The sequence below is a fragment of the Urocitellus parryii genome, chromosome 1 (assembly GCF_045843805.1).
Source record: "Urocitellus parryii isolate mUroPar1 chromosome 1, mUroPar1.hap1, whole genome shotgun sequence".
Lineage (NCBI taxonomy): Eukaryota > Metazoa > Chordata > Mammalia > Rodentia > Sciuridae > Urocitellus > Urocitellus parryii.
In genome coordinates, this window is record NC_135531.1 from 146,899,661 (window position 1) to 146,971,749 (window position 72,089).

General features: G+C 42.6%; 1 non-coding gene across 1 annotated transcript; it reads right to left on the bottom strand.

Moving 5' to 3' along the window:
* Window positions 1–27,805: 27,805 nt before the first annotated feature.
* Window positions 27,806–27,878, bottom strand: Trnav-cac (transfer RNA valine (anticodon CAC)). The gene has a single exon. It is a non-coding gene; the product is annotated as a tRNA-Val (tRNA).
* Window positions 27,879–72,089: the final 44,211 nt, after the last annotated feature.

Genomic DNA, 72,089 nt, shown 5'->3' on the forward strand with positions numbered 1-72,089 from the left:
TGGAATAGTCTTTGGAATTGTTTTCTTTCCAAAGAAAAACAAGTTTAAAAAAAAAAAAAGAAAGAAAGAAACCTCTGGCTACATCAGGGTTTCAGGGATTTTGGCCACATAAATGGGAAGCGCTCCTGGCTGTCTCTGGCTGAGATGGCCTGAAGACACACAGGAAACTGCAGCTACAATTGCTGGTCTAAGCCCAGCACCTTCAAGTTCAAGTTCAAGTTCAAGTTCAAGTTCAGTGCCTAGTTCCAGATTTGACTTGAGAACAAACTCTATTGATGATGCTTCGTCTAACCTGGGGCTGTCCATGTCCCTGAAGTGGGTCCACCCTCTGCTTATTCCTTGACCTCCTCTCACAAATCTGGGATAGTTTGTTAATGAGAAATAGCTGCTACATTTCCTCACCTATTTTTTCCTTGATGTGCCCAGCATGGATGCCAAAGAACATGTGCACAATGGACAAAGACCCTCAGATCCTAGCGGTTCTCTGTTGCAGACTACAGCACTCTGGTCCACACCAGCCATGTGGGCTTTTTCTTTACCTATCAAAATCCCCCCGCCCTCTATCTTTTTCCTTCTTGTCATCATCATTCTTTCCAGATCTGAAAATAGTTTTTCCCTAATTCATTTTCTTTGATGACCTCTGACTCCAAATCCCTTCCTCCTGGGTGCTGGTTAAACTGCAATTTTTTTTTTTTTCAAAAACGTTATTTTCTTACATCCTTTTCTCTGAGCTACGGCTCTTCTTCTTCCATACACCACATGTCAAAGCTGGCTGAGGCTCTCTGCTTCCCAAACCTCGGGTGTCAGGATTAAGTGTGGAACAAAGAGTTCACGATATTTTACGAGTCTGAGAGTCACACAATAGTCTTAGATTCAGAAAACCTCCTATCCGCATGAAAGAATTTTGAACGTTATTTTTTTTTTTAAATGAACAGGGAAAAAAAAATAAGATGATTCCTGGGATGTGAGGTCAATAATCAGCATCAAGATTTCTTTGATTCTGTGGAGAACAATCCCAGGCCGGCTCCCTCCCATGTCCTCTCAGAAGCCTGTATTAGAATGTAGGAAACCAGCAGGGGTGAGCAGGGAGCTGTAATCTTAACGGGGCTGCAGAGACCACTTTGAAATATTGCACATTTTCAGGAGAACAAATGTAATAGCTTCCACCTGACGTTATGGTCACTTGTTCTCTTTAAGGATCCAAGCACGGAGGCCAGTTTTCTGGACGTGGAATATGTCCTAAAAGACACTGAAGGATGTCATTCACAGGTCACAGTCAGCTCCCTGGCTGTGACTCTGCCGGGAGCCGGGGCTTTGATGGCAGGGCTCCTCCTCTGAATCCACGGCCATTGCAGCCAGGCAGTGACTCAAGCAGATGGCTGACTGTGACAATCCTCTTCTGACTGGTAATAAAAATACCAGAATCCACACCGCATTGTGTACAAATATGTGAGGCTATTGCTGATTGCTTTGTATCTCTGGATTCTATTTTGAGAGCAGTTGATCTTTTCTAGGCAGAAGGAGCAGTCACACCAGGTGTGTGTTTGAAGCATCTACTGTGGTTGGTTCAAGTCAGGGTTTCTTTCTTTCTTTTTTTCAATCAGGCTTCAATACCTCATTCTTCGACTTAAAGGCTCTGACAGACTGCCCCTGAATTTGGGGAGGGGGAGAGAATTTTGATCTCCTTTGATAAAAACCATCAGAAGCACTCCCAAACTCAAAGACTAAATTCTGTTGCCTGTCTCTTCCCTTACGAGATGCTGCTAATGAACAAGAAAGAAAGAGAGAAAAAGAAAGAAAGAGAGAGAGAGAAGAGTGAGCAGGCAAATTTGGGGGTATGTATGGGCAGAGTCTACACCCTCTAAACACTGTTCCATTCCCTGGGAAATGAGTCCAGGAATAGTTGAGAGCTGAGTTTGAAGTAGGGAGTCCTGTGGCTGCTTTGCTTAGTTTATTGCATTGGTTCCCAAACCTTTGGATATTAGAATCGATTGCTGAGCTTTTATAAAAGTGTAGCTTGCCAGACCCTACCTCCGAGGCTCTGTCATTCAGCACATTTAGTCTGGAGCCAGAGAACCTGCATTTTGAATAAGAACCTTGGCAAGTCTAACCTGCAACTACCGCCTTAAAATGTGGTATTAATGAGTTTAAAAGTGGGGCCAAGTGCAAATCAAGTCAGTTCAATGCTTACTATTAGGGTTCTGCTAAACAGGTTTGAAGAAGGATAATGGATGAGTGATTGGAAAGTCAGGTTTCCAGTTTTGGCTCTGTCGTTTATTAACCACATGACCTTGGACGAATGTTATTGGGAGGCTCAGTACCTGGTCTATAGAATGGGGACTGCAGTTCACACCTTGATGACCTCATTGGGTCATGAAGATTAAATGAGAAGCCATCTTCTAAGACATTTTGTGTTAGAAGCCACAACTTCTTTATTGAGAGGTAGCATCCCCCTGCTCCTCCTTCCACCACAATCTAAAGATGGTACCCCAAAGCCCCAGACCCAGGAAGCACAGGAGATCTGCTATACTGCAAGGGCTAGTTCCGAGCTGGGTGGCCAGGGCTGGGAAGGCAGTGGTTTTCAGAATCACTAGTGTGTACAGCCAGAAAGCACTGGGGCTTTCTCCTGTGGGTGGGATCTACCATTACAATAATGTCAGAGATCACTCTTAACCTGGAAGTGTGGGGAAGTCACTGGGCACAGCAGTGACAGAGCTGGGACCTAAGGAGGGAATGTGACCTCATAGGTCTCTGTCCTACTTCTTTTCACCCTGAATCCCATGCCCCGTGCCTCATTCCCCTTTCCTCCCCTGCCTGTCTCCTTTACCAATTTATGCTTTTGACCCCATGCCCAGGCAGTCCAAGCACATACCCATGAAGACTTTGACCACCATGCTTCTCCCCCTGTCAAGACTCACTCCATTCCTATCAGTTGCAACCTCCCTTCCCCCCAGTGCACCACACAGGCATGGGTCTGGCACAAGCTTTGGCACTCTTAAGATAGCTTTCGTCTTCAAAGAGACTTTTTAAAAAAATTTTTGTCAATTTATCAAGGCATTCCTAGAGAGTTCCAGTAGAGGAATATCAGTCCTGTGCACCAGGTCATTGAGGAAGATATTGTGGGACAAGGACCCTTATCCCAGTCTGTTTAGCCTTCACAAGCCAGGCCTGTCAGTCTGTATGCAGGACCACCTGATTCCAAATGGCTGATTCCTGGACTCCTTCATCTTCTCTCCTGACTCCTATGTTAGCTCTCCATTGCTATGACAAAATACCTGAGATAAACATCATGTAAGAAGGAAAGGTTTATTTCTGTTCATGGTTCTAGAGGTTTCAGATCAGGGTCAGCAGGCTCAGTTGCTTTGCCACCCAGGCAGTTCATCATGGTGGGAAACATGTTGTGGAGGTACCTCATGGCAGCCAAGAGAGAGAAAGAGGCCAGAGTCCCATTATCTCCCCCAAGGGCACACCCCAATGACCTAACTTCCTCTCCCTAGGCCCCACCTCCTAAAGCTTCCGCCACCTCCCAGTAGTGCCCCAGGCTGGCGACCAAGCCTTCAACACCTGGGACACTTAAGATTCAGTCCATAGCACCTTCCTTCCTCTACTTTCAGAAACAAGGCAACAGGGTGCTTGTTTTGCACACATGGAATATCTCCTTCCTCTGGCTTTTCCTCATCCTGCCACTCAGTTCCAGAAGCTTCCCACTGGGCTCTGATCTGAGGGTCTACCGTTCATTCTCTGGGGAGCTGGTAGCCTCTCTCCCGGGCAGGGTCCGGCCCATGGAGTCCTGTTTCCTAACTTCTGGTGTGACACTGAGCTCCTAATATCAGAATTTTCAAGGCCAGTGTCTCCCCCGAAGTGCCATCAGTAGTAATTTATTCCATGAGTACTGCATTGGATAAGGGGAGTGTGTCTTCAGCCAACACTTTTAAGGACAGTTTTGGTTTGGTTTGAGAGATTTTTTTTTTTAAGGAAAAAAAAAAAAGCTTCTTTCTTTTAACTTGAGAGTAAAGAGTGAAATGAAACGGTAAGTGAAGAAGATAAATATGGAACGAAGGCAGACTTGAGGAAAGGACTAATTTTAGCAGTGTCCAGCAGGGGATGGGAGATGACCAGCATTCCAGGTGAGTCAAGGCATCAAAGCCGGCAGCTGAGAAGGAAGGAGAGCTGGGCACCAAGCCAGCCAGACTGGACCGGAGCAGAGCTGTTCTTTTGTGATAGGCTCCATCTTAGGGGATTGCCTTCAGGGTAACAGGCTGAAAAGCTCTCGGTGCAATTCATCCACATCTAGAACAGGGGTCAACAAGCCGCAACCCACCTCCTGTTTTTGTAGATAAAATTTAACTGGAACATAGCACACCCGTTGATATTCTCTATGATAGCACAGTAGTTTTGACAGAGACCATGTAACCTGCAAAATTGGAAATATTTACTACCTAGTGCTTCACAGACAAAATGCTTGCTGACTCCTGAACGTCCAGAATGCCGTGTCCTGAAGGACACTGTTCTACACACCCCTTTTCCTTAGCCATAGGATGTGTTTTGGTGAAGAATATTTTAAATGTGGAAGCCCATAAGAAAGATAAACACGGTGTGATGTGGGAGGGAACAGGGGTCACAGAACCTAGTGACACAGCCTTCCTTTGGTATCTCTAGAACCCAGGGTTCTGTGGAATAGAGTCTGAAAACCATGTCAGAGAACATTCTTTAGCAGGTAGGATGCTGCCCTAATTCTGTGTGTGTGTATTTAGTGACTGACACATAAAATGCACTCAGTATGGTGGACAGGATGTAGGGTGAAGGGCCTCCAGTCCACCCATGTGTCCAAACTCCCCACAAAAGTGAGCTACACCTTCTCTTCTTCCCATACCCTTATGTCACTGGATTCTCACTTTGGCCCCATATATCTGCTGGAACTGTTGTCACCAAGATCACCCGTGATAACCTTAACTATTGGGATCCATTGCATCCCTTCATTCTCACCTTCAGGTGACCCTGTGAGCATTTCCCTATTGGCTTCCCTTTTCCCTTTGCGATCCCCTTGTCTTGTTAGGAAAACAACCACCACCAGCAAAGAACCTAATTTTAGTTATTAGTTTTTAGAAGTTTTGTTGTTCTTGTTTTATTTTCTTGGTACTGGAGATGGAACCCAGGGCCTCAAGCACGCTAGGTAAGCACTCCACCACGGAGCTATCCAAACCCAGAGATTTATTATATTTTTAGTTGACAATTAATAATTATGGGATGCAAGGCGATGCTTTGATTCAAATGTTCTTTGTAGTATGATCATTCGGATTAATTAACTTACCTATCACCTGAAATACTTATTGTTTCTTTGTGGTAAGAACATCCAGTCTTGTAGCTGTTTTGAAATATGCAAGACTTGATTATTAACTCTGCTAGCCATACAGTGTAATAGATCACCAGAACCCATTCCTGAAACTCTGTATCCTTTGATCAAAATGTCCCCTTTCCCACCCTCTCCCAGACCATTCTATACGTTGGATAAAGGGCTGATATCAAAATATACAAGAAGCTCAAACTACTCAATAATAAGAAACAAATAACCATATTAAAAAAACGAGCAAAGGAGTTGAGTGGACTTTTCTCAAAAGAAGACACACAAATAAATAGCTGAAAGAGGTTGGGGGAAAAATGTCCAGGGTTACTAAACATAGAGAAATGCAAATTCAAACCACAGGGAAATGTCACCTCACACTTGTTAGACTGGCTATTATAAAAAAAAATATAACCAAATAGGAAGCATTGGTGAGGATGCAGAGAAAGGAGAATGCTTGCTCAGTAGTGGTGGGATTGGAAATGTATGCAGCTCCTTTGGAAAACTGTATGGAGATTCCTCTAGAAGCTAAACAGAGAATTGATAAATGAACAAGCAATTCTATGAGTATTTATCCAAAGAAATTAAAATCAGTATGTTGAAGAGATGTCTACGCTCCCTGGTTCTTTGCAACATTCTTCACAGTAGTCAAGAAACAATAGTCAAGTGCTCATCAACGAATAAATGGATTAAAATAATGCAGGAGGGCTGGGCGTGGTGCTCACACCTGTAGTCCCAGCAGCTAGGGGAGGCTGAGGTAGGAGGATGGCAAATTCAAAGTCAGCCTCAGCAAAAGTGAGGCACTAAGCAACTCGGTGAGACCCTGTCTCTAAATAAAATACAAAATAGGACTGGGGATGTGGCTCAGTGGTCAAGCGCCCCTGAATTCAAGCTCCACTACCACCCCCCAAAATATGAGTGGGTCCCTGTTCTTCCATCTGATCATTCACACTCACTTCTGCCAGTTCAACTGGTCTCAGTATTAGGCAAACCTGTCTTGCTCCTTCTGAGCACAGAGCCGTTCCGTCTGCCTGATGTGGTCTTTAAATTCTGCTCATCCTGGAAATCTTTGCTCAAACACCACTTTCTCTGAGATGCCACCTTCCCTGATCAAAACTCAGATGCAGCCACCACGGGATCCCAGGTGGCAGGTGGCAGCTGTAACGCCCTTCCGATCCGTAGCCTCCAGCACAGGACGGGCTCCTGAAAGTACAAATGATTATAGAGTGAATTAAATGACTTATCTTTGACTCAGACCTGTTCTCCTCAAATCCACTCTGAACAAATTCTACCCTCACACACCCATCACACCTTGTCCCTGCTCTGCCTTTGAAAGGTTCCCCTTGGCCTGCGGGATGAGGTACCATCCCCATCATGGGCTTTATGATTCTCTGGGTTCGTCCATCTCCTCTTCTCACCGCTGGGCCCCTGATGCTCCACCAACCTAGGCCTGCTTCCAATTTCAGTTCACACTATGCTAGGTCCTACCTGAGGGCTTGCTCCTTGTGTAAACTTCATTGGGACTACCAATTCTTGGGAGTTTAGCACATTTGCTTTCTCCCTGCCTGCTCATGTGTGTGAGTGTGAGGCATGAACTTGGAGGAGGATTTGGGAGTAAGTTGAAACCATCACAGCCTATTCACCCCTGGACATTTCTTCAAGTGTCATCTAAGAGAAAAGCTCTTCGTTTTCCCTCTCAACGTAATTGTCACACGTGGTAGATTCAGCAATAATGGAATATCATCATACAGACCCTATTGCCCTCGTATAAAATTTATAGCTTTTCTTTAGTTACCCAGATTTCACACCTCCCTCCCGCCTCCCTGTCCTCCATTCTAATCTGGTTTCCTGGCTCCACTTCCTTGTGCGGAACACTGATTTTGAAAAGGGTAGAGATTACAGAATTGAACATGAAAACTGTCTGTTTCACTTCCTGAGCACACCACCTCCTGATTGCACCTCATTTCTGAGTGTCCCTTGAAGTTGGGTGTGTAACTATGTGGCCAAGAGGTCCGGAGATCTCGCTCTTTGGCCAGTTGAGTGTGAACAATGAAGACAAGCCCTAGGGAACAGAGGAACTGTGAGATAGGAGAGCCCTGGGTCATCAAGTCACTGGACAAACCCTATTGCCCTCGTATGAAATTTATAGCTTTTCTTTTGTTCCCCTGATTTCACACCTCACTCCCACCTCCCTGTCCTTCATTCTAATCTCATGCCAAGCAGAGACACCTGTGTGGGGTTTGCAAGTGGACAAAAATACACTTTATTCTGTGTGTCCCTCAAGCAACTGGGAATCTACTTGTTAGAGTGGCCAATGTCACCAAAGGAGGTCAATGATCCTTCTATGGAAAAGGGACTAGATGGGTCTTCTTATCCAGAGCATCATCCCTCAGGAGAGAATGGAAAGGGCAGGAATAGCCTTGTGCTTTGCTAGCCAGGGACTAGGTGGTCCTAGAGCTAAAACTAGCAGCAGGACCATCAAGAGATGCAGGAACTCACTCGTGGAGACACCGATTCCGAATCTCTTGTCTTCTAACGTTGGTGAGTGTGCTAGTGTCTAATTATTCCTTTGTGCAAGGAGGATTCCATTTAAATCTTAAGCAGCATCAGAGAAAACCATTGACACGGTGGCTTGTTTATAAATGCAGAACTAACAAAATAAAAGGAAAAAATCCATACAAGTTTGACAATATAAAAGTGATATAAATAAACAATTATGGCCATCACGTGAGCTTCTCCCTTTGTCTAATTACTATGCAGCACAATTATAAGATTTATCATTAAATATGTCAGGTTCATTATGCTAATTTATTTGATCACGACATAAGATTTTGTTCTTGAATGTATAGCCTGCATTTTCTGTTCACGCTACGGCTTGTGGCTTAAAAAATTAAAGGAAAATTTATTCACCACCCTCTTGTCATAAAAAGATTCATAGCTGAGGAAAAGTTGAGAGCATTTCTTAGACATCTAAATTTTGTGGTTCCGTATAATTTGTTTTAACTTTTGACCATGTGCACTGAATTAGGAGGGGACTGATGAGTGTGAAATGTAGAGAGCCAGAGATTTGAGGCTACTGATGGGTCCTTCCAAAGCCAGCTTCATGTCATGCTTGTGGTCTGACAGACCAGGCTGGAGTCTGCCAATCAAAATAGAGCTCGGAGCCAGGCACAGTGGAGCACGCCTATAATCCCAGTGGCTCAGGAGGCTGAGACAGAAGGATGGAGAGTTCAAAACCAGCCTCAGCAAAAGCAAGGTGCTAAGCAACTCAGTGAGACCCTGTCTCTAAATAAAATACAAAATAGAGCTGGGGATGTTGTTCAGTGGTCGAGTGCCCCTGAATTCAATCCTCAGTACCACCTCTCTCCCTCAAAATGTACATTTTGGTGTCCAAGCTTTGGGCATCTCAGTATACTTAATTAATTGCATATATTACCTACAATATCGTTTCTATGTATTAATTGCATAATAAGGTACTAATGACACTAACGTGCTCTGGCAGAGTTACTCTATTGAGAGTAGAAATGGAAAATCTTATACTTCATTACCAGTTGATGCTAATAAAATAATAACAGCACCTGATGTTTACCGTGTCCCTACCTTGTGCAACACACTGTGCTGTTTTGCATCTCAATGAACTTTTATAACAATCCCATGAGGGAGGCAGAGTGGTCATCACTTCTTCTCCTAAAGTTTGAGAGGATCTGGAACTTGCCCAAGCTCACAAAGCCCTGGTAACTGAGACTGACTGTTGGACAAAGTCATTGGCCTCCTTCACCTATTTCAACTTCTCTCCATCATTCTTCCTCCTTATTATACCCCAAGACAATACCAATCCTGGTTAAGGAAAATCTGTGAGGGAGGAGAATTGGTGTTCAGTCCCCCTCTATTGCTCCTAGAAATTTTGGGGAATACTGACATGGCTTCGGGGTGAGGAGGGAGGGCCCTCATTGCATCGGATTTAGTCATTGACAAACACATACATATTCAACAAGTGTATTTTTTTTCAAAATTATTATACTATGTATATAGAATTTTTCAGAAGGCAACCAAGCTCTCAATAAGCCATAATCTAGTGAGAGAAGGCTAAAGAGTCAGCAGACAATTGCAATGAACTGTGATAAGTGCTAGGATGGGAGAAGTACAAGATTCTATGGGAAACTCCAAGCCAGATTTGGAGGCAATTGGGAAAGGCTTCCTGGAGGGAAAGGCATCCATGCTGAGGCCCATTAAGATAGAAAGCAATTAAACCAGGAGAGGGGGAGGTTAAGGAAAGAGGATACAAAGCAATAAAACCTGCCCAGGGGTATAGGAGGAAGGAGATCTGTGCATTTAGCCAGTTACCATACACTGGCCTTACCAGATAACCACTGGGGAACTTCTAGAAAGTTCTGCTATAGCCCCTGATTTTCTTAACATTGATTCATTAACAAGAATTTCTATGAATAAGCCAGGAAGATTTGCTAAGTATGTACTACACAGATGTCACTGGGTGAGGCATTGAGGAGAATTGAAAGAACAGAGACCCTACCTCTACTTTCAAAGAGTAGTGAGTGTGGGCTGGAACATTCTCAGAGGGGGGAAAAAAGAGAGAGAGAAAATAAATAAATAAATAAATAGATAGATAAATAAATAAATAAATAAATAAAGGCAACTTTTAAGTAAGAAGAAGAAAAGTGCCAGGCAGGGACACTCAGGCTTTGGAGACAGACCCTAACTACACCACTCACCATCTGTGCTGCTTTGCAGGAATTACTTAACCTTTTTGAGGCTCAGTTCCCCTCCTCTAAAATTGGACTAATAAAAGGTCTTGTCAAGACTGGTGCAAGGATTAACCCCGCAGTGCAGGTAGAGCCTTCTGCATGCTGCTCAGCACGGAGCCAGCTCACCAGGAATGTTTAAGCCATTATATTATTATAATTAATTCACTGTGTAAAGACTCCAGTGCTGCTCTGTGATGCCTTCTGCACATTGGGTTTCAGGCCCGCTGGCCTCATGCCACACCAGCCCTCACACCTCCCTCCGTTGGATGCTTCTCTCAAGTCCGCATCATCTTGCTAAAGAAACAGCCAAAAGCTCTGGGAGGATGGTTGGACTGTCTCAGGAGCAGGCTCTCAAGCTTCCAGAGCCCCTCTCCAGACCTCCCTGCACTGTGTGTCTCCACACAGGGACCCCTCTTTCTCCTGCTGCCTACAGCCTTTTGTTCCCACTCACATGGCAATTACATATAAATCTTATGGGGACATATTTTCCATGCTGTGGTATACTTTTATCTACTATTAATGCTATTAGCATCCAGCGTTTTCTGAGCCCACATTATGGGCTGGTGCTATTTAACACTGGCCTTGCTGGCTTAAGGGACAGAAGATTATTAAACTAGGGTGAAATATCCAGCCCTAAACCATTATGGAATTCATGTTCAAGTAGAATCAGTTTGAAAGCATACTCGTTAGGAAAAAAAATAGGTGAAGATCTAGTTAATTTACCCATTAAAGAACAGGTGAAGGCTTCTTATGAGATAGTTTTGAAACATCCAAAACAACTATTTATTTATCCACTTATTTGTTGACTAACACTAGGAATGTCTCCGGTTTGGAGACCCAGTACCTGGGGAAATTGGAGCACTGTTAAGAGAAGCTGGGGATTGAAGGGGGAGAGCAGGTCTGATGGTAGGGAAGGGAAATGGGTTTGGAGTTGTGGACAAACTAGTTTCAGGGCCATCCATGGCAGGGTGTGCAAGTGAAAATGCAGTTGGCCATGGAACAGACAGACAGAAGTACATGGGAGCATCCTTCTCAGAGGAGAAGGCTGTGACTTAAAAAAAAAAAAAAAAAAACTCAACTTCTTGGACATCTGAAGTCTCAATGCAAGGGCAAACATTTTCCAAGGGTAGTTTATACATGGCTGGGGCTGCTTACATCTCCTTGCCCAAGATGGAGAATATTGACCAAGACCCAGAGGCTCTGGGGTTGCAGACCCCAGCCGCTCACCTTTGAACTCTCTTGCTGTCTTGGAACATCTCATGGATTTTCCATCCTACTCCATAATGTATAAATAAGATTTTAAATTACCTTTGAGTAAAACTGACTCAGCAACAGGAAGCCTTGAGCCTGTGGCTGCTCAAGGACAAATTACCCTGGGCTTGCCCGTAGGAAGGGAGCTCCCAGTTATCTTGAGAAGAAGCAAGAGCTGCAGCAAGGAGGAGCTTGCTAGCAGGTGAAGCCCTGCAGGAGTGGGACCCCAGACGGGGGGTTTGGGTGACAGCAAAACCACCAGGAAAGTCTGGTCTTGGGGCTCTACAGGACATGGTGATGGCCCCTGGAAGGGATAAGGAAGTAATGGCCTCCTTGCCCAAGATGTGGAATAGGGACTGAGACCCAGAGGCTCGGTTTGTTGGTGGCCATTGACCACAAGTAGAGGCAGGGACAATGGGTGTGTGATCAGGGAGCACTTTGCTTTGGGGCTCTGTGAACCAAAGACTTTTAGAAAGTTCTCCTCAGGGTTACTGACAAACTGAGATTTCTTTCCTGAGTGGAAACAGATTGCCCAAACTTCGATCCTGCAGCATATTTTACTGACAGATTGGGTGCGATTTTTCCTGGGAAAGGGGTGTTTCAAAAGCAGAGGAGGAAAGGGAGGCTGGGATTGGGGAGATTGGTGGAGGAAGACAGCTATCAGCTCCAGTGTGGCTGCAGGATGGCTCAGGCAGATGTGTGCAGAATGTGAATGGCCAGTTCCCTGAGCCACGGGCCAACCACCAAGTCCAAGGGCAGTTGGGATTGTAAAGAGAGTCCCAAGAGGCTTCGGGACCCAGGGCCTACCTAGATTCAGGGTGGGTTCAGTTCTCACATGAAAGGAACATCTCTCCTTGCACCAAATTAAACCAACTTGATCAAAATTTGTAATGCGGAGGAGCATAATTAAATTGAAGATTTTAATTAGGCACAGTTTTGATGAAACTTAACGGGAGCCGGCAGGAACAGCCTGGCTGTCTATTAAACATAATCCTGCCTGGTGAAGAGCTCTTTAGTTGATGATCTTTAATGACTGCCCAACTCTCAGCTCTGCCGGTGTGCCAGTCAGCCTGAGGAGGGTGGGGGACATGAGAGGGGATGTGGGGGTGGGGGTGGGGGGACTGACGTGGGATTTTTTTCCACCAGTGGGAAGGTGTCTCTTTCAAAGGAATACCGGTGCTAAACTTTCAGGGCACTCAATGACTTGCTTTTCATCTGCCAAAGTGGAGAAATGGTGAAGAATTATGTCGAGGGCTGTTTTACTGTAATGAATTAGAGAGGGGAAGGGGGGGGGGCCCTGCAGGCTGAGAGGCGCCTCTGTCCGCCTTCCTCACTAATTGCTTTGTGACTCTCCATTTCATTTCCCAAAACCTGAATCTCCCCTTGGCCTCCCAACAACCACGACAGCGGACAGAAATAAGGCTTCTGGGAACAGCGATCTGAGAAGAGTCCTCGGCCATGGGACTGGAAGCTCAGGTCAGCATCCCCGGTACAGCACCCAAATGAAGGGAGACTCAAGAGAACAGCTAGCGTGTCACTGAAGGAGTGAGAGAATGAGCGGAGCTGCCACTCCACCCTGGAATCTCTGACACGGAGACAGACATGGATGCTGCCGTTTCACACAACATGTCTGGGCCTCAGGAAGAAACCCGCCCTCCTTCCTTCCTCTTGTCTTTTCTTCCTCTATCCAACCAAAGTTTACGAAGGCCTCTCTGGGCAGCAGGTACGGTATTTGGACAAATACTGGAGAGTCCGAGTTCCTTCTGCCCTCGCGCATCTACCAGACAGATCAAGAGACGGGTAGAGGGAGTTGTGCATGGATTGCCGTGAGGCTCTGGGGAAGGATAACAGAGGAGTCTTACATTGGCTTAGATCAGGGATCCACAAACCACAGCTAAGGGACCAAATCTAACCCATTGCCTATTTTTGTAAATAAAGTTTTACTGGAACATGGCCCTGCCTATTCATTTACATATCATCGGTGGCTATTTTTGCCACAATGACAAAATTGAGGTTGAATTAACAGGAACCTTGTGACCCACACACCTTAAAATACTTACCATATCCCTCTTTTTTTTCTTTCAGTACTGGGAATTGACTCCAGGGGTGTTCTACCACCAAGCTACATCCCCAGCCTTTTTTTTATTTTTTTGCTTTGAGACGGGAGTCTCACTAAGTTGCCCAGGTATGGCCTCAATGGCCTCAAACTTTGGATCCTCCTGCCTCAGCCTCCCAAGTAGTAGGGATTATAGGCATGTGGCACGCAGCCTGGCAACATGTGACTTTTTATAAAGAAGGTATACTAACTCCTGGCTTAGATAGTCAAGGAACCTGGCTCAGAGGAGCTGAGGTTTAGCGCAGACCTGGAGGAGGAGAATTCAGGAGTGAGGAATTCCCTGTGGGCAGGTGAGTGTGGGTAAGGGCAGGACAGGAACAAATTGGGTGTTTAAGGCCCTGGAGGAAGGTCTGAGAGACTGAAGGGGTGTGAGGAACCCCCAGGGCGGGGATGAGTCGGAAGAAGCAGCAATGCCTTTTAACTCTGAACTTTGTAATTAGATCCTGGAAAGGCATTTGGATATGATTCTGGAAAGTCACCGGAGGCTTGGAAGCAGGAACACGGTATGATGTGAGTTTTAAAGAGCTCTCGGGCTACTGTGGGGAAAGGTGGCTTGGAGGAGAAATAGTCATTGAGATGGTGGGGCCGTGGATGGGGTTCATGTCAGTGGGGGTGAAGCGGGCAGAGCTGAGATGCATTTCGGAGGAAATATGGACAGCATTTAGGAAGAGATTGAACGTTGGGAGGGGTGGCTGGAGACAGGGAGGGATCAAGAATGATGGCTCCCAGACTTCTGGCCAGAGTGACTGCATCAATGGCAAACCCATTTGCAGAGGTTGGGAAGACTGGGGTTGGAGGAAGAGAAGGTCGAGTGGATGATTTAAGAGTTCAGTACTTTTTGTTCTCCTTAAAAATTGAGATTCGTGTGAGACTCCAAGTAGAGATGATAGGGAGACTGTTGGATATATGACCTCAAGTGCAGCTGAGAGGCCCAGTCTGAAGATAAAAGTTTGTGAGTCATCGGCATATAGATGGTATTTAAGCAACAGGCCTGGATGAGCTCACCTAGGGTGGGAGGTAAAGACAAGAGGAAATAGAAGCACTAGCTGCTGATTTCCTGCAGGCTGCTTAGCCTCAGTTTGGCCTGTTACTCATTGCTATTTATCAAGGCATTAGGCTGAGGGTGAAACACTGATGAGACTTAATTAAGGAATATACGAAAAGAAACCCAGCGACTCTCTCCTAAGCAGATGCAGTTCTTCTGAGCTGACTCCCCCCACAAAGAAGTATCCAACAGAGGGCCTTGTACATTTTATAGATTGAAAATCTGAGCAGCACATGTGTCGTCGGTTCAGTGGTGAAGGAACACTTGGCTCTCCTGAGCACTGAGATGTCCATCATGGGCTTGTCTGAGAGTAGAGGGCTTCATGGTGGTTTCCAGTCACAGCTGCTTAGCAGAGTCATCTGACCAGCTGGTTAAAACCAGGAATCCCCTGGATCCACACCCACAAAGGTGAGGACCCAGGAAGTTCTGTTTTTTAACAAAGATCCCAGGAGAGAGTGGGCTGTGGGAAACCCACACTTCCTAATGGTTTTCCTGGCCATTTCAAAGGCTAAACCTGAGATCCACCCCACCCAAAACACCACATCTTCTAGAGGACAAGGATCTGAATTTGGAAGGCTTGAATAAGACATAAATTTTGTGTTTATTGCTGTAATTTGAATGAAGAATATCTCCCAAAGGCCCATGTGTTAAATTAGGCTGATTCCTTAGCTTGCTTGTCTCAGGAGGAGGTGGGTGTTTTAAGAGGTGGGGCCTAGGAGGAGCTTTCCTGACACTGGTAGCACGCCCTTGATGGGGGACCGCAGGATTCCCATCTCTTTTTCTTTCTCATTTTGTCTCCTGGCTGCCACAATGCTCTCCCACTCACTCCCCACCATGCTGTGCTGCCTCATCACAAGTCCAAATACCATGGGCCACCTGAAGATGGACTGAAACCTCATAAATTGTTAACCAAAATAAACCTTTTCTCTTTATAAGCTGATTATCTCAGGTATTTGTTATAGTAACAGAAAACTGACTAACACACTTAAACATGCAATGTAATTATTGGCTTACCAAATGCTTGCTTCCTTCCTCTTCTTCACCCCTTGACAAGGCCTGAGAATTTCAGTACATAAAAACATAACTAGCACACATATATCTGATGCTCTCACTTATGCACACAATGTCTCTCTCTCTCTCTCTCTCTCTCTCTCTCTCTCTCTCTCTCTCTCTCTCTCTCTCTCTCTCTCTCTCTCCTGTTCCCTCTTGCACATATGCACATACACACTCCTTTCTATTTGCCAACCCTGCCTCAGTAAGGGCTTTATCATTTTTCACCCAGGCCACTGTCATAGTTTCCTAACTTCTGTCTTTGCCAGACTACTCAAGAGCAGCTGTAGTCCATCTCCAAATTTCTGTTGGAGTAAACTTACATAAGCTAAATCTAACTCCCTCAGGATCTGAGTCTGTGAGAAAACTATTGGCTTCTAATTGCCCATCAGGAGAACTCCAAATACCTTGGCCTAGTGTCTTACAATGGTACCAGTCTCCTTCACTAGTAAGGCTTCCTCCATTTCTGGCGCATTTACTCAGGCCTATTCACACCTATTTATCCAGAGCTACCCCTTCACACCTGCCTTTCCACACCTCTCCAGCCACCCCTTGTCCTATTACACCTGCCTATCTGCACCTGCCCACACCCACTTGTCCATACACACCTGTCCGTGAACACCTGGCCAACTCTGATCCTTGAAGATCCAACTCAGAAGTTCCCTTCGTTCTGAAGTCTTCCTCTGCTCCAAAGGCAGAGCCTGATCCTTCTTCCTTTGTTCTAAACGTAGCAATTTGCACACATCTTTGCTGGAGTGATTATCATATTGAACAGTAATTCTTTCTTTCTTTCTCACCAATCCCCAGCCTCTAAATCACTTTGTGAAACTATTCATCTCCCCTACACAGTGCCTCGTTCAGTGTCAGGCTTGGAGGAGGCCCTTGTTAAGCCTGTGGAGAGATGCTGTTCTCCTCTCTTGCTGTCTGGCTCTCAACAAACTGGGTCTGCGAGGAGATCAGTGCACCTGTTGGCAGCAGCCCTCTTTCACTCATTTTGCTGGTCTGCTAAGGGAGCAGGCAACTGAGCATGAGATTTTGTTAAAAACAAGAGCCAACAGGTTCCTAGAGGGCATCAGAGTGTTTCTCTAGGTAAAATACATCTGCTTCAGAGTGTGGTCTTCCAGGCAAACTCTCCTCCTGCCTCCTCCTGCCTCCTCAGTAGCACTCTGATTGTTTAAGCTGCTGGGTATGAATCTCTGGACAAATGAGAAGTCTGTGTCATGCACACACCAAACAGGGAACAGAAGTCCCACTGTCCACTATCTTCACTACCAAAAATTCAAGTGGAGAACAATAGGAATGAGGCATCATGAAAAATCACAGTGAATGTCCTTGACTTGATATCCAGAGATGGACGTTAGACAATCCAGGACTATCACTGTTTTGTATATGACACGTGTACACATGCAGGTAGATTTTCCTGGGAGTAGTTTCCATAGATTTTATGAGGTTCTCAAAGGAGTACTGACACCCTCAAGAGTTAGGGTTCACTGACGGAGAATATGCTTTGTGCCCTTTTTTAACCATCAAAATTAAAATTTACAAGGGAATCTTAAAAGGCCTTGGGAACGTGAATGATTTTCATGTTAAATGTCCCCCAGTCTCCAGGATGGCTTTTCTCACCCACAATGTTGGCCTCCAAGCCAAGGAAGAGCAAGTAGGCATCATTTCTAATAAATCCCGTAAATAAAACCAGCTCCCGCTGTATTAGATCACTGTGAAACAATTCCCCGAGGCCCCAGGGATTAAATAATAGAAGAAAATGCTTTCCACTAAACCATGCGAATGATAGAAAATATTCTCGCTATCATAATTTACACAGATTACTCCAAGACAAATTGGTTGTTAGCGCTGATCATGGTGATCACTTAAACACTCACTGCATATTATCTCTCCCAGGTTCGGAAATGCTGCAAGCGCATGGTGAAGGCCTTGTCACTGACTCACCAGCTTGCAAATGCGCCTTAAGAAAGGCTCGGGGATCTTAAAGCCAGAGTGAGCATGTCTTGCCTACAAAACAGTTGCTTGCAGTCTTTCATGTCACCGAGTGGAAATGATCAGGGCTCATTCAACATCCTTGGAGCTGCCTGCCACCAGGATCTGCTGGGTAAAGGACATCGGAGATCCCATGATGGTGGGTGGCCTTCCTGGCTTCATCTCTCCTCTGTGTCTCATGTTTCCCCACATGCCCTTCGCCAGGTTTCCATCTCATTGAATAAGGTCCCTGCAAGCTCTTGACCAAAGAGGAAAAAATAGGTGCCGCCTTGCCTGATTTCCTCTTTCTCCTCTCTCCCCACTGCTAAATCCTGTTGAGTTAACCCCATCTTGTCTTCGCAAATCTGTCCATTTCCCGCATTTTGAGGCACTGAAATCACTCCTCCGGGTGACAGCAATAGCTTCCTAACTAGTCTCCCTTACTCCAGCCTCGCCATTGCTCCAGGTTCAAAGGAAAAAACTGGTTGTGCCTTACCCCATCCTCCAACATGCTCCTTTCCCACCCATCCTACACACAGAGCTCAGCCTCTCCTCCAAAGGAGCGCCCAACATGCACGAGCTTGAAGAAGGTTGGACTGTTGGGTGGAGGACGGGCATGCGTCCAGCAGCACCCTGTCTGTGTATAGCTCATCCCTCTTCGTGGTCACTGCCTGGTTGGTGGTTGTATTGGTCAGCTTCCTGCCACCACAAATACCTGAGATAATCAAATTATAAAGAGAAATGATTTATTCTGGTTCAGAGCACTGGCGCTTTCAGCCCATGACTATTGGTACCCTTGCTTTGGGCCACTGGCAAGGAAAAATATCATGACAGGAGAGCGCTCGAGTAAAGCCACACACCTCATGGCAGGAAGCTAGGAGAGAAAGAAGGACCACTCCCTTTGAGGGCACAGCCCTCAGAGACCTAATGACCTTCCACTAGGCCTCATCTCCTAAAGCTTCTTCCACCTCCAGATAGTGCCACCCTGGGGACCAAGTCTTTAACACAGCACTTTTTATTTTATTTTATTTTTTCAGTTGTTGATAGACCTTTATTTTATTCATTTATTTATATGCAGTGCTGAAAATCGAACCCAGTGCCTCACACATGCCAGACAAGCGCTCTACCACTGTGTCACAACCCCAGCCCCTTAACAGCAGTTTTGAGAGGTATACAAGATCTAGACCATAGCAGTTGTTGATTTCCCTACCAGCCTGCATATCCTGGGAGAGCAAGAGCTGTTTCATTTAACCATTTTCTAGCTGAGCGCCTGACACATGGGCAGTAACCAGGACACATTAAATGACTCAGGATTTAAAACAAAAACAAAAGTGCTTTTTGATGTCAAGGATAATGAACGGACAAAGTTCTTGCCCAGAAAGCAGTACATACTGATGGGATGGAGACGGTGTGAGCATTTCCTTTCTGATATTTACTAATCCTCCCGTCAGCCTGATCATTTTTAGTATAAAATGCTTCTCTTTGGATCCTAAATAGTAGTGAGGGCACAGCTGGAGCGCCAGACCGAACTTCTCTTTTTAACTCCTCGCACTCAACTTACCATGCCACACTGCACGTGGGATAAGGGAAGAAGCCAAGTTCACCAGCTGGTGATATATTTGGGATTAGAATGAGATTTTTCTCAGTCCAAAAGGAAGGTGATGTTTAAATATGCAAGTCATAAACTGATACAAGCCTAGCTAAGATTATTACATTAGCTTCAAGACCTGATCACTCCACATGAAACCCCAAACATTCTTATTCACCAAGGGCTGGGGGGATAATAAAACACACCTTGTCTGCCAAATCTTTCCTGCTATTGAACTGGGGACAAAGGAGATCTAAAATGTTCAATGATTTCTAGTTGGCTCTTTTATTTCTGGTGCCTTCATCTAAACTCTAACAGCTTAATTCTGATAAACAAATACCTCTTTCTTTCTAGGTAGCTAGATTTCGAGTGCCCATCTATCTACAGGGCACAAGGTGGATTAGGTTAACATTAGACATACTTTCCATTCATGCATGATCATAAACCATGCCGGGATAGAATCCATTTCTTTGCTACAAATTAAGGGCTTGTGAAACCCAAGTTAAGGCCATCCCTAAAGATTCTATCACTGGTTTCTATGGCAGTAAGAGGTTTAGCACTCTAAAGCTAAGAAAGGATTTCTTTGACAGCAATAATTTTTGATCACCTATTCTAAGTCTTTTTATTTTAGGAAAATTTTTCTTCCATTCCATGATGCCCTGGTGGAAATATCAATCACAGTGTCCCAGTTCCATTACTGGAAAGAATAATGACCCAGACTGGCCAATACATGTATCTCCCTTCCTGGGCCACAGCAATGGGTTCAAGTTTGGGCATAGAATCACTTGAGACCCATTCTAATCTCCCAGGATTGCTATTTGAATGCAAAGAGAAGTCTTCTTTTTTGTGTGGATACTAAGCTTAAAGGCTATAGGTGTGTGGATGCCGTAGCCATTTTGCCATTAGTAGGATCTTAACTGCAAAGTGAGGTCCGCAAAGACAAGTGCTGGTGGTGATCATGATAACAGAGGACACTTCCTGAGTGTTCCTTATGGAGCCAAGAACTACTCTAAGAGTTTTGCATGTATTACTTTATTTGACCCTCACAAACTGTATGATTAGATCACTATGATAAGGCACAGCTTACACCCAGGCAGCCTACCTCCTGGACCCATTCTCTCACCCAGTTTACTCTGCTGTCTCTAACAGTGCTGACCAACAAGGAGAAAGAGGAGAAAAGAAGAGAGAGGGAGACAAACATCCTTAGACTATTGCTGGAACACTTGGATCCAGCCATGCCTGACCCTAGGGCTCCTGGATTCTCAGTGAAATGACCCACACATTTCGTTTGCTATTTAGCCACTTTGAGCTAGATCCTTCTCCCTTGCAACTTGCCTCAAATACTCCGCCTCCTGCCATCTGTCAATTTGATTGTCTGTCTTACTGCTTTGCTACAAATAATAACTTATGAAATAATCTTCAAGTATGGTACAGATTTGGAAAATACAAAAAAAGATCACAAAGAACATAAAACTTGTATGTGATACAACCAACTTGAGATAATAATTGTTATTTTTATGTTTTCTTTCTAATCATTAACATAGTTTACATGTATACACCTGTAAAGTTTCATATATATGTCTATACACATTTTTAATATTACCTTTTTAAATACTTTATCATAAACAGCCTGATGTGTTAAATGTTTTGGAAGTGCATTTTGTGCACACGCACATGCATGTTGGTGCAAGCTCACATCTCTGTGTCTGTGTGTGTGTCTCTCTCTATTGCTCTTCCATTTGCTTCCTGGAGCTTCACCTCTTTCCTGATTTAACCTTTTTTTCTGGAAGCAGGATGGACACCAAAGGTTGCAAGGACAGGCTTGACCTTTGCCGTGTTGTGTTCATTCCTACAACTGACATCAGCTTCTGCCCCATCTTGGCCTCTCAGACAGGAAAGAAACCACGTCAGAGATGTCAGAGGCAGAGGCACCTTGCTGTTCCTTGTCCTTCTTCCCATGAGCAGACCTCAGCTGCGTTCTACAACAGCAGGCTGAGAATTAGACATGCTCAGGGGAAGGCCCAAGCCTGTGTCACAGATCAGTAAGCATGAAGCCAGGACGGCCCAGCAGCTCCAGGCATGATTTATTCTAAGGCATGCAGTGTCACCAGTTAGCACAGTAAGAAACCTCTTGTTCCTGCATTTTTAACTCCACGCATCAATAACAATTTGTTTGGCAAAGCCCCGGGTACTGGGCCTAAATAGTCAAACCACCAGGAGGAAACATGAGGATAGTGTCGAGAAATTAGATTTAAAATACCAAATAAACTCTTTTCACAGTATCCCTCCCAGTTAGTTCTGCATGAAGGCTCATAACACTTACGAAGCATTAAATGCCATTGACATACACATGAGCAAAGAGAAAGTGAATGGAAAGAATAAAGAATAGTACGGCTGAATATGATGCAGATGTCAATCTCATATTTGGGAAACCTCTCATGCCACCCCAAGCCACAGGCATGGTGAATTAAGACGACAGACTTTTAAGCCCCGACCAGGAATCCAAGGCTAAGGTTAGAGACAGAAGGGCTGCCAGGTAGTCTGTTGTCAAAGAAACGTGGAGCCAACAGCATTCAGAAGAGAGCCCTCGTCGTTCCAAATCAGCACAACTACAATGATAGGAGCGGGCCCCTTACTACTATCCATGGTTCAAGCTTCTACACTCCATTAGCTGTCAGTGATATACCACTGTCACAACTATTAGTTACTCAGCTTGAGGCTTACACCAATTACTATCATTTATTGAGGGCTAACTTTGGGTCAGGTATTTTAGAAATTATTTTACATGACTCATTCAATCCTCATAACCATTCTTTTAATTGGATATTTTTATCTCTACTTTATTGATGAGAAAACTGTAGCTTGGAGAGCTAAGCAACCTGTGAAAGGTCAAGCGGAGATCACATGTGAGACCCATGGGCCCTTGCAACCAGCCACCCTCCCCTAACATAGCTCTTAGGTTCCTACCATATACCCAGCTTTGATTAGGCATTGGGGCTACAGAGGAACCTTGGACACTAATTCCTGGGGGAGGCAAAGCTGAGAATAACCAGATGAGACCTTGGAGTGAGAAGGCCGGTGGTTCCAAACACCCCCCAAAAAAGCAAAATACAGAGCATTCTAGCAACCTCAGGAAGAGACACCTAACTCTGCTTGGGCAGACCAAATAACTCAATCCGGATCCCAAAGAATGGTATGTCTCAGTCATGAGGTCGAGAGGAAGGAAACACGCTCCAGGTGGGGAACAGCACAGAGAGACAGGGAGACATACAGGAAGGTATCTCTAGGAAGCGATGCAGAGACCCCCCATGGCAGAAGAAAGAGACCTGGGAACGGAAGTATCATTGTGCTCAGATGCTCGTATTTGCAAATGACTGCCTGCAAGTCTGAAGGTGTGTATAGGTCACAGCCCTCTGCCCAGAGCTGACAAAAATAGGCCCTCCCCACCATCCCCTGCCTAAAGTGTCCACCCCGACACCCGTGTCTCATTACACTGGATCTCCTGATTAGCTTTACATTTTTGCAGCACTTAACACTGAAATATTATAGATTAAATTGTTTTCTTTGGTGCTACTGTATTGCTTCTTTCCCTCTTAGAGTAGAAACTCCGCGAGAGCAGAGATTTTTATCCATCTCATTCCCTGTTCTTTCCTCACTATTTAGAATAATACCTGGCACATGATAGTCCTTTGGTATTTGCTGGATAAACAAATAAACCTATCAGAGGGAAAGAGGGAGGCCTTGCTGTTAGTCAGAGGCAGGAGAAATGGGAGTCCTGCTATGAGCCAGGGCCCTGTCACTCACCTGGGATTCTCTCATAATTTCTCTCTAGTTACTTGTTAAGTGGCTTTGAGTCAAAATAGCTTCCATTTTCCTTCAATGCCTTGCGGGATTTAAAAGCAGTGGCCTATGCCCACGATCCATGTGCTTCGTTTCACCCACCTTCAAAGGCTGGCAGGCAAATCGCTTGCTCTTGGCCACCACTTCCCACTCCTGTGCCCATGGCAGACATTGCAAATCAATCATGGCAATTTTTCCTGTAGTCAGTAGAGTCCTTGTCAATACCACACTCCAGACAGACACTACTAATCGATAGGAGGTGGCATTAGAGATGACACTTATTTTTCATCCTGAGCATGAAAAGCATTAAGTAGTTGTGAGGACATAATATAAGTAGGTGTAAGAAGAAAGGGACAAATCCATATTCCAGGGAAATTGTGTGAGCTTTATGTCCTCAGAGAACTACCTAACGGTGGCAAAGAGAAAAGATCAGAGACAGGACACTACAGTGATTATGAGCATGAATCCTGATGTCAAGCTGGCTGAATCCAGAGAGTCCTTGCCATATAGCTGTGAGCAAGTTACTTACCCTATGTTTTAGTCAGCTTTCGACCAGCTGTGACCAAAAAACCTGACAAGACCAATTATAAAGGAGGAAAATTGGGGGGCTATGGTTTCAGAAGTCTCAGTCCATAGAGGGTCAACTCTATGGCTCTGTGCCTGAGTGAGCAGCACATTATGGCAGAAGGCCTTGACAGAGGAAAGCAGTCAGGAAGCAGAGAGGGAGAGGAGAGGGAGAAAGAGATAGAGCGAGCTACAACAAGGACACCCCCATTGACCCACCTCCTTCAACTCCTTCAACGACCCCCTGCCTGCCTACAGTTACCACCCAATTAATCCACTCAAGGGGATTAATGCACTGATTAGGTGAAGGCTCTCATAACCCAATCATTTCACCTCTGAATGCTCTTACATTGTCTTTCACATGAGATTTCGGGGGGCACCTCAAACCTAAACCATGACACCCTCTCTGAGTCTCAATGTCCTCATGTGAAAGGGAGAACTAACAACTACACCTCACTTATCAGATCCTAAGGAGAAAACAATAAAAATCCACTTAACACCCCTAACCCAGAGCCTAAGACACGGTATGTGCTCAGTAGACATTGGTTATTGATTGGTGTTTAAACTTGACAGATTTACAAGTACAAACTTAACCAGGGTCTGAAGCGGATCTCAGAAATACTTGAGTCGAAATTGGTCCACTCTCCATTAGGAATATAAAAGACAAGACCTCTTCCTACCCAACCCCAATGTTTTCTAGTCCCTTTTTTCCCCCCAATTTCTATTCATATTTAAACCACTATTATAAAAAGCATTAAAGAAAATGCTTTAAACAATAAGCACTCTCCAGTAATCATGGCCCTTTCCCACAACTCATTTCGTTTTTAATGTTTATTTTCAAGCTTTTCCCAAAAGTAGGGTTTTAAAAAATGTAACAACCGTGGTCTTCCTTTTTTTTTTTTTTTTTCTGTTAGCGCTCTGAGCCAGGAAATCTCATTTGGAGCTCTTTCTCCATCACTTTATTGCCACCTGGAGTTTACCTGGCCCCTCTCAGGCTCAGGGTTCCTCCCTGTCAAATGGGGATTATAACAAGTGCATTGTTCACCTCAAAGTCTTGTGTGATGGAGCAAATACGAAAATACGAAATACACAAATTAAGAGCTCTCATTTCAAAGGAGCCCTATTCACAGGAGCAAGCTAAATGATACATGTGAAGGAACTTACATAAAGTGAATAATTAAATGAGCAAGAGAAAAGAATAGGTGAAAATGTAAAAGTTTAAGAAAACGAAGAAATAATGCTTTAAATTACAAAGTTGTCCTGAAGTCCTTAAAAAAAAAAATGAGGCTAAATTTCACTCGAGTCATTCTCTTTGGTGATGATGCTAAATTGTCGGCTTTTCTTTTTTTGGTTTTGAGTTTGTTCCTCCTTTTCTGTACAACACTGTAGGTTTGAGGGCTGTTTTCTCTGCCTTCGTAAATAATACAGTATCCTCTGGGGTTTTTAAATATTTAGCAAACATATGGAACAAAATCACCTTTAAAACTGACACTAGGTAGTAAAGAGAAAGTATCCCAGGCAAAAGTAGAGACAACACAAGGAGTTTTTGAAACCCAGACATTAAGTCACTTGTGTTTCTAGAGCTTCCCCAAAGGAATTCCCTGCATCAAAGGATTACTGAGCTATGTTGAATTAACTAAGGATCCCATGAGAGAGTTTTCCATAGCGAACAACTTGAAGCATTCCATACCAGTTAGTAGAGGTTAGGTTCTGTTGCAGTAACTTAATTCTCCAAACCTCAGAGGCTTAGCACAACAAATATTTATCCCTCTCTCACTCTAAATATCCAAAATGGGTAAACAGGGAGATTTCGCTCAGTCTGCTTACTTGGCGAGAGAGGCAGATAGGAGATCCATGCATTTCCATGGGCCAGAAGTAACAAATGTCTCCTCTCCTCACTCTGCTCAAGTCATTGACCAAAGCCAATGACATAATCATACCTCACTTTAGAGGAGGTGAGGAAATGTCACTCTGCATGTTCCTGGGAAGAGAAGCGGAAATGCTCAGTGGATGGCAAGAATGGATCCCACGTGCTCCTTAGATATTTTCACTAAATCCATGAGCGTTCTAAAATAGAATATTTTTCTTTCCCCAACATGGCATGTCTCAGGGAGCCCCATGGCCCAGGGAAACAATCTACTTGGGTAAAGCAGAAAGAGTTAGATTCGTGTTACTGGTTTGTTTAGCTTGCTGTAGGAAGAATTCAGGGGCATACAAGGAGTGGGAGAAATGTGTCCTTCCTCCCTTGGGAATGCAGATATGCAGAGTGGAGAATGTAACCACTTCTTGATACAAGCTCCTCCCAGTATTTGGGAATTTGTCTTTTGCAGCTTAATACAGTTTCTGTTCTCACACCCCAGGCGGAGAGCATCATCTGGGATGCCAAGGGACAGGGCTTCCATGGGACATTTGATTCCTATTGCAGGAGGTTAGCTGAGAAAGGTCATTGCTTTAGTTTTGCAAGAGCACATGGGGCAAATGGCTAGGCTGCTTGTTTGGACAGACCCCATCAATCTTGTTCTTTGGCCCCCAGCTGTTTGAAGAGACTTTTGAAACTATTTTGCTGGGACTCAGAAAGTGAGAAGCTCAAGTGAAGTCTTGCTTCTTGCTAGTTAGCTTGAAGCCATCCCCCTGTTTTCTAGCTGACCCCATACTGCATTTTTTTGCAGCTGAGACCCTTCCTTACTTTTCCAAGATCGTGTACCTTCTAGATCTTTCTCATTTCTACAACTGAGAGGATATTTTTATATAGGGTGCAGAAACCTCCAACCAGGGAGAAGTTGTATTAGGAAATCTATTATAACTGTCATTTGATTATCTCATGAAATACCCACCTTGGCTCTAAAGGAGAATTAGTATCATGACCTTCTTTTTCAAATGAGAATATCCAGAATCAGACACAGCAAAAGACATGTGCACAGGGGCCAAGGCAAGACTCCAAGCCATCTCTGATGGCTCCCAATGCCAATGCTTACCCGCCATGGTAGTGGGTAAGTCCACCATTGTTGACCAAACTCCTGTTACATTGTGCTGGCTTTCTGAGGACACCAGGGACATAGTGCTATCAAGTGAAAGCTTGTATTCAGCTGAAAATTTACATGTGGTCTAAAGAGATGCTCTCACTCCTGTATTGGATCTGTAGTCATTCTTCTTTTGGGGGGCGGCGGGAGTACCAGGGATTGAACCCAGGGGCACTCAGCCACTGAGTCACATCCCCAGCCCTATTTTGTATTTTATTTAGAGACAGAGTCTCACCAAGTTGCTTAACATCTCACTTTCACTGAGCCAGGCTTTGAGCTAGTGATCCTGGTGCCTCAGCCTCCCAAGCTGTGTACTCATTCTTAAACCTGCTATGAATGTTTCTCATTAAACATCGGTAAACTCCTCCTTGAAGGCTTGGCACGCCTCCATTATAGATGCAGACTTTGGGAAAAGGTACCTATAGCAGCACTTGGCACAGAGTCTTGGGAGACTCCTGTTACCTGAGCCAGCTTTACCATTGCACCCAAAGATGCAAACAAAAGCACATTGACAAAGGGTCTGCAACCAGCCTTGAAGAAGGCATCGAATGAGCCCTCGATATACTTTGGGGCCTCCAATAAAAATGTTGCTTCTGGAGCGGGTGGAATGGGAAGTGATTGCTTAAGGGATATGCAGTCTCCTTTGCAGATGATAAAAATGTTTGGGAACTAAAAAGAACAGATGGTTGCTCAATATTGTGAATATACCAAATGTGCATACTTTAAAGATGTTTAATCTTATATGAATTTAATCTTGATTAAAATAATTAAGTCAAAAAATATTGCTTCCTTCAAGTGCCACAGTTTCTGAAGTGCCCTTGTTCAGAGTAGGATTAACTATCTACTTTGAGCACCTCCTTTCAGCTGCTTTTCCTACCTGGACCTTGTACCTTGCCTGAAGCTGTGGGAGTAACTTCCAGGCCTTCTTTCCTCTCTTAGTTGCCCTTCCTGTAGAAAGAGGTTTGCTTTTCCAGGTTGGAGAAGTCAGAAAGGAAGAGAGCACTTTCTTGTCCATCTGTAGGGCTCTGGTTTTCTATTGTTACCAGCTGTAATGCCTCCCCAAGGACATGGGGCCTTCCTAGGGCTGCCCAGAGGCACCTCCTCCCTCACCAGCTACCTGAGCCACTGCCCATCAGAAGATCAAAGTGCCCCTCTCTGTCCATGTCACTACTCTTGCTGGCAGGAATGAGTAAGCCTCATTTCTCTGCATAGGGCTTCTCTTTATGGAACGTCTTATCCACTTGATTGATTGTTTGTGATGCTGGGGATTGAACCCAGGGCCTTGTGCATGTGAGGCAAACGCTCTACCAACGGAGCTATATCGCAAGCCCAACTTCTTCATCCACTTTGAAATTCTTAGTGTTTGACAACCACTACCAAAAAAAAAAAAAAAAAAGACACAAAGCTATTTTGCTATTTTTGTACCAAAAAAGTATTTATTGATTTTCTTTATTTCAGTTTGCAATTTAAATTCAAGGTACAGGCCCCTTCTCTCTGTCAATCACCTGCTATACTTTGGCCCCATGTGTCTTTCTAGGTTCACAGACCCAGGAGAAGGACAAGTAAGATCATTCTTGCAAAATCTGCCATATTCAGAAATTCAGAACTTCAAAGAACAACAAAAAAGAGCTTCCCATCCCCTTTCTTTGTTTGTGTTGTTCTTTCTTTGGAAGCTGATTTCTAACTAATCATAGAAGAAAGGAGGTTTGAGCAATTAGGCTGTAAATCTGATCTGCAGAGGAAGCCCACCGGGATGCTCTTTTCCTGCGGCTGGAATTTTGGCCAAAATCATCTGGGAAACTTTCCTCTTCTTCTAATAGATTCTGCCTATGGAGACCTTGTAAACAATGCCAAACATGCTTCACATTTGTATAGCCATTTTAGATCTTTTTTCCAAACTCTTGTCATATTAATCATCTCACTTGATCTTCACCAGTCTCTTGGGGGATGGTTAGAGAAGGGACCCAGATGCATACATCAGAGAAGAGAGAAATGAATACAGAGAGACTGTACTACTTTCCCAAGGTCACAAAGCCAGCTAGCTGGTCAGAGACAACCAAGTCTAGAGACCTTGTTTTTAAATCTATAGCTTTATCTGTAGGGTGGGTCACAAATACAGATCTAAATGAGAAACCCAACCATAAAAGCCTCTAAAAGTTAAATCCCTCCTCTGGATCTATTTACTACTTTCCCCATATTAATGTTTGACGTTGGGATCACAGTTGTTCTCTGGTAGCTCTACTTGTCAATCTGGTGACTTCTTGTTCCCTTCACCATCTGCCTGATACTTTCTCAGAAATCAGAGGACGGGAGAATGAATTGGTAAATCTTCCTTTGATCTGTTTTAAATGAAATCCTATTTACAAGATACACTTCACTTCTTTTGATGAGCAGCTTGCTAATTAGCTCACATCTGAGAGCAGGTTCCCTGGGAGAAAAAAAAAATTAATTAGTTCATTCCATCTCAAAAAGACACAATTCTTGAACTAATTATGGTATTTGAATGATTAATCTCCTTTAAATACACATGTGTTCAGGAGTATTACAGTTAGGAAGAATGTATGATGAGAAAGAAGACAGAAAGAAAGGGAAGTGGAATGAGGGAAGTGGAATGGGCCAAGGGAGAGTTAGGCATTCTTCATTATCAAGTAGAATACTGTCGAAATGCAAAATGGTGTAGTTGGTAAAGTTCACTCTGATCCTCTCCTGCAGTCTTCCATTTTCTGCTTTTTTACAAACCCCTGATGGCTGGTGTTTTAATATCAATCAAATTACTAACAGGAGCCTATCGGGGAGAAAAAGGTCACTTAATTTATACTAAAATGTTAATGACTTTCGATGTCACTTTCTATCTGGTTCTCTTTCTCCCACAATTATGGGATCTTCAATGGCAAGCTGTGATTGTACTCCAGTGAATGATCCTCTTCTTGCGGTCTCCTTGAGGTGGCATGTCAATTTCTTCTAAGATCCCTTTAATAATAATAATAATAATAATAACAACAACAACAACAACAACAACAATAATGCGGAGGTGTGTTAATGAGGTCCTCCAAGGGCACAAAGATTGGGAATATATAAACCATGTGTCCTGCCATTCTGATCATAGCTTGTAAAAAAAAATGAAATGTGGGGAACCAGGGAGAGTTTGGGGGATTCATGAAGTCACACTGCATAGGGTAGAACCTATTCCTTGGGAAAGGCCGGCTGCCACTAAGGGTCATATATGTCCAGTAGGGGTTTTTATTCACTTTAATATTCATATTGCAAAGCCCTTGGGAATAGAAATTCTTTTTTAGTATCTCAAGAAGGCAACTCTCAGTTGACCTTGAATAAATGTTGAAAAAGCACAAAAGAGGTAGCTTAGTAAGTGTGAAATGGGTTACTAAGGTCAGACAATTAATATAAAAGTTTGGAGACTGAAGAAAGAATATGAATATTTCAGAACTGCTATGATTTCAATGACTGTCCCCACGGGTGTGTGCTAAAGACTTGGTCTCCAGGATGACACTATTAGGAAGTTCTATGCACTTTTAGGAGGTGAAGCCTCATGGCTGATGGTTGATCACTGGGGGAAGAATGCCCTTGAAGGGTATTGTGAATCTTTAGTCTCTTCCTCTCTATTTTGCTTCCTGGGGGATGGGATGAGTGGTTTTTCTCCACTGCATGTCTTGCCATTTGGGCCTCTCTAGAGGCCCAAAGTAATGAAGCCACTCATTCAGGGACTGGAACCTCCAAAATTGTAAGCCAAAATAAACCTCTTCTCTTCATCAATTAGTTGCCTCAAGCATTTCCTTATAGTAACAGAAAGCTGACTAGCACACGATAATCAAAATCAAGCATAGATTTATTCCAGTCATTCTGGTAGCCAATACAAGATGAACAACAGGTTCAGTTGTACAGTTCTCCTGATATAATTTAAAAGTCTATGAAAGTCTACCTAGAAAGAAATTTTTTTCTGGCATAAAGTCCTCGGAGATTATATTCTCTGGCTTCTCCTTATTAAAGATCATTGAGTGATATCACAGCCAATAACTTTGAAAAGGATCCTTCAAAAGATTCAACAACATGTTTTAAGTGGAGTTTTTTTTTTAATCAACTCTCTGAGATATAGTGAAAATTGCATTCAATTATGTATAACAAAATAGTATAATAGTAGAGTTGCCATAGGAACTCCCACCTTCTGCCCTACCCAGGTGGGCTCCAGCCTTCTCTCTGAGCCTTTTTCTTGTGCTTCCCTCTTTTCAGGGCCTTCCAGTGATCTGAGATGGAGATAAGTGCCTCCCTGTAGGATGAAGATTGAACTGAGCGCCATATGCAGGCACATTCCCCCATCGGAGCCTGGTCCAGGTACACTGAGACATAAGGCAGCACAAAGGGCAGGGATGGGAGGGGCCCTGCCTCTGTCTTGGAATGGTATGTGCCCTTGGATAAGTCATTTTGCCTGCCTTGGACTTGGCTTTCTCTCCTGGAAAATACGTATAGTTAGACTATCAGAAGCATGCAAAGGTTTTTCAAGCTTGCAGAAAATAAACACCAGGCTTCAAAATTCACGTTTTTTGTGACAACCCAACTGCCATTAAAGCATATCACCTATCGACCATACACAAAGGAATATGTGTACCGGTGTACCAATGTAGCTATTCACAAAACCAGTGAGCTAGATTTGACCCAGAGGCCATAGTTTGCTGACCATTTGACTAGACTATCTAAAGGTAGTTTTATAATAAAAACAGAACACAATACACAAATACTAGCCATGTATGTACATTTCGTAGTAGCCGTGTTTTTTTTTTGAAAAAAAAAGATAAAATTAATTGTAATGGTATACTTCATTTAAACTCAACATATCCAAGGTGTTATTTCAATATACAATCAATATGAAAACTTATTCATGATATCTATTTTCCCTCCTTTTAAAAAAATACTGGATCTTTGAAATCCATTCTGTATTTTTACACAACTCTGGTGGACTCACCACATTTTAGGGGATCGGTTGCCCCCCCATGGTGGAGACTTACTGTGAGGTACTTAGAGGTTCTTTCTCCTCTCCACTTACCTCCTGTATTCCATGAGAAAAATACAAAGTAATGAGCCTTTATTTTGTTTCTCATCCCTGATCATTTAATCTAAGTCTGCAAACGATGTGATAATAATTGTCAGGAGGTCAGTGCAACTTCTGAGTGACTTGATTACTATCTCACTGCAATTAGTAAATAGCTGATAATGTCTTCTTGCAGAGCTCCAACACATGTCCCCCACCACCCCCAGGTAAGCTCCTAGTGAGAGAGAGGTGTAGGCATTCACCACGGGTGACAGGTAGAGAGTGGAGGGGGTGGCCAGGGACTTGGCTGGAAAGAGCCACCCACATGAGGTACTTCTCCAAAGTCTCCTCTTTGACTTGAATGTGCTACTTCACAGGATAATCTGTTTTCTTTTTTTTTTTTTACTTGAATTTCTCACCAGCAACTGTTTTCAAACGGGCTGCCCTGCCCACACTCCTTTCAACAACTAGCTCTTCTCACCACAGATCTGTGACCAAAATTCACGCTCCCAGAAGATGCACCACATTTGTCACCATGCCCTTGGGAATAGGTTTACATAACAAGATGCTAAACTAGATGTCTTCACTGAGGCCCCAGTACACAGTGGGTTTCAACATGCTGGAGGGAGTTGTGACAGATCATGATACTGAAATGTCCTTTGAGGATTGATAGGTGACTCAAACGACTCCCTCACAGGAGGGCAGGAAGGAGTGGGGGAGAGGAGGCGTGGGGAGGACTTCTTTGGAGAGGGCAATACCATGCATCTTGTGCCCCTTATTCTCTCTAAACTGCTAGCAAGAACTTTAAAAGACAGCCAGGGACTCACTCCACAGTTGCGCAGACAGACCACAACAGGAGGGCTGGGGAGAGACCGTAGAGAATTGGGAAAGGAGAGGTTGCTGTGCTGGGATTCGCTTGAGCCCCCAGAACATTCCAGAGCCAGGGAGTCTACGAGGGCCAGACCCAGAGAAGGAGTAGGTGGGCATGGGGGGAGATTGGGAGAGAAGGATGCTAGTCCCCTTCCCCGACCCCCTTCCCTAGTTGAGGGTGAGTGGGTAATGAATCTAAGTGAAGGAGGGAGACCCCCACTATCTGATCACTTTAGGACCTGGGGAGGCTGCCACTGCAGGACCTACCATGGTCAGGGAGCTTCACATTGGCTGAGTGACAAGGAAAACACTCCTCCCCCCATTAAAGAAAGGGAAGAAGGAAGAAAAATGACAACATGACATGTCACGAGCTGGTTTAAGATTCTTGACCTCAAGGTGTGACTACACACATACTCCATGTTAACAGTCTCATTAAATGAGGAATAAGCAAGAGGAGGGCTCAGCTCACACTCGACTCAGGGATGGCTTCCACCACTACTGGGTGCAATCCCGTTCTGTTAACATGGGGTTGGATCAAGGAGGAAGAACAATCTTTCTTTGGGCTCCAGGCCAAAAAAAAAAAAAAAATCATGGTTGTGGTTTAGCAGGTAGAAATGAAGATGCCAGCTTCTCCTCAACTTTTCCACTCCTGCAGGCCACTCTCAGAAAACATCTATTTGGCATCCACCCACTGGACCAGTTTGCCACTGGGAGGTGGGTCAGCCCACGGGGCCTGAGCTTCCTCCTTCAGGCAACGCTGGACCCTGTTCATCCAAAGCTACAGGCACTTGCAGGCAGCAATTGCTAGACACCCTCTTCAGAGCTGAGCTCCATTTGTATTTTCTGTGAGGACCTTATCTCTTGCTTTTTCTTCCTTTAGTGAGTTCATTTTCTTAGACTTCTATTGTAGAATTGTAAAACGAGCACTCAGACTGCCAGTACAGCCCCATACCAGCAGGTTTCTCCTTCAAGGACTCTAGATCCAAATGACATTTTTAAAGGAGGAGCCTCGGATTTCAGACTTCCATGAGACTTTTCCCAGAATGAGTTGCTTGACCTGGGAACAAGCAGGCAAAGTTTTGTTTTTGTTTTGTTTTAGTTTGGGGTTTTTATTTTTCATTTTTGCCAGGGTCTTCACATGAACTCTGCCCTTGGATGCACATTTGAAAGAGGATGTTCGAAATTCCTCTCCTCTCTGCAAGGAGCTGATCTGACCCCAGATTTAAAAATGTTCAACTCTGAAATTAAGAAAGGTCAGTGCAACGAAGTGACTGACAGCTTGATCCCAAGTGCTGGAGTATCTTAGCTGGAAAGAGGGCAAGCCCCAGAGCAGGATGGATCAGCAATAAATCACAGCCAGAGCAGGAAGAGGCAAGGAGGACTTGATAAATTAAACTGCAAATTCTTTGATCCATTTATTTTTAAAAAATGTTTATTGAGCATTCCAAAGGGGGGGGACTGTTTTTCTGTATGTTAAACAACCACTCACAGTATACTTGCATATTAAGTCAGCTTTCTGTGACTGTGACAAAATACCTAAGACTAACAAATTAAAGGAGAAAAAGGTTTATTTTGGCTCACAACTGTAGAGGTGCCAGTCCATGATTGGTTTTGGCTCTGATGTCTGAGCTCACGCATGTGGCTTTTTTTTAGCTGCAGTTAGGTGTGTCTGAAACTTCTATAATGGCCTCTCCACTGTACCACATGGTCTCTCTGGCAATTTGGTCTACACCTCTCAGGTGGTGAAGGTGGGCTTACAAGAGACTGAAAGTAGTTCAAGCTTGGGCACACAACTAGCCCAGTGTCCATTCTGCAGCATTCCATTGGTCAAAGTGAGTCCTGGGCCAGCCCAGATTTAAGGGAAGCAGGATGCAGCCCACTTTGGGCAGCATTTGCATGTGAGCATCAGAGCAACTGCTGGCATCATCTCTGAGCTTTGGGCCTTCAAGGTGACACTGCTGAGCCTGAGACATTCTCAGTAAGCCAGGATCTTCAGAGGGACTAACCTAGTCCTAGGCCAGTAGTGTCTGTTGGCTCCCTGAAGAAGCAGCTGCAAGTCCTCTCTGGAGAAAAGCACCTTCAATGTACTCCACCACATTCTCATTACGTTTAACTAAATATAAACTCACAACCTAAAAAGTCATCAAATGCATAAGAAATAGCCACCATGAGTAAAAGGCAGTCAAAACTGCAAATAATACCATTAGATTATCCGAGGACTTCAAATTTTGAGATTATCATATACAGGATATAACTATATATATATATATATATATATATATATATATATATATATATATATTAACTTTTTCATATTATGGATTAACCACCAAAATGACCCAGGCAATACAAAAGTGAGCATTCAGAAATTATAAATACACAGGATATGATGGCTTTTGCCTATAATCCTAAAACTTGGAATTTGGTACTTGCTATGAAGTTAATATCAGGGCTAAAAAGCATAGTATGCATAACTTGAAAGAAAATAAGTAAACTGAAGAAGCTAAAGAAATTACCCAGAATATAACACTGAGAGACAAGGGGATAGAAAAATGTGACAGATTAAAAGACACAGGAAATAGAATGAGAAAGCATTTTTGTTCCCATTGCCTAATAGAGACCCAGAAGAAGAGAACAAAGGAGGGGATCACTCATAGAGATAATGGTTCAGAATTTTCCAGAACAATTGGCAATCTGAATACACAGATATTGGAAGCAGCGAGTAAACTAAATAGGATACGTAAAAAAATAAAATAAAAATAAAATCTATATCTAGACCTAGTGCAACGAGTCTAAAGACCAAAGACAAAAGTAGCCAGAGAGAAAAACATATGTCCCCACATAGACTGATGTAGTTTTTCTCTGTAACATCAAAAGGGACCAAATGGCAGGGATATCTGAGAGAAAGCCATCAAGCTAAAATTGTGTGCTCATTATAACTATCTCTCAAGAAGGAAGACAAAAAACAAAAATACTTTCAGATAAACCTAGAGAGGTTTTCTCCAGAAAACTCACCAAAGAGAAGCTCTATTTCAGGGGGAGGAAAGTGCCTCCATTCTTAAAAATCTTAAAAATCTTTAGCAGAGGAGAGATAGAAGGGAAATTCCTCAGCCAAATAAAGGATGTCTGTTAAATCTCCCAGCGTGACCCTATCCTTGGTGGTGACACACTTAAAACACACTCCCTCTCTTGGAAACGAAGGTGCCGATGAGAGGGCTGTCGCTGACTGTTTGCACTGGGAGCAGACCCTGAGCTAGAGGTGGGCACACCAAATGCATCCTGGGTAAAAGGTACACTCATACATTGCTCGTGGGACTAGGTGTACAGAGGGACTAGGTGTACAGAGGGAGAGGAAGGAAGCCGGCTCAGGCAGAGGGAGAAGTCAAGCTGGGAAACAGTTCCAGAGAAGACTTCATTAGTTGCTCATGACAATACAATGATCTTGACATAACATACATTTAATTCAAACGGGGTATGAATTCTCATTTTTTCCACATGTACAGGTTGCATTGTATTGTCATGAGCAACTAATAAAAAAATAAAGTGAATTAAATATTAAAAAAATCATCTCTTCATTGTTATTTTAATTTATATTGAAATAAATCACAATAAATAAAGTGTTATTTTTAAAATAAAAGAAGAAGAAGAAGAAGAAGAAGAAGAAGAAGAAGAAGAAGAAGAAGAAGAAGAAGAAGAAGAAGAAGAAGAAGACGATGACTTCAGCCAACCTCGTGCAATGTTCTGGACCTGGACTGGCCTGTCAGAATTATACCCAGTTGGAAAGCAGAGGCTCCATCCTCACACCTCCACATCAATCAGACATTACATATGGTTTGCTCTACAGCTTTCTTCAACCAAAGGGATCCCTCCAAAGGACTTAAAACTGAGGGCCATCTTCAGGAAGCCCTTCCAAGACCTGTGGAAAGGAGTCCTTCATTCCCAAAGCGATCTGGGCAGTGCAGAGAAGGAGCCACCACAAATGCCCTTCATCACCATTTCTATTCAATAGACTATGGAAATCTAACCAATGCAGCTACATAAGAAAAAATCCTAAGAGTTATTATAAGGACAAGAAAGAAAAATTGCTGTTATTCACAAAAGATACGATTTACTAAAAAAATAAATCAATGTATGAAAAAATGGTTAGAATGAATACAAAGTGATTTTTAAATGGCTAAAAATAAGATTAAAGTGCAAAATTCAATTGGATTTCTAAATACCATGTGAAATAGACAAAATTCCTGAAGAAATTCGCATATGTACACCAGAAAACGCTCATTGCTTTCATGTTTGGAATAGCCACACTGTGGAAACAACCCAGATGTGTGTTTACAGAATATAGACATTTTATTTTACTTATTTTTTTTTACTTTCTAAAAATTTTAGGTTTTTTAGATATACATGATAGTAGAGTGTATTTGACATATTATACATACTTGAGTATAACTCATTCTAATTAGGATCCCACTCTTGTGGTTATACATGATGTGGAGTTTCACTGGTCGTGTATTCATATAGGAACAGAGGAAAGTTATGTCCAATTCAGTCTACTCTCCTTCCTGTTCCCAACTCCCCTCCCTTCCCTTCATTCTCTTTGTCTAATCCAATGAACTTGTATTCTTCCCTCCCCCATCTTATTGGAAAATAGACATTTTATAGCTACACATGAAATAGTAGGCAGCAGGAAAAATGAATGGACTATATATTTATGCACAACGACATAGGTGAATCTGAGAAACAGTTCTTGAGTTAAAAAAAAATGATAGGAGACTATATAGACTGTAATATTTTCAAACTTGCACCATAAATTATTTTGGCAAACAAAATGCATGGTAAAATATTTTTAAAGTAGGGAACATATCAAGAAAACATTCAGCATAATAGTTGTCTGGTGAAGGAGGAGAATAAAATTAGAAATGAACACATGTCCAACCTCAGTAGGAAGATTTCTCATATCAGGAGGTGGGGTTCATGGGCATTTGTTCTATACTGTAAATACCCTTTTATATTAAATATATATGTATATATAATTGTAATTTTAAAATAATATATATCAATTTTAAATTTACTTAATTTTAAAATAATATATAAGTCAATAATTTTTAAATTGAAAATAATCTTTTTTAAAAAAAGATATCCAACATCATGGGACATAGGTGGCTAAGTACAGTTAAGGAAAGAAAAATCCTCAATGATGCTTGTTAAAGCATAGCAAGGAAGACTTGTGCTAGCACCACCACAACATTTATAGGATGCACAAAGGCAATCGGCCTTTGTGCATCAGGAGAGAGAGATTGGTCTTAACCTCAAATACAGCATGAATGAGTGGGAATTTATAGCCAAGGAGTAGGGTAGCGGGTCAGCTGATGGAAAGAGCAGGAGTGAGGGAGATTCTGGATGAACTGGCCTAACCGGATTCTTGCTGAAGGTAAACCAGCATGATCAAGGGTAGTATAAAAAAACAAACAAACAAACAAAAATCAAAAAAAAAAAAAAAAAACCAATAATGTCAAATATCCTTATTTGCCTGTTTTTCAAGAAAATTTTTCTCCATGGGTAAATACTCTAAAAATATAGCTGGTAGGCAACTATTTTTTAAAACTTGTGCCCTGTCTTGGGAAACAGGTATTTCAACTGAGACATCTGTTACAGATACAGAGAATTGAGAACTTTTTTTTTACTGAGGTTTCCATTGCAATTAAAAAATGAAGAAATATTTTAAAAAATCTGTTGTATTTTAGATCTGTAACAAACTAAGGTTTGAAAATTGTGTAGTACAAAGTAGTTTTCCTACTTACATTGTAATTGATGGAAGTTATTGTAAATAATCCTTAATAACCTGTAAAAAAAAAAAAAGGTGGAGCAGGGTGAGGCAGGGGATCAGATGTGACAGTGATTAGACATCAAGGGCAATTGGACACCAAGGGTGAGGTTCTTAAACTGATTTAGCAGAGAACTTGCTAAAACTGGATTTCCCAAGGAATTTCCCAGACATGTCTAGCGGAAGGTTCAGGAGTTGACCCAACAAAGTTCAGCCAAGCAAGGAATCTTTGTCAGCACTGCACTGGAAGGATTAGAACAGGCCTCAAGGAGAAGGTGAGAGTCTGGCCTTGAATTATAGATAGGATTTAAAGGACAGAGAAATTAATCTGGGAGGCTAGTGTCCCCAGGGAAGGTCAACATTCCCAAGACCACCCACCAGCCCAGTGACGAGGCAGTACACAAAGTGTTCTCAGTGTGAAGATGCAACCTTTTCCAAAGTGAGGGGAGAAGCCCACCTTTCTGCCATGAAGGTTCTGGGGGTTTGCGAAGTGTCAGCAGGAAATACTAAAGGATGGACCTTGGAAGTCCCCTCCCAGGATGGCAATATTAGCATACTTGACCTGGGCGCAGGCTCAAGTGCCAGAAATAATTCTCATCTTCAGGAATTTGATGAGGACAAAGCTTCTAACTGATGAAGCATGACCGCAGGACTAGCTCTGGGGGGAATGTTGTGATATTGCCTAGATGGAAGTTGAATAGTTGAAGACCAACTGTTTTCGCCTGCCTGATGATATACATTCACTTTTCTTCAAAACATCCCCCATGATCTTTGTTTCCAGGACTATCCTATCAACTTTCAGCCACAGAGGTTTAGATGGACTTTTCTCCCTCTAACTCCAGAGAAGGAGCTGAAGGTACCCAGTCTAAGTCTGCTATGGAGGCTGGCCATGTAGCCACCACAAAGGGGACACTGTCTGAAGATGGATCCAAGAGCAGAGCCAACAGATGGAGGGGACCGGCGGGCTGCTGGTAGGTAGGTACTGTTATTTATTGACTAAGGAATATTGGAAGAGTATTGACTAATGCCTTTGGGGAGGTGAGAAAAGTCCCCCCATGTGGGATTGAGAAAGGCAATGTGGAGTGGTGGAAGAACTCACAGATGCCACTCACAGATTTTCCAAACTCACAGCAGGACTCAGGAAAAGTCATTTACACCCACCCCAGGTCCTAAACTTGCTCAATTATAAGATGGAAATTGTTAATAGGTTTTCATTAATTGTTGAGATTAAATGTATAGCACACATCACATTTAATGAGGTGCACAGAAATTATCCAGTAAATATTATCTTTATCATTAGCTTCTTGCATATCTTCTTCCCTAACCTCTGCTGTTCTGCTATTTGTTCTATGTTCCTTTCTGCATCAAAAATGATTTATTTCAGATCTACTGACGGCGGGTGGGGGGTGAGGGGGAGATTGAGATTATTGATTTAGTCTTTAAGACCAATAAAAGCAATTTAAACCTAAAACAAGACAAGAAAAAGTTTCTTGCCAAGGAAGATGCAAGGAATGACTGCTTGGCAGCTGCCAGCCCTGTGGGCTTTCATTGACACTGTCCGCCAAGCCTCATTTAAGCCTAATCTGATTGTTCTGACCCCAGAGAAGCTGTCTAGAAACTGGGTGGGGTTAACAAAAGATTCCTTGTGTCCCTGTGGCTGCCTGAACCCTAAGGCTTATCACACATCTGATGTGTCCAGATGCCATCTAGATAACCTGAATCTTAATATGTCATCCAGAAGCCAGAATGTTGGGACAGCAATGTCACATAGATGTCCCTATGTCTCAAAAGGAGACAAGATCTTCTAGAATTAAAAAAAAAAAAAAAAAAAAAAAAAAAAAAAAAAAACAGAGCATTTAAAAGGGGGGCCCTGAGAATTCTGTGTTCACAAATCAGCACCCAAAGCAGGTAATTTGACTTTAGTCCCTTATCTATTTTAAATGAAAAACCTCTTTTTATTACTTTTCTCCACTTGAGTCAGGAGGAAATTTGAGTCTAGGATGGCAAAAAGATTTCAGCTCACATGCCAACTTCCATCAATTTCTCTGAATTAATAAAAATTCCCAGACTGATCTTAAAAGAAAATCATGCCACAATCAATTAACATTGTCTGCCATGGACAACATTCAGAAGCTGGAGGTCTGACTGCCTACATGTTTGTCAGTGGTTATAACAGGGTAAGGCTCAGAGGGAAAAATTTTAGGTTATCCATGATATTCTTTGTCCTTCCTTTTAGATAGGCCTTGACATTTTATTTATCCCATCCCATTTTTATTTTGCTTGGTGGACATGGTTAGAATAGTTACAAATCATTGCTCCTGGTAGCTCCCCAGCCCACATGAGAGAGGAAGATAAATTGCAATATCAGGTCATGGGCCAGCCATGTTTTGTTTGTTTCTCCTCATGGAGAATGATGCCCTGGCCAAACATGTCCTTCTTAGGGAATAACACCAGAGCTGCTGCAGAAACCCATTACAACCTTTTGTTTGATTTCTTTAAGGTAAAGATATCACAGGCTCTGGAACCTAGGAGAGGCTTGCTGGACAATCTAGGGAGATTTGATTTTATAGATGAGGAAACTGAGACTTAAATGAGACAAATGGTTTGCCCAAGGTAATAGAGGGAAATGCAGTGTTTCCTGTCTTTGTTACTCTTTCTCCAACTTTCTCTCCTCAGTTATGGTATCAAGCTTTACACCTAGAAATCTTTTGAAAAATAACAACTAAATGAATGGCCACATGACCCACTTCGATCTTAGCAGAGAAAAGGCACCATGAATGCAAGGTGATAATGACTAGCTTATGTCTCAAAGGCAAGTGACAGAGAGTGACAGAAGATTTGAAACAGTGGTGGTAATATTATTCTAGCAAGGAGCCTCTGCATTTCCTAATCATATCAAAAGTCACATCAGAAATCTTTCCTAAAGACCCGAAATGGGGGCTGGGGACGTGGCTCAAGCGGTAGCGCGCTCGCCTTGCATGCGTGCGACCCGAGTTCCGAGTTCGATCCTCAGCACCACATACCAACAAAGATGTTGTGTCCGCCGAGAACTAAAAAATAAATATTAAAAAAAAATTCTCTCTCTCTCTCTCTCTCTCTCTCTCTCTCTCTCTCTTTAAAAAAAAAAAAAAAGACCCGAAATGGAACATAATCCTTTATTTGCGTATCTCCTAAAGACAATATATACGTATATTGATGGTTTTCCATTTTGATAATTTCAAACATTTTGATAGTTTTTGCATTATCACTGATCCCCTCCTCCGGGCCAGGTATGTTTCTAGGTGTCAGTAACAGACAGAAGACAGAGTATAATGTAAGCTTTGCAAATCTCAGTCTGGTTGGAGAGATCAAAAAATAATGTAGGGGGCAATATAAACAGAATTAGAAATGTATATGTAAGGTAAAATAATATGGCACTGAAGAGGAAGGCTCTGGGAGTTTTTTTTACAGAAACCACATCTGAGCCCAGCTTAGAAGGATAAAAAGGAGTTCATTACTAGCTCTCCTACAGTTACCTATTCAATAAACTTAATAGCATACCCAAGGCAAGCCAATCACCATGTTAGGCACTGGAGATGGAGAGATAGGTAAGATAGGGTTCTTGACCTCTCGGAGCTCAGAGACTAGACAAAAGGCTCTTATATAAACAAACAAACCAAAAATTACCCTGCAGTATGTTGAAAACAACAGTCAGTGAGAGTATCAAGTACAGTCATAGGAAAGGGGCAAGGACTTGGCCACTCGTCCTCCATGTTTTGAGTGGTCCTTCTCAGTAAGTGTTTATGGTTACAACGTTGGAGCATCAGTGGCAGAACAACTGTGTGTAAGAGAAACAAAGAGAAGATAAACTGGAAAAGTGACTGAAGCTCAGCTATTGACTCCCATGTAACAAAAGTTCTTGAGTACCTGCATTGCACTCGGCACCATGCTAATTTGGGGGAATTTAAGAGAAAAAAATACCAGCAGGTTAACAAAATAGATGATGTAATCAGCCTTCCTGGGTCCAAATTCTAGTTTCCCAACCCAACAGTCATAAGTTCTTGGACAAGGTGTTCAATCTCTCTGTATTTCAGTGTCTTCATTTAAAAGAAAAAAAAAGTGGATGAAAAAAAATAACTCTTGCCATTGTGATACAAAAAAAAATTGGCCAAATATAATAAAGTTCTTAACTAATTCTCTGGCACATAGTAATGTTCAATAAAAACATTAGTAAGGAGGAAGACGATAATGATGCTTACAGGCTTGTGGGAAGTCAGAGGAGTTTCCCCAGAAGAGACAGCTGAATGAAGAGCCCAGAGATAGTAGAAATTAGTCAAAAAAATGAGGGTGTCAAAATGCAGATTATATTTCACCACCTTTGTATCATCTATCACATTTTTCTTTGCTCAACAAGTTTAAAGTATTATAAGTCACAGACAAAATCTTACTCTTATATGCCTAAGAATGCATGTTTTTAAAATATGGGTTTGGAATTTTGTTTTGTTTTTTAAAATAAGATTCACCTTATCCTTTTCCTCTGCCCTGGTAGTGACAGTCCAGAAGGGCTCCCCTCAGCCAGGTAGTTGTTGGGTGAGGAGACATGGAGATTCAATTGTCACTACAACATCACCTGATCCTTTTTCACTAACACAGGTGGTTTTGTGAACCACCCATTGCCTCACATCAGAGCACATGATGTCTGGATTTAGTAATGTTTATGTATACCAGGACGTTCCCTCTTCTCAAGCATTTGTGGAATATTCTCAGGATATAAAGAATTAAAGTCATCACACTACAGCAATATGTGAGTGCCCATGTTACAGCAGCTCAAGCCACAATAGCCAAACTATGGAACCAGCCTATGTATCCATCAACAGATGAATGGATAAAGAAAATGTGGTATGTACAAACAATGGAGTTTTATTCAGCCATAAAGAAATATGAAATTATGTCATTTGCAGGAAAATGGATGGAACTAAAGACCATTATCTTAAGCAAAATAAGCCAAAGTCAAGGTTAGGCTCAGATCATATGTTCTCTCATATGTGGAAGCTAGAGAGGAAAAAGGAAAAGAAAGGGGAAGGGCAGGAATCTCATGAAAATCAAGGGGAGATCAGTAGAGGAAAGGGACCAGGGGGAGGGAGGAGAAAAAGAGAGGGGGAAGTACTGGGGAGTGATATTGACCAAATTATATTGTTTTATTTTGTGCAGGTACAAATATGTAACCACAGATTTCACCACTATGTACAACTATAATGCACCAATAAAAGTGTAGAAAGAAATCTTCTCCAGGGTTGACTGTATGCAAGGCCATAAAATAAGTTGGAATAAATTTGAAAGTATTGAATCATTAAGAAGCATGTTCTCCAAACACAACAGAAATATGTTAGAAATCAAAACCAGAAAGAACAGTAGGACATCCACATGTGGAAACTAAACACACATTTCTAAACAACTCTTAGATCAAAATATAAATAAAATATAGAAAAGGGCTGGGGATGTGGCTCAATGGTTAAGTATCCCTGGGTTCAATCCTCAGTACCCCGCCCCCCCAAAAAAAAAGAAGAAAGTGGAGGCAGGGGAGAAAAGGAGCAGGATGGGATTTTTCTAATGCTTTTTGCTATCATAACAGATGAATTACTATTCAAGACGGGAAAGATAAAATCATGAAATAATATAAAGCTCAACAAGCGTGAATGAACTATATTTTTAAAAGAATCAGTAACCAAATTATCACTTCAAGAATCTAAAAAATTATGAACAGACTAAACCCAAGTTAAGAAAAATAAAAGAAAAACAAAAAAATTGAGTGTAAATCCATGGAATGGGAAACAGAAAAAAAAATTAAAGAAATCATAAATTAATTTTTTAAAAGATCAACAAAATTAACCAAGCCAAAAAGCTGCATAGCATCATAATCAAACCAATGCCACCAAATTCAAAAAGTGGTCACCTGAATAAATTTAGACCAACGAATAACTTAAATGAAATACACAATTTCCTAGAAAGATCCAAGAAGAAACAAAAAATATAAATAGGTCCATAACAAGTGAAGAAATTGAATTAATAATTTAAAAACCTTCTGCACACAGACACACAAAAGTTCAGGCTTAGATGGCCTCACTGATGAATTCTATGAAACATTTAACCAAATAATAGCAACCCTGCTCTCAGTCTCCCAGAAAATATAGAGGAAGAGACCCTTCCCAGCTCGTTCTTGGAAACCAGGAATACGCTGATATCCAAGGGAAAGAGATCAGACAAAAAGAAAATTAATGACCCATATCCCTCATATCTAAATGTGAGAATCCTCAACAAAATATTAACAAATAGCAGGGCATGGCAGCACACATCTGAAATCCCAGAAACTCAGGAGGCTAAGGCAGAAGGATCACAAATTCAAAGGCAGCCTTACCAACTAGCAAGGCCCTAAGCAACTCAGGAAGATTCTGTCTCTAAATACAATTTTAAAAGTACTGGGAGTGTGGCCCAGTGGATAAGTGCCTGGGTTAAAACCACAGTACCAAAATAAAAAAAAAAAAATAGCAAGTAGAATTCAGTCTCATAAAAAAATAAGGCACATAGCCACATGAATTTTATTCCAGGAAACAAAATTGTTTTACCATTCGAAAGAGACAGCCTAACTCCTCCTTTTTAAGAAGGTTTTGCGGGATTCCACCTCTTGGGTCCCCTTCTTCCTCTGGGAGAAGTCTTTTCTGCTGTCCTTTAATAAACTTCTAATTTCCACTCTGAAAAAAAAAATAAGAAGGTTTTGCTGATAATGTGTTCCTTCATGGGGCTCTTCTGCTCCCTGTATTTTTATTAATGTTTATTATTTTTATTAGCTTTTGGCCTATCTTTCCAGAGTTTCCTTCACAAAGATAAATAGTATACACATATATGGGGGTGTTTGTGGTTTCTTTCTTGTCTCACAGTTATGTACACTGTTTGCATCTTGCTATTTTCTCACAAGTACTAATCTCTAGGGTATATAAAGAACTCAAAAACTAAGCACACAAAAAAAAATGACCCAATCAATAAATAGACCAAGGACCGACACTTCTCAGATGATGATATCTAATCAATCAACTAATATATGAAAAAATGCTCATCATCGCTAGCAATTAGAGAAACGAAAATCAAAACCACTCTAAGATTTCATCTCACTCCAGTCAGAATGTCAGCTATTATGAAGACAAACAACAATAAGTATTGGTGAGGATGTGGGGAAAGAGGTACACTCATACATTGCTGGTGGGACTGCAAATTGGTGCAGCCATTATGGAAAGCAGTATGGAGATTCCTTGGAAAATTGGGAATGGAACCATCATTTGACTCAGCTATCCCTCTCCTTGGTCTATACCCAAAAGACTTAAGAACAGTATACTACAGGGACATAGCCACATCAATGTTTATAGCAGCACAATTCACAATAGCTAAACTGTGGAACCAACCTAGATACCCTTCAATAATTGAATGGATTAAAAATGTTGCATATATACACAAAGGAATATTACTTGGCAATAAAAGAGAATAAAATCATGGCATTTGCAGGTAAGTGGATGGAGTTAGAGAAGATAATGCTAAGTGAAGTTTTTCAATCCTAAAAAACCAAAGGCCAAGTGTTTTCTCTGATATAAGGAGGCTGATTCATGGTGAGGTAGGGAGGGGAAACATGGGAGGAATAAACAAACTCTAGATAGGAGGGGAAGGGAGGGAAATGGGGTTATAAATGATGGTGGAATGTGATGGACATCATTGTTCAAAGTACATGTTTAAAGACACAAATTGGTGTGAACATATTTTGTATACAACTAAAGATGTGAAAAAATTGTGTTGTATATGTGTAGTAAGAATTATAATGCATTCCACTGTCATATATAAATAAAAAATAATAATTAATAAAAAGAGTATCAGATGAGCATTTTGAAAAGATGACTCTATTTTCCTTATGCAGAAAAAATCAGAAGTGGTTATTCCTACTGGAGATGGGGAGGCCATTAGGAGGCCTCTGCCATCATCTGAATCAAGGTGGCCTGGACTAGGATAGTGGCAGTGAGAACAGAAGTAGGAAGATTTGAGATAGCCTTAGAGTTTGCAGGGAAAGGACTTGGAGATCAATTGGATATAGGGGGTGACCTCAGCTTTGGTCACATTAATAGTCCCAGGGAGATGACATTTTCTATGTAATAGAAGATTAGGCTGTATATATATATATATATAAAATTTCTTTTTTCTAAAAAAAAAATTGTAAACATATAAACATAGAAGAGTCTAATGGACCCCAACCTACTCATCACAGAGATTCAACAATTGTCAGTCCAAAGCCTATATCTCTCTACCTGTTCCTGATGTCCCCCTTCCATTACCCCTTCACCCCTCTCTCCCCATTGGTATACGTTGCTGTAGTTCCTGGACACCCCATCATTTTATCCACCTGTTCAATATTTTCCAGCACCCTGAAGGGACATTGTTATCCAAATTCCACTGTTCCTTTTCTCGATTCCTGACAATCTGCTAACTTGACTCATCAAAGCTCATTCCTTTATTGTAAGGCTTGGTCTCTTAAAAAATTCAACATGGCTTGTATTTCAAAGAGATGCTCACTGCACAGTGTGACTTCAAAATAAAACTTGCTTTAGCCAGAAGAGAGTAGAGGTCAGAAAGATTGGGTGTAATGGTGACTCAGTCATCTATTCATCTTCAGCACTCCTTGATTTTCCCACTTCCCTGTAAAAACAAGAAGGTACCAGTCACACTAGAGAGCCTCTGGCCATGGGCATCTTGGACAAAGAGGACAGAGAGCAGAGAGGGGTACACCTCACTCCTGGAGCCAAGGTCCTAACTGATGGCAACCATTGAGCCTCCATGTCAGGGTCAGAGAACACTTGCTCCTCTCCCCAGCAGATGCCTAGGGCTGTTCCAGGCTGCACACTTACATGGAATGCCTTCCATGCCACTGGTGTCTTCCTTGTCCTTACTTGCCATCTAAAGCTTCTCTGACTTATCTCAATGTCCTTTGTCACCAATTCCCACTTCATTACATCAGCCATGCCTGCCTGAGTGCTGCCACCCAGTGCTTGGTTACCAACAACTGTCCTAACCTTCCTAAGGCCTACATTCCCAACCTGGAAAATAGGGTCCACTTTGTCACCCACCTAATAGCACCAGTGTGACTGAGACTGAATTCAACATGGTAGCCAATGGCACTGGACAGCTCGGATACAGCGCTGTGACTGCACTTGGCTGATTCCCCCATGGGCACTGGTCCAGTCCTCCATGTTCATCCTGCATTCTGGATGAACATGAGTTCAACAGCCTTCTACACATTATGGGTTTTCAACATGTTTTGTGAAATTTGTCATGAGGGTTAAACAGAACAGTGGATGTGAAGGTGACTGACGTTCTACCTGGTACACTGTAAGCACTCAGCAAAGACCTGGATGGTGATAAGACCTGAGGCCAGTCCCTGGTTGGGTGCAGATGTTTTTCTGACAAGGTGAAAAAATTTAGGTCATCTGTCAATGGGCAAAGAGGAAAAGGAGAAGGTGTGGGTGCTAATCTAACAAGTCAGATGTCACAGGCCCTCAACAGTTGTTCTCCTTGAGGCTATTTGGGCCCAAAGATATCCATCTTTCAGGTGAGGAGGCATAAAATTATTTGAGCTAACCTGAATCATTTGATAGATGCTGCAAATTTCCAGAATTCAGCAACCCCAAAATGAGGGTTGTTCTACTATTTCTCTGTTCTCTTCAAATTATCAATCAGAAGTCAACTATTCATTTATCTTGTCCTGGAGCTAGGAAATCAATCCATTTTAGATAGATTATGAATATAGTTCTAGGACTCAGTGGCCTTTGTGCCACTAAACTCAGCTGAACAGGCCCCCAGGGATGAGGGGGTGGGAAGGAGACAGCACCATAGTGGAAAAAGTGGTTTTAATTTTAACTTTTATTCTGCATTAACCATTTTCCCACACTGCTTTCTAAATCACAGTGAGGAAAGAGAACAAAGCAATAAAAGCAAAATATATTCAAATAAAGGCCCACAGTGCAGCAGAGTGGTAGGTGGTAGTACCCTTGGGGGCTCATTTTTTTTAAATGTCTCATTTGCTTCTGAATTTGAAATTTCAGCAGGCAGAAGAAAACCTCAGCTATGACTTATTTGAAAAAGTGAATGTTTATATTACTTTTAAATAAATGCACAAAAAATCCACCCACCCTCGACTCCTCTTTTTCTTCCAGGAAATCACCCTGATGATATCATCCATCTTTCAATAACGGGCGAGGAGGATACTAGCCTTCCCTAATTTGGGGGCACATTAATTGTATTAATCCACCTCTCCATACAGTGCAATTGTATCATACACACTTGAATTGTATATTCAACTTCAAGCACTTGGCAAAAGAGGAGCAAGATGGAGAGAATTAGAAAAGTATAGAGAAGTCCACCCACCATTCCTCTCATCCCTGAACAACTGCTTGTGTTCAGGTTTCAGGAAAGACTAATTGCAAAAGTACTTCTCCAGGCCAAGTGTGTGTCTTAGATATTGGAAATTCATGTTTTTTAAGATAGTATGGTCTCTAAACTTCTCTGTTTGTTGATCAAAACAGAAGACAGCAATGTCTTCTGACTCTGCAAGGAAATGTAATTGACATTCAAAGGTAGTTTTACTTATAGACGTTAACTTCAAACCAAACCCTCCCAAAACACAACTCTCCAGATGTGGGGGACATGGATCAAGATGGCTGCCCAGATCACAGTGTTTACCTCAGTGGCACCAACTGTTCTGGCTCCATGATTGAGTCATCCTGGAGCAGATGCGACATCTGACTCAGCCAGACAGATTCTTCTCTCAGAAGCCTGAAACCCAAGTAGGCAGATGTGGATGAGGATGTCTCTGTTTCCAAGTTATTTGAGTGACATTTCCAGTAACTCTGAGGGTTGAAATCTTCCAAACTGCTCTGGTTCCTGTTCTTTTCAAAACCTAAGAGTTCAGGAACTCTTAGGATTCAGTGAATTTTCCTAGTATCTTCAAGTATGTTAGCCAGAGTAGCTTTTTGCATTTACAACTAGAAGAATCTTAATTAACACACAGCATTATCATCCCCTTAAGTTAAAAGATTCCTAGAATTAGAACTGAGTCATTAACAGAAGCTCAAAGGGCCTTGGAGGGTGCCTGTTGCACAAACAGCTCAGGAGAACCTAAAAGGAAGATGCCAAAGGGTGGGCCCAGAGCAGTGAAGTGATGTAGACTAGTGTTTCCCCAAGTGGGTTCCATGGAACCTTAAGCCAACAAGATGATCTCTGCTAAAAGAGTTCCATGAACAAATCAGTTTGAGAAAAGCAGAAAACTGTATTCCTCACCTAGAAAGTCGTACAAATTAGCCCTTCGCGCACACACAGAATCCCTGCAGAAAAGACATGTAATTTACTTAAACAGAATTTATAGAACCTTAAAAAATAGCATAGCAGCTAATCCCCTCTACCTTTATCTTCTTCCCCACCCTTACCCCAAACCCCTCCCCAACTCCTACTAACACACACTTTGGAAGTACCTCCAGTGAAATATTACCTGGGAACTTTTGGCTTTACACTTGTAACTTTGGTCCAAAGGTTTGGTCTCTTTATCACTTCTTGAGTAGTTGCTGAAAACTATAAAATGCTCAGCCCTGTTTTGGATGTTCTAGGAGCTACCATGGTAGAGTCGGAAGAATGAAAAGACCTGATTGGAGTCCCAGTTCTGATCCGGAACTGAAAACTGACTTACTGTCTTGGGGAAACCTTGCTCTCTTTCAGACTGTATCTCCTCATCATACGGGGCTATTAACATCAAACTCACCTTTCCACTGCGCTCAGTGGTGAATAGTACTATTCAAAACAGACCTAATAGGATAAAGGATGTGAGGAAATTCTGTAAACTTCAAGACATTAAATAAATGTTAGCTATTCTAAAAAAGTAACTTAGAGAATTGTGTTAGATATATGGAGGGAAAGAGAGGTTGCCTTAGGAACACAACTTTAGGTCTTGTGATGTCGGAATGCAATAAATATTTTAATATCAAGATGAATATTAAGACAATTTTCTAATCCATCAAACGAGATAAGTTCACTTGCACCTCTTTTTGTTAGTTACTGTGCATAATGAACTGTCTTGAAACCCAGTAGCATATTTATGTATTAATAGTTATTTCCTGTTCTTCTATCTGGGGATGGATAGATTCCGCTGGTCGAGGCCAGGCTTGGCTGAGTTTGAATCCAAGCTATGAAGGGGTCCAAGTCAATTCTCCTTGGACTCATGGCAATAATGACAGAAATATAAGAAGACACTCTACTACATAAGCACATTTCCAGCCCCAATTTGGTCATGTCCATTATTATCCCATCGGCTCAAACAAGTCACACAGAAAAGGCCAACATTTTATTGTTGTTGTTTTTATTCCTTTCAATTTTTTGGGTTTTGTTTTTATTGTTTCCAATCAGTTTCTTTTGGCTTTTGTTTCAGTGCTGGGATTGAACCCAGGGCCTCACACAGGCTCAGGCAAACACTCTAACACTGAGCTACACCAAAACCCCACATTAATGGATGGGGGAAGTAGAGTCTTCCATAGACACAGAGTGGGTAGAAAGAGAGGGAATATTTCCTCCTCGGTAATCTATCTTCTAGTCTCTGTGCTAGGGTTTGTTCTTCCATTTCAAGCAGGTAATCAGACTCAGGAGGAATGACTCCCTCCAGGATCATTCCACATGGGGAGGCAGGAGGAAGCAGAAATTGACTGACAACAGCTCTCCCAGTTTTTCAGAAAAGCCCAAGACTACTGAAGGAACTACCTTTGAGGTCAATGGGGAGTGAGAGGATGGCTTTGAAGTTCACCTAAGAGAAAAGAGGAGAGTTTGCAAAATTTTTAAAAAGCTCATCCTTGGAAAAGAGAGATCATCAGTTAAAATATAGCTTCTAAATGTGGAGGTACATGGTTGGGAAAAAAATATATACCCTAGCCCCATAGGGTACTCAAAATAGATCCCCACTACCTACAGGGGCCACTGTGCCCTAAGCCATGACACATGGCAGGCCACCTTGGAAGCCTGGAGTTTGGAGCCCTACTCTGACTCTTTGGACATTTACCTATGACTCCTGGGTTGACATGGTGCCCTGGGAAGGTACAGGACCCCTTAACAACTGAGGCTGAACTTCCTGCTGTTTTGGCACTCTGAGACCAATTAAGTTCCTGTCTAATAATAAAGATGACAAATCTTGCACACCAGCCTGTATGGCTAATATTCATATCTGCTACATGGAGTTTTATTTTATATTATTTTTTCCTACTATGAATGATGTCATGGACTTTTTGGGTGATATGAAATTAGTTGCCAGATGTAGCAAACATAAATGTAGGTCATCCAGTTAGGTTTGCATTCCAGATAAATGACAAATCCATTTTTTTTAATTTTTATTTTTTATTTTTTTAGAATCTGAGGACACACACAAAAAAGAGATTCTCCATTTTTCTGAAATTCACATTTAACTAGAGGATCTGGCAACTTCATGTAGAGCTTTTCAAGCTTAAAGCATTTTTTTGATCAGTGAAGGATAACTGTTGACCAACTGGCCATTTCTGGGTTGTTCTTTAGCTATACAACATACAATTGGAGGCTGGGGTTACTCCAAAGTCATCTTGAAAGAAATAAAAGGCAGACTTCCCACTGGAGACTGGGGAGGAGGGCCGAGCTCTTCCATTCCTGGTGCATCAACGGATTCGCCCATAAGTTCTCTCTCTATTTGGAAGACACGTCAGACCAGAGCAGCAGGAATTCCCACATCCAGCCTGCTTCTCCCCTGACCTTACTATTTAAGATGGTTTCCAAGATTTTCTGGACATAACTGGGTAATCTAATAAAGGTAGATTAAATTACAGCTGAGTATTTTCAGATCAAAACATGAGAAAAATGTATCCTGTTTCAAAAAAATGATCAACTGCTCCATACTCGTTCTGTTTTTCTTTTATCTGGGAACTGGTCAAACAGGAACTATCTCGAGTGATTGTATGTGAAAGTCCTCACAGCTGTGTTGGTTTTTCTAACAAAAAAAGGGGGGGGGAGAAAAGAAAGAGAGAGAAAGAAAAGTAGAGGAAGAAGAAAAAAATCTCAAATTCACAAAATTCTATTTTTATCACCTATCAAAGATGTAAGGAATCTAAACTACAATTTCAAGAAGATATTTTATTTTGGAAACTATACTGATCTTTTACCACTATTCTACTACACATACACACACACCATTTCTAAAGGCTCTCTAAGTGAGGAATGCTGTCTATCAAATCACTTAGGTAATTCTGGAGAGAGAGAGAGAGAGAGAGAGAGAGAGAGAGAGAGAGAGAGACAGAGAGAGACAGAGAGAGACAGAGAGAGACAGAGAGAGACAGAGAGGAGAGAAGAGAATATGGATTTAAACCAAATGAAATATTGGCCCTGTTCTGGTTCAGCTGGTAGGATATTTAGATACAGGGTTTGGGTCTGTTTCAATAGGGTTAGAATATTTGTTGGGTGAACTCCAGTTTTTGGTGACATTATAGATAGAGTCCCAAGAGAGAAAGTGAAGTTCTTTCCTAATTTGCTTTAATCTGGCTTCCCTTTATTTATTTATTGTTTGGCAATATTAGCTTTGTCTGGGGGTCTAATGCAATAAAGCACATGTCTAGTAGAGTCTGTTTGCCTAAAACTTGCGGATGTTTCTTGGCGTTTTCTCATGAGCAGAGTGTGATGGTAATGACCCTTGTCAAGCCACATAGGGTTGAGCTGAAGATCACTGGAAGTGCAAGTAATTCTCTCTTGGGTCCCTTTTGAGAATTTCTTTTTCCTGTCTTGACTCAGCACATGAATTTAGAGCTTCCCAGAATGCAGAAATTTAAGATGAGACGCCCAGAGGTCCAGAAAGCGCCAGCAGCTTTCCTGAATTCAAACAACACACATCCTAATCTGTTCGCTGACACTGACCTTGCCATGTTTTAGAAATAAAGTATTGGAAAACAAAGTGAGAATGTGTACAAGAAAAAGAAGCAACAACTTTGAGGAGTATAAACATCCAAGAGAACAAACTAATTCAAGCACTCTAGAACTCTCTAGGAACATCTCTTAATGTAGTAAGAAAATTACAGATAATTCTAAGATATTTATTTTTAAAGTTGCTTAAAAATATTTAAAATGAAATCCATAAGCCCCATCCCAACACCTTCACTCCATAAATGCATCCCTCATATTCAAAATGTTTTCAGAGAGCAGAAGGGGTGTGTAGTGGATTTATTATATACTTAGCCCAATATTCTAAAGTTGTTGGAACTACAGACTTTTTAAATTCAGCTACATAAAAATTTCAAGCTACCCAGGACCACAGTCCCTTGATCTCACAGATGAATAAACTGAGGTTCAGAGAAGTAAGTTGAAATGACTTGCCCAAGGTCACACTTTTCACAATTCATGGACCCAGGACAAAAACTCAAATCTCCTCTTCTTGGGTCAGAGCATAAAAGGAATTAGGCTCATAATAGTGTCCCCCAAGGTCTCACAGCAATCCCTGTCACCCAGAATGACTGACCTCTAGCCATTCCCCAGTCCTTACCAAGCAAGAAAGAGAACTTGGACTCTCTGAAAAGATGTCAAATAATCCTAGGACTGAAAAAGATTGCCGGCCTAACCCTTAATTACCCATCAAAGTTCTGAGACAACCCAATTTCCTTACGCATTTACAGCTGATTTCCATTGTTTGGGAGCCCTTACATTTTATGTGTTCCCCTTTTCCTCCATCAGAAACAGGGTCTTTGTTAATTTAGGTTTAAACCATGAGGTTCTCTGAGCTTTCTTAAGAGTCCTGCACTCCTGAGCCTTGCTGAGACTATTTTTCCATATCTTACCACCTCCTTTCTAACTCCACGAGAACAGCCCTGGTACCCTTTTGGTCTTCCTTTATGACAACCACAGCAGAGCCTGACTCTGGACTGACAAAACAGGAAAAAAAAAATGGTCACCATCCTGGGAGTCATTACTCCTGGGATCTATGTGCCTATCCATGCTAATAAAGTGTGAGCCTTTTTTCTATTCATCATCTTTAGTTCCTTGGAGACACCAGAAAGCAGTCTTCACTCAGGGAATGAGTCCATCTGATTAACAGCGCAGCTCAGCAGCCGGAATCCTTCATCACAACATCTGAAATGAAACAAAGGGGTGGGCACACGTTACCGATACCCAGTGCCTTCATCCTGACCCTTTGTTTCCTCTTATCTGCTGCGGCCGCCCGATTAGCAGCCAGGCCTGGGAGTGGAAGGGGCTGACATTCAGCTCTGTCTTTTGCCAAAACTAATTTCCTTTCCAGCTTTCAAGGCCTGGCCACGGGGCCTTCCTGGCAGCTCTGGCTCTTCTGCCAAATAATGAATGTCAGGGGCTCTCTTGTCTTGGAAAGGAATGTACCGCTTCACTGGTCTCCAGCAAGTTCCAGGGGACCCAAACACTGGGTCACAGCCCCATTGGTGCTGGCTTTTGACTGGTGGCAATGACAACTGGCCAGAAGTAATACCAAGACCTAGGCTGGGTGCCTCTTAAGCAAGTCTTTCTATTTCTTTCTTTTTTTTTTTTTTTAAGACGATACTGTGGTTAGGGAAAGAAGTTCTCATGAGAGAAAGAGAAGGGGCAGGATTCAACAAAAAGAAGTCATAAAATCTGGAAAATATTAGGTCCCTTAGGACCTCGAGATGCCCTTAAAGCCCTTGCGTGGTTGACATCCATCTCATTTTCCAGCTTCCTCTCCTGTTACATTTCTGAACACCCTGTGACCCCAAGCACTCTGATTTCCTTTCGGTGTGATACTTCCTCCCTCCACAGGGCCTTTGCACAGGTTGTCCTTCCTTCTGGAACTTCTCCCGTCCCACCACTATCCCCATTATCTAGCTAACCCCACTCAACACTCAGATTTGATTCAAAGACCTCTTTCTTGGGGTGCCTTCCCTGCTCTTTCAAGCTAGACCAGGCCCATATGTGTAATGATTCAGCACAACCGCTGCCCTTGGAATGTTGCCTTCATTCGTGGGATCATTTGAATAATATCTGCTCTTTTGTGTGACAGGAGTCTCCATGAAGCTCGCTCCTGCATCTGGTTTCCATGGTAGCTGCAGCACCTGGCCCACTTCAGAGCAGTTAGGGAGACACACTGAGGGGGGATCACGAGCAGCATTTTCACCAAGGAGAAGAGCAGGTCACAAAGAGCAGGTTAAACCCAAGGTCACAAAGCAAATTAGGGGGAGCAGAGTCTAGAAATTAGGCCAAAGAGCTTCTAATCCAGAGTCCTCATGATGTTAGGCAGGTGAACAGAGGGCTTGGTTCATGACTTGGCCAACTTACCTAACTTCTCCTAGCCTCATTCTCCTCTTCTGTGAAAGAGGATGAATAACACTCTCACATCATAAATGTAACTAAAGTAATAACGATCAACTACTATCCTTCTAGGAGTGCCTCAAAAATCCAGACTCTAGTAATCAAGAATTTGTGATAGTTCAGATAAGAATTTCACGGATGTTGACCTTTTCAAAATCTGCAAAGAGCCCTCAGCCCCTAAGAGCTGTGTTGAACTTATTTGAGGTGAGGCAGAAAAGAAGAAAACTATAGAATGCAAATAGAAGGGTTCACGGTGTAAACAGACTAAGAGGACAAATTGTTTTAGAAATGTCAAATTAGGCATTTTTAGAAGCATTTATTTACAGACAGTCCTGTTATGATAATTACAAATAGTTCCTCTCTGTTCATCAAAGGAGGTTCCCTGAGGGTTTCTCAGTACAGATTATTTATTAGCCTGCTTCCAATTAGTATTTAGTGCTTAAAAGTAACAAAACTGCATTTCCCTCAAAACATTTTATTACTGATGGTCTTACTGGTTCCAGCAAGCCCATCTCTCCCAAAGCCAAGGCTGCCATTTCTTGGGTGTCTTGCAGGGATCAAGCTCCTCTATGCCTCCAAACCTCTGCCAGAAGCAACTCCCCAGGTCTTCAGAAGGTACTCTCCTCACCAACTGGGACCCAAGGCACGTTCATTCCTCAGCAAGCAATTTTCTAAAAGAGCTCCCTCTCCCTCCCTCACAGGACAGCACTTGGCTTGTTTTGAATTCTTCCAAGGTTTTACCACTGTGGGGATTACCCCTGTGGGCCTGCATGTTAAATGCTTGTCTCTGCCCTCGAGGGCAGGGGCTTCCAGAGATGCCAGGATTCTCCTGTTTTGAGCATCTGGTACATGATAGAGGGTCAGAAATTATTTCTTGAATGAATGAAGTGCGCAGTTTCTAGAACAATTTGATTGGGTTAGGAAAAGCTGATTAGAGAGCTAATCCTGAGAGATCCAAACAAACAGAAAGTCCTAAACCTCTTCAGCAGGAGAGCTCTTTCTTTCATAAATAGTGTACATTTTCAGAATTTTTACAGGAAATCAGCTGCAATATTGGCAAACATTGGCTAGTCGGGGAGATGAGAACTATTTAAAGGATGGTTCAAATTGATTAATGTTTTAATGAAACATCAACAAGCCTTACCTTTCTCTGTATTCCAACCCACACAGTTGCACCACCATTTCGGAAAGCTTTAACCTAGACACACTTGGGACCAAATGCCTTGCTTTATGAAATTAATACAAGCTGGAAGAAGGCACTAATGATGTCATTCATATGGTAGCAAAAATTCCAGGCTCAATAAATATTAAACCAATCATCCAGAAAAGCTAATATAAACAGTGCATTGTTGCTGACTAATTTATTTAAGATTTTCCATCTGATGTATACTCAGAAGAGCCTCTTGGAAAGTTCATTATTTGATAATGAACATGTTGATGCCACCTCGTATTGATGAGGACACTTAGTGACCCTCAAAGATTACATGCCTTGGTCAAGGAAATGAAATGGGCCTTTGGGCCACATGGGAAAGGAGAATTCCAATTCCTCCTGCTGTCTCCACCTGTCTATCCTCTGTCTCCTTGCTCTGGATTAGTCCCTTCCCATATTTTAAATTTTCTCTTCCTTTTTATCTCCACTCCCCTCTCCACCCTTCTCTATTTTCCCTTTAAAAACTGTCTCTCTATGATTACTCAGATCTACAATTTAGGGGTATCTGGAGAAGGAAAAGGTGATTCTAGTCCTAAAAATGTCATATATAAACCAAGGCTCCCAAGCTCAGAAACCTATGGGGACTGTGTAGACAATTTGAGTTAGTGATCTAGGCAGTGTCAACACTGTAGTGGGGACTGGGTAAACTGGAGGTGGCAAGTGCCCCTCCCCTTTATGACCCAGCTCCATGCAAAGAAGAGGGGAACCCCAAATTATTGGATCTTTCAAACAAGAAATCTGGGGATTTTGTGGGAAATTGCCCAAATTTTTAAAACTCCTGTTTGGACCGTCAAATTAGTGTTGGATGGGATTCCCACAGGCTGGCAAGATCAGAGCCCTGGTCCATGGCTGAGCCCACCACACCTCCTGGGAGCTCATCTTTGCTTGTTACTGTCACCGCCCCCACCTCCTCCAGCTTCTCTGTTCCTTTGGGTTGGTTTCTGTTCGGTGGTGTTGTGATTCAAGTCCACTTCCTCCCTCTCTTTTCCTCTGGGTCCCGCCTCCTCCCTGTCCCTTCACTGCTGAGGTTTTGGAATTGGTCTCCCTGCAAGGCCCACGCAGCAGACAGGATGGAAAGCAAACAGCTGGGGCCTGAAGGACAAGGACTGGTTCCTTGGGATCCTGCCAGGCCCAGTGGGGGTGTGGGAGGAAGTGGGGGAGGGAAGAAGAAGAAGGGGGAACTCTCCAAGGCTCTTCAAAGCCGAATTCCTGGCCAAGGTGGGGAGACCGGAAGTTCTGCCAGCCACATCCGGTCGGCCACTCTGCGGCCATGCTGGCAACCGGGCCGCAGGCACTGCTGGGTCTCCACCTCAGGGCACCGTGGGTGGCTTGTCTTCCAGGAATCGCCACATTCCCCGGCCCCCCATAATGCAGAGGTGACAGTCTTCATGGAAGGACTGACTCTCTAAGTGCCGCACACGTCCGGTGCCATTTAATTCTGCCAGGACTCGGTGAGGCAGGAATTACAATGAGCTCCACTTCATAGATAGGAAAATAGAGGTGCAGAAACGTTAAGTGCTGGCTTGAAGGTCATAAATTCATCCTTCTCGAGATTACTTTGGAGACTAAAATGGGATTCTGCACATGCTCCGTTAATAAGATGTGCATTTTAATTCTAAACCAATTAGCACAAAGCTATTAACAGCAAATAATATGTTAATATATTGCCCTTCCCAGGGGACTCATTCACTCAATAAATATTGATTGAGCATCTGCTATTGCACCCTAGATGTACAGATGTTCATAGGAGGTTCTAGAATCCCATGATTCTGTCCAAGGTGGCAGGGTGACTGAAAGACAAAGAGGGCCTCTCTCCTCCTACTGAGGGGTCCTAAACCGACCACACCACTTGGTCTTGTTGTATGCTGGACTGTTCCTTCCAGAGAAGGCAGAATTCACTCTATTGTTTGCAAGACTCTGTTAGGCTTTCTGCCAGCTCTGCTTCCGCTTCTTGAGTGACTGATAAATATGTAGGCCCTTGTTCTACCCAACAGCACCCCTGCTGCCTTTGCTGCCTGCATCAGCGCCCCCTTCTGCCTCCCCTTCCTCCTCTCATTCCTATTCATGGGCTCCAGAGCCAAGAACATAAGTCACCTTGAATTGATTATAGATGGCAAGCTCCATGGGAGGAGCCCTAGGTGAAGCTGCTTCCCTTCTCTTTTCATAAGACAACCTTTTCTTCTCATCTGGGTCATTTCAAGGGCATCCAGGAAGTAATGGGTGGTATGATAGTATATATGGGAAGCACCTGGGACTCAGGCCAACTGGTGCTGGTCAGTTGGAAATGTGATTTTTTTTTTTTTTTTTTTTTTTTTTTTTTGCAGGGGAGGGGGAGAGTTCACGTTCTCCATTGCTGAACTGGAAAGTCTGGGCAAAATGTTCTCACCATGAAGTTTAAATGATCTTAGACATTCAACTAGACCTAAGGTAATGTAGGAAGCTCTGGGTAAATCCAGACTCTCTCACAAGCAGAGTGAGCATCTGTCTTTGTGGCGCGATTTCTACCTTTTCCCCATTGTCTGATGCCAAAAATGCCCCCCACATTATCATCATTTGGGGAAACTGAATTCATGTTAAAATGCAATGTCATTACAGAAATCTCAGCTTTAAGGATTCTTAGATCAGGAGGGAATGCACCTTGGGATTGCATGAGAAAACTTTCACCATGATGTGAAGCTGGCAGTTGCCAAGGGTCATAAATAAAATAGGACTTCTGGGAACTAGCAAGGAGAAAACATTCGATTAAGTCTCCTGCGGGAGGGAAAGCATTTGTCTTTTTCACTGCGACATCCCTGGTATGCTTCTAGTCTTCTCCTTTAAGTCAGTCTCTCTGACAAACAAGCGGATGAACGAGCCTCAGCTTTGGATGAAGCAAAGTGGAAAGATGTTCTAGGATGGGCCTCCTGCTTTCTGGTGAAAGGGGGAACACAACTTACCCACCATGAGCTGAGCAAGCACTGACATTCATTCCATGGCTGCTCCTTAGAGAAAGAAGCCCAGGACATGTGCCCAGAAGAGGCAGAGAAGACAAGGGAGGAGAGCCCAAAAACTATGACCAGCTTCTATTCTCCTGGCATTGTCCCAATTGTGGGGCTCCTGCTAAGAGAAGCCATCTCCTTAGTGGCTATGAGAATAGGCTTTGGAATCGAGAGACATGACCTTGAATTCTAGTCCTCTTGCTGACCAGCTATGTGACACTGAAAACATAGCTTTATTTCTCTTTGCTTCGGTTTCCAATATGTTAAACAGGGACTCACAGGTCAGAACAACACTGTTTCCAAAACACATGCTAGTGCTGACACTGAGCAGCACTCAATAAAAGGTATGGTGATGTTGGTGACAGAGAAAAGGATGAGAAGCATCTAATTATAAGGAGCTGAGTTCACAAATGTTAGCGCCATCTCCATTTGGTGTGTTGGTGAGGGAATGACTCACATGGAGGGTCTAGACTCTGGGCAAGTTACTCATTTTTCTTTTTCCTCTTCTGTTACAATGAATGCAATAATTGTCTGTTTATGGGATTTGAAAGAGAATGCATTAATTCATCAAATATTTACTAAGCAAATATTTAGTGGTAGGAACTACCTTGTGAACTTGGGATGCCTGTGTGAACAAAACAGACGAATATCCTAATCCTATGAACCAATATGTAAGCCTTTTGGAGCCGAGCTTGGCACTCAGTCACCCCTCGGGGAAAGCAACTTGAAAGGTTTGGAGATGGAAAAATAACACCTATAGCCTAATAAAACTACATAGACTTGGATCCCAGCTTTGCCATTTCCCAGCTTTAGAACTCTAGATAAGTTCTTACCCTCTCTGGTTCTCAGTCTTTCCCAGCTGTAAAAAAAAAAAAAAAAAAAAAAAAAAAAAAGCAGTAGTTATTCCTTTCCTGAGGGCTGTGTCATAGCAGAAGCCAAACACTTGTTACCTGTTAGGCATCTGTGCATGTGGCTTCCCATGCGAGTTTCCTGGGGCTTCCAAAACACAAGTGGAGGCTGAAACAGCAGAGATTTATTCTCTCACAGATCTGGAGGCTACAAGTCTGAAATCAAAGTGTCACCAGGAACTGTCCCTCTTGGAGGCTTTTAGGAAGATCTGTTCTGTCCCTCACTCCTAGCTTCTGGTGGTTGTGGCTGGTCCTTGGCATTCTTTGTCAAGTAGGTAAATCCAGTCTATGCCTCCATCTTTGCCTCTGGAGATCTGCCTATAGAATTTCTGCACATCCTCCTCTGTTTTTATAATGATACACATCATTGGATTTAGGGCCCATCCTAATCCAGTATGACCTCATCCTAATTGTATCTGCAGAGACCCTAATTCCAAATAAGGTCCCACTGTGAGGATTTAGGCAGACATGAATTTGGTGGGGGGGGGGGCACCTTCCCCTTGTTAGAGCTCCTTTCTAACCCTTCATTGGCAAGGTTCATGAGCAAAAACTTCTCTTTTGACCTTACCTTGCTCTGTGGGGCAGAACCTGGGGAACATCGTGTCTTCTCTGCTCTACCACAAAGACCATGTTGCCTCTATAAATACTTGCTGGATTACCAACCCCTAGGGAACCATTTCGCTAGTGAGGGAGGCAGATTTTTTAGTTTTCTTACATGTATCCCCACCAAGAAATGAAGGCTCACTCTGCTTGGGAAATGAATCCATTCTTTCCAACCTACTTAGTGATTTATCTCCAGTGGTTGAGTAGCAATAACCTAAGGTATTAATGAGTCAGTCAACCAATTAACCCTCCTGGCTTTTAGATCTTCATTTCAGCTCAGTCTTTCTGGGGGCAAGGTTTTAAATCAAGGGGTGCTTTAATGGTGGCAATTTCAAGGACTCACGGGTACTTTGGAAGGTGTTTGGAGAAAGAGAGGACCTGTGGTCATTCCATTTAACTCCACTAACACTTCTTGAGCATCTCCTACATCCAGGGCTCTGACCCAAGCATCCACATGGAAGCCAAGAAGAGTAGAACCCAGTTCCTGCCTTTTGGGGATTTATAATAAAGTGACCACTCACAAATAAGAGTAAAGTAAGGCAACGAGGAGATGTTTGAAAGAGACATGAAGGTAAGAGCTTTCTTACGTGGGCTCCCGCCATGAAGAGGTGGAGGTTGATTTGGGTGACACTGAACTGGAAGAGGGGATTGCAAATCCTTGTAGAAAGGAAGATTTTAAAAGGTAGATAAGCAAGTGGAGATGGCATTCCAGGTAGCGGTAAGTAAGACTGCAGAGATGGGGAAGGCAGAGTACCCACCACCGCTGTGTGCTATCTGGTCTGGTCTGGCAGTCGGAACATGTTGGTAGGCACTGTGGGTGGTGAGGACCAAAGAGCTAGACCATGTCTTGGTGGTGAATGGCTTGGTCTGCTAGACTGAGGCTGTGAGGTTTGTTTTTTTTTTTTTTAGTTGATTCTTAGTTATATGTGATATTTTGATAAAATTATATATGCATAGAGCATATCTAATTCTAATTAGGACCCATTCTTAGGAAAATTATGTACATAGGAAATTATAGCAAATTCATTCTACTGTCTTTCCTATTCCCATCCCATCTCCCCTCCCTTTATCCCCCTTTTCCAATCTACTGAACTTCTTCTCCTTTCCCTACTTTATTATGATTTGGCCTCCACATGTCAACAAAAACATTCAACCTTTGATTTGGAGGGGATTGGCTTATGTCACTTAGCATGATAGTCTCCAGATCCACCCATTTACTAGTAAGTGTCAGAAAGTCATTCTTCTTTATGGCTGAGTAATATTCCCTTGTGTATATATGTACCACAATTTCTTTATCCATTCATCTGTTGAAGGCCACCTAGGTTGCTCCGTAGCTTGGCTATTGTGAATTGTGCTGCTATAAACATTGTTATGGTCACATCACTGTAGTATGCTGATTTTAAATCCTTTGAATATATACCAAGGCATGGGAAAATGGGGTCAAAAGGTGGTCCCATTCTTAGTTTTTTGAGGAATCTCCATACTGCTTTGCAGAGTGATTGCACCAGTTTACAGTCCCACCAGCAGTTCATGAGTGCATCCTTTTCTGAGGCTGTGCATTTATCCTGAAGGCAGCAGCTGACATTTGAGAGGCAGGAAAGCTCAATGCTTAGGAGCACTGGTGTGTTCGGCATCCAGCTGCTGCCCTTGCTCTGGACATCCCATAGGCTACTTAACTTCCCTGAGCTTCAGTCTCTTTGTCTATTGAGTGAGATGATTCTAGGCCTATTTTATAGCATCCTCATGAAGATGCAGTAAAGCAAAGCAGGCCACTTCCTGTATGGTGCATAGACACATTAAGCCTTTAACAGATGCAATTATTGGCTTTAAAGGTTTGACAAGGGCAATGGTAAAATCAGAGTTTTTCTCAGGGGGCCAGCTGTGTGACTACCCAGACAAACTAAATGAAGGAAACTGAGAGAAGACACAGGGCAGCTACAAGAGGGTCTGGTCAAGAGTTTGGAATTGAGTGGGGTGAAGCTTGGTCAAACTAGGACCCAGATGGGGCACTGCACTGGAAAGTTCTAGGCACTGGCAACCATGCGAGGAATACTTTTCTCTGCTGGACTTGGAGAAAGCAACTTCACTTCTCAAGAGGATGGAAAGGACTTCAGTTTCCACAGGATCTCTCAGGAGCTAATTAATCAAAGGGGCCAGGGGAAAGGCAGCAGCATGAACAAAGTCCTGGAGGTGGAACAGAATTCGTGGAACAACCAAGTGCGTGCTCAGTAGTTGCACTTTTCTTGCAGTGCCCTGCTGCCAACTGCCAAGGTGCCTGTGGGCGAGTGGACCCCACCATACTGCACGCAGCCCATTTTGACCAGAGCCTGCAGGTGCTCCCCATCTCCTCTGCTCCTGCTTAAGTCTCACGGCCTTTTGGGACCATTTCCAACAACCCCACTCTATGCTGCTCTCTCCCTTCTCTGAATACCAGAAAACCTAGAGCTCGACTCTCTATTCAGTGGTGAGTTTTCCATTCATCTTCAGAGGAGGAGAACAACATAGAGGTGTCTCCTGTCGATTAAATGCAACAGCCTTGATCACATGTGCAGTTCAGTACCTGGTGCCTACTCAGTGCATGATAAGTAATGGCTACCCTCCTGCTGCTTCTCCTGTTGCACACAGATATTATCATCCTCACTTGGACACAGATGGTAGATGGCGTCCTTGGGAACAATGCACTCCTTGAGACAGGGTTGCATGGCATTAGCTGTTATGCCAATCCTTTCTCTCCCACTCAGGAAAACATCCTAGAGAACTAAATGAATGAATATGACATTATTATTAAGATAACCTTGAATCCTACTGTAATTCATGTTTATTTTTTAAATCATCTGCCAACACTGGTACTTTAGCTTTATGAGTCACAAATTCCTTGTGGCACACCTCATAATATGTGATGACTCACCAATGTACTGTGTCCCTGAAGGTAAGAACTTCTGCTGGAAGTATTCCCCTGTTTGTTCTGCCTTCCCTGATAGACTGAAAACTCAGTGAGGGGAGGGGCCCTGGCTGGCTTCCCTGCCTCCACCAGGGCACCCAGCACAGTGCTTGGCACATACGTTCTTGATAAACAGCCCTGTGCTGAAGAACTGCTATCTAGCAATGCTTATAGAAAGGTGCAGGTTGTTCAAAGCTAGAAATTTCAGAGGTGTATGCAGTTCTGCCCAATTTCTGCAAAACGCTCTGTGAAGGGAGAAAATTTCATCCAGACTTTTCTATACAGTCATCAGGATGCTTTGGGGTACAAGTGACAGGAAACTAATTCATGCTTCCTTAAGCAACTGTTCACTTCCATACAAGTGAACAGTCTGAAGATAAAGTTAGGTTCAGCTAAGACGAGATCCAGATGCCCAAATTATATCATCATGAGTTTGTCTCACAGTCCCTGGACTCTGTTTTTCCTCTAAACTGTCTTTATTTTCTAGCTGGTTTGACACTGCTTGTGGCAAAGTCTGCCACCAGAAGTTTCAGGATCCTGTTTCATCAGCTTGACAGTAGCTGGCAAAATCCAGCCATTTTCCCATTTTGTCAAAATCCCAGAGCTGACCCTCAGAGGCAGGGTTAGTCCCATAGCTCCACCTGAACACATGCCTGTCACTGGGTTTGACCAGCTATGGGTCACATGTTCAGGGTAGGGCTGGGGTGAGACAGATACTCTGCAAAATAACCAGTTTGAGAGTTCAGAAAGATGATAGCCCTAGATTCTTGATGTGTTCCTAGAGATAGAAGAAATGGGTTCTGGGCAGACACATATTATTGCCATCTGGTAAGCCTGGGGAAGGCACAGCAGTTATGTGTGGAAGCAGGAATGAGTTTCTATGTCAACTGCTGTCACCATGGTGAGGAGAACACTGACCCATTGCATCATCTTAGGACAGATGCGGGAGGGCCTTTTGCAGAGCAGAATCCTAGTTCAGTGGCCCTCACAGGCAGAGCCTGTCCCTACCAGAATGAAGAGCTGTTGATGGCATCAACTGAGCTACATGGAGGAGAACTCGGCAGGGAGTGGGTGCAGCTGACATAACCAGCATGGGCAAACATCTGGAAACAGCTGTCAGCCAGTTAGCAAGAAGGTGAAAGCCTTCTGTCCCTAGTCTGATGGCTCTATCTCAGGAATGGCTTTTCCCTATGGCCCTGGAGAAGACCATAACTCCACCCACACCCCACCCCATTTCCACTCTCAATCTTCTCTTTTCTATCACTTCCCATTCCCTATAAACAAGAGCTGACCCTGGGCAGGGTTGCTGCTGCGTAAGACCATAGAGAAATACACTAGCTGGGCGAAGAGCTCCTTCATCAGTATGATCATTCTCTTGGCTTGTGTGCTCTTGAAGACATAAGCACAATTGAAAGACATAAGCACAATTGAAAGACAAGTCTGATGATGAAGATATCTTTCCTTTATTGGGTTTTCCTGCTAGAGAACTGACTTGGTAGTTCAGAGGACATGAAGGCTTTTCTGAGGCAGTTTTCTCTTGCTATAATTGAATGGGTGATTTTAAAGAAGAGAGGTTTCCTTAGCTCATGGTGCTGGAGTCATCTCATCTTCTGATTAGGACCTTCTTACTGCATCATCACATGGCAGAGGGCACCACATGGCGAGACAGAGCAAGCATAAGAGAGAGCCCACTCTAACAAAGCCACCCCACAATGGCCCATTAGCCCAGGAATGGACTAACCCATCAATGAGAGCAGAGTTCGCATGACCAAGTCACTTGCCAAAGCTCCTTCCTTTCTGCGCTGCTGCACTGGGGGACCAAGTTTCTGACACATGAAATTTGAAGGGCATCATTATAATAATCCACTAATAGAGCATAGGCAACACAAAAATAATAAAGTGTTAGGATAACCAAATGGGAAGTGACCTTAATATTCATTCCAACTCTAAGATTTGAGTTCATCAGTTGAAATTGTTTTATTCACTACTTTACTCTCAGCAACCAGCAGCCTGTCTAACATTGTGCATGTGAAAACATACATTCTGTGTTCCTGACAGACATCACTAATCGATCACACTCTTTCCCATGGATTAGAGGTAAGGCCTCATAATCATTGTCATCATAGGATCCTAATAATCTAATACCAGCCATATAATATTGGCACACACATACAAAAACAAAACTGATTTGCCATTCCTGAACTAGTGGCTTGTCCAAAAACTATGAGGTCTTAAGGAGAGACAATTTTTTTTTTCTTTCAACCCATGCTTCCATTTAAGAAAAACCAGAGGTTCAAACAGTTTTTGGTCATCTGGAATGGTGACTTCTTTGGGCTTTGTTGTTCATACAAAACACTCTATTTTATAACCTTAGCACCATTTCTCAAAAAAAATAAATTACATTAAAAAACAGATGCCAAACACCAAAGATTAATTTCTGGAGACTGTGTACTCTTACCAATAAGTTTTACCTCCTTTGTATTCAATAGGATAATCATTAGCATGTAGAAGCCAGTCTATAGACTAGCATGAGGCTAGAGGTTTAGGTACAGAGAGAACATCCCTGGGGGTTCTTTCCCCTCTTTTGGCACCGGCCATTTATCATTTCAAGTGGTGGAGAAATGAAACTCAGAATGAACTCTACTCAGGCAACAAACTCCCTTCTTTTTAGAGGTTAGACTAACTGGCATTAGGAAACAGTCATAGACAATTTGGGCTCCTGCAAATAACAGTAGAAGTTAAACTGACTTTCTATGCAACAAGAAACAGGTCCCTGGAAAACATCTATCCAAATGAGCCCATGGTGCTGGGCCATCAGCGTAGCCAGAAGGATCATAAGAAGCCAGTCAAATTATTCAGGTAATGGGAGTTAAAAAAAAAAAAAGGGCCCAGGGGCTGGATCACTTGGATAACTGAAACTGCAGATGATCAAAAACTCTTTTGTTGAATTGGACTAAAAGGCGACTAGATTGGCATCAGTCCCAATGAACAAGGACTTAGCCACATTTGCCAGCAATAGACCATACTGTTAATACCCAGTAGTTAAAGAGATCAGAAAGAAAATAGCCATTTCAAGCCAGACTGACCAGAAGGCTGTCATGGAAATTCAACAAACTTATAAGTAGAACCTAGCAGTCCAGAGGCTCCCGAGCATCGAACATCACTGGACTCTGAGGGGGCAATCAGCCATTCCCTGAGAACTGCTAGGAAGAGGTAAAAATACCTCCTGCCTGGCTCTCTTCTTAGGTGTTATTAGAATGATTTAGTGATTATCAGTCAGCTGCAGGGTTCAGCAGCAAGTTTCTGACTCACATCAGCAGTTGGGGGTTTGTACATCTCTAACCTGCAGACGAAACTCACCCTTATATCTGCATTAGCAATTAAAGCAATTGTCTTTATGCTAGAAAGGTGAAATTGATGAGATAGATCCCAGGACTTTAAAAGAGAGACCTAGCCCCTGAACTCAGCCTCTTGTGCATGGGTGGTCCTACCTTTCTTGTGAGAGACGGGTGTAGGGGAAATCACTAGAAGTGGTTAATCGCTTGACCTTGGATGTCAGACCTGGAGTTACATTACACTTCTGGTATTTAATGGCTGTCTGACATTAAATAAGTTATTTAAATGGACCAATTCAGCCTTTTTTCTTCAAAATGTGGATTATAATATTACATGTTTCCTCTTCGTAAAGTGGGAATAATAGTAACATTCTTATGAAAAATGTACTTCAAGTGCTCTATGTGGATGATTTGCCAAGATAGACCACATATTGGGATGTAAAATAAGTCAATATATTTAAACCAATTCCAGTCATACAAAATGTTTTCAGATTGAAATGGACTTAAAATTAGAGATCAATAATACAAAATATCCCTAACCACCCCTCCCCAAAACACTTGGAAACTATGTAAGATACTGCCCAATAATCCTTGGGTGACCGATGAAATAAAAAAGGAATTAAGATACTATTTTGAACTAAATGATTATTGGGCAGTGGTAGAAATTGCAGGAGGTGGGAGCTACTTGAAGGGAAGGGATCTTTGGGGATACTCTGTCTTGTCCTGGCCCCTTCCTCTCTCTATTTCCCAGCCACCATGCAGTAAGCAGCTCTCCCCCACCATAGCCTCTGCACCGTGATGCTCTCAGGGTCATAGCCATGGAGCCAGCCAACTATGGACTGGGATCTCTGAAACCTTGAGCCAAAATTAATCTTTCCTTCTCTGCAGGTGCTGTTATCAGGTATTTGGTCACAGTAATGAAAAGCTAACACCAATCCCAATCAGAATCCTAGTAGAGTTTACTGTGTTAATTAACAAACTAATTTTGAAATTGATACAGAAATGCAAAAGACTCAGGCTGGCCAAAACCATTTTTAAAAGAACAAATTTGGAGAGCTAACACAACCCGATTTCAAGACAACATATAAAAATAAAGTGATCAAGTCACTGTGATGTTACTATCAAGACAGATAAATAGACAGACACAGTGGTACATACCTGTAATCCCAGCAACTTGGGAGGCTGAGGAAGGAGGGTGGCAAGTTTGAAGCCAGCTTCAGCAACTTAGCAAGGCCCTAATCATCTTAGCAAGACCCAGTCTCAAAAAGTGCTGGGGATGAGGCTCAATGGTTAAGCATCTTTTAATCCCCAGTGGTGGGGGGGAGGACAAATATATAAGTGGAACAGAATATACAGTCCAGAAATAGACCCAACAGGTATATAACAATTGATTTTTGGTAAGGGTACAAAGGCAATTCAATAAAGAAAGAATAGGCTTTTTAAAAAAATAGTGCTGTTAACAGTTGATATCTGCATAGAAAACAAACTAGAACTTCACGCATGCTGTAGTTTCAATCTGAATGTCCCTCAAAGGCCTATGTGCTGTAGGTTTGGTCCCTAGACTCTGGTACAACTGCCAGGAGGCGGGGCCTATGTGGAGGAAGTGAGGTCTTAGAGGCAGGCCTTACCAGGGTATACTGGGACTCCAGCCCTTTCTGCTTCCTGTCTGCCAGGAGGGGAATAGACCTTGTCCACTACACAGCCCCTCCAAGAGGTGCTGTGGCACCCAGGTCTAGTGAAGCTCCTATGTTCCCTCTGTCACCTTCACACCTGTCCTTTCACATATGACTCCCCCCCCCTTTGAAAGATGAAGATCAGAAAAATTAAGATCTTATTTAACATCTGAATTCCAAATGCTGGGGTTTTTCATTCCTCTATGCTTCTAAAAAAACACAGAGCACCAATAAGACCTAGGTGAACTAAGGTTCAAGTGTTGATGGAAAACAAGAACAAACACAGATGAACAGCCTTTGTCTTGGAACAATACTTCTGGCCCTGGAAGTGGTGCACAGAGCTTATTAGCACAGCTGGAGATGGAGAAGTGTCTTGGGAGTGGAGAGGGAACAATACATTTCTAATATTTGGTAATTATCATGAAAATGACTTGCTTCTTGTTTACACTTAAACTTCAGCACAGAGGAATGCCACTTATTTTTCCTCCCAGCATGATGTGTGTGACGCATCCAGCCACCAGCTGCTTCCCTGGACTCCTAGACCCCTCTGGGAGTGGGGACTTGTTTATACCTCTGCTGAGGGGGCTGCACAGCCATGCATCTTTCCTGTCCTGTACCTTCTTCCAAGAAGGCGTCAGCAGGCTGTGCCTTGGACAGCACTGCTACATTCCCTCTCTGTAGTGAAATTGCAACATCATATGTAGGGACAAGGGAGGGACTGACACCCCAAATACCCTTCAAAACAGAGCTGTGGAACCAGGTCAGGTCACGGTCATTTGCCATTTCACCATCTTTGGAAGATAGTTAATAAATGGCGAAGCAGATTGTTGAAAGCCTGAATTGAATATTGAGTAATTTGACAACTGATCCTTAATTTTTTTCATCCTATAAGAGTAAAAATAGCTTCTTATGGGATGTAATAATAGCTACCATTTATTAAGTCTAAACTATGAGCTGGGTGCTGTCTAAGGGTTTTTCATGCATACTTCATTGGACAGCCTTATTTGAGACTTACTATTGCTTCATTTTACAGATGAGGAAACAGAGACTTAAATTGCTAAGGAAGATAACCATTTGACTCCAGACGCAGAACATCTAATCACTGTGATAAAGAACTTTGCACAGAGGTTGGGTTTGGGCTCAGTGGTAGAGTGCTTGCCTAGCATATGTGAGGCACTGGGTTCGATCCTCAGCACCACATAAAAAAATAAACAAACAAAATAAAGGTTTTGTGTCCTTCTACAACTAAAAAAGAAACTTAAAACAAAACAAAGAACTTTGCACAGAATTTCTATAATTTTTATAATTGGAGAGGCACATCCAATAGATGTTAGCTAAAATCACATTGACTTTAGTAGTAGCACTGGGTATTGAGACCTGGGGTCCCTTTAATGCCACTCCTGTTATTACTTATTTATGCTAAAATAAATATATAAAACATCTTACAAAACTAATGTAAAGTACAATGATTTTCATAAGGCACACGTCATGGTAGTCACCACCAGGTCAAGAAATAGAACGTTTCAACCCATGCCAAAGCCCACCATGAGCCCCATCAAATCATAGCACTCCCAAAAGTAACCATGATCTTAACTTATATGGAAAGAACAAGGGTGGGTTTCCTTTGCTTTTCATTGTCCATGTGTATCCCTAGATTCCTCTTTGGCATCCGTTTCATATGTTTGTTAATCTATAAGCTTCCATTCCCACCTTGCCCCATCCCTAGTCCCAGCAGTTTCTCTCCATGTGGGCTTCTATCCTGGAAGAGGTGCCCAGGTGTTCAATTTGAGGAGTTTGTGGGGGTCAGATAGCTCTGACCTCTATACCCTTTCTTCAGATCTCTTATGCTCCCCCGCTGCTAGCTTGGGCAAAAGATCTCTCACTTGAAGAGGCCATGCTCAAGTGTGTCCTTCAGTATGTGTCTATTGTCTATTTTGAGTTTCTCCTGTTCTCGGATCTACCAGATACCCCTTTGCTTCCCTTTCATCTTCATGCACAGATACTAACACTATGTGAGTCTTGGAACAGCTTTGTCCCTATGAGTTGTATTTGAGGATTCACAGGAATACTTTGGCATCTAATTTTGCTTTGGATTTTGTTTTGTATTTCTTTTACTTTTATGTGGATATGGGGGTAAACTAAATGAGGTTGCCACTATTCTTATTCTCTAAAATCCCCTAGAACTCTTGACCTTTTTTAGATCTCAAGACCTTGTCCACTTTCCCTGAATCCATAGAAGACCAACAAATTTATCCTACGAGAATCTGCCTCATGATCTACCCACCTCAAACTCTGCTTTCTGTCTCTGATAATGGACACAATTGATCTGTCCTGGGAAGATGGATCTATGTTCCTTCACAATAGATTTCACCTCCATGTAAGACATCATTTAAAACAGCAATGAAAAGAGCTTCCAGGTAGAGAAGAGATCAAAGGTCCTTGTAGCAGGAGGAAGTTGGTCTAGAGATTTAAGACTCCTTCCATCTCTAGTGTCTTGGGGTCCCCAATTGTGCAGGAAGAAGCCCCCTGAACATCCTCAGCTTCCTTTAATTAATCTTATCTTGAGATAACAGTAGAAGTCCCCGGATATTAGACCTCCAAGGCATGGAATTTGAGATTTCCAGAGGTCACTAGAATAAGACTAGACTACTCCTATTTTTAATCACTGTAGACATGCAAAAGGTTTTTATCGTTATAAACATGAAAATGGTGGCAACATTGCTCCTGCTATCCATGAACTCACAGTCTGAGTCAGTA